General features: G+C 36.8%; 5 protein-coding genes and 1 pseudogene across 5 annotated transcripts; all 6 read left to right on the forward strand.

Moving 5' to 3' along the window:
* The first annotated feature begins 2147 nt into the window (after positions 1 to 2147).
* Positions 2148 to 3859, forward strand: LOC125840628 (bi-functional coumaroyl CoA and feruloyl CoA ortho-hydroxylase F6H2-2-1-like). Its single transcript, XM_049519597.1, has 2 exons — positions 2148 to 2647; positions 3283 to 3859. Exons 1-2 carry the CDS (start codon positions 2148 to 2150, stop codon positions 3854 to 3856), a joined length of 1074 nt encoding a protein of 357 aa, XP_049375554.1. The 3' UTR covers positions 3857 to 3859.
* A 2999-nt stretch (positions 3860 to 6858) lies between these two features.
* LOC125840668 (feruloyl CoA ortho-hydroxylase 2-like) lies at positions 6859 to 7362 on the forward strand. The gene has a single exon (XM_049519643.1). It carries the CDS (start codon positions 6859 to 6861, stop codon positions 7360 to 7362), a length of 504 nt encoding a protein of 167 aa, XP_049375600.1.
* A 599-nt stretch (positions 7363 to 7961) lies between these two features.
* LOC125840669 (bi-functional coumaroyl CoA and feruloyl CoA ortho-hydroxylase F6H2-1-8-like) lies at positions 7962 to 8570 on the forward strand. Its single transcript, XM_049519644.1, has one exon. It carries the CDS (start codon positions 7962 to 7964, stop codon positions 8565 to 8567), a length of 606 nt encoding a protein of 201 aa, XP_049375601.1. The 3' UTR covers positions 8568 to 8570.
* A 2997-nt stretch (positions 8571 to 11567) lies between these two features.
* On the forward strand, positions 11568 to 12071 carry LOC125840670 (feruloyl CoA ortho-hydroxylase 2-like). The gene has a single exon (XM_049519645.1). It carries the CDS (start codon positions 11568 to 11570, stop codon positions 12069 to 12071), a length of 504 nt encoding a protein of 167 aa, XP_049375602.1.
* A 599-nt stretch (positions 12072 to 12670) lies between these two features.
* LOC125840671 (bi-functional coumaroyl CoA and feruloyl CoA ortho-hydroxylase F6H2-1-8-like) lies at positions 12671 to 13279 on the forward strand. The gene has a single exon (XM_049519646.1). It carries the CDS (start codon positions 12671 to 12673, stop codon positions 13274 to 13276), a length of 606 nt encoding a protein of 201 aa, XP_049375603.1. The 3' UTR covers positions 13277 to 13279.
* A 626-nt stretch (positions 13280 to 13905) lies between these two features.
* Positions 13906 to 38706, forward strand: LOC125840672 (bi-functional coumaroyl CoA and feruloyl CoA ortho-hydroxylase F6H2-2-1-like; annotated as a pseudogene).
* The last annotated feature ends 33383 nt before the right edge of the window (positions 38707 to 72089 follow it).

Below are 72089 nucleotides of genomic sequence, written 5' to 3' on the forward strand. Positions count from 1 at the left end.
TGATTTGAATTTTTCAAAATGAATATATGAGAACAAAGTATTCCCAAGAATAAATGTTTTTACATTAAAAATGACCGATATCTAAAGGAGTTCATGAGGAGTTTTGAGTACTATCTCTTTTAAGAGAAATATTTTGAGTAATAATCTGAAAGTTGAGGATGATGAAATGTTTTTAAAAATATGAGCTAAGTTATATTTTGGAAGTAATATTGAGTACTGATATGGGGACGAGTTTAGATAACTCAAAGTCCTCATAAACCATATAGCCAACGTGGGTAGAAAGGGTCATACTTTTTAGATGATTCCTTATTACTTTTTAAGCATAGCTTAGTGGATCCACTTAGTTGAGAAGTTCTATACCCCGGTAAGGTATATGACAGTTCTGGAAGCGTAGGGGAGACATTGTATCACCACATAGCTCATAGTAATGGTTGTCAGTTAGAGAATCTCCCAAACAGAGTTATTTTGTATCTTTACATACTACCTGAGTTATTATTGTATTTTTAAATACATTGAGTTGTTATCTACTGTTTTAAATGCTTTATATAAACTGTAGTTTTATCACCGTTTTATATTGCATTGAGTTGAGTGTCCATGAGTTGAGGTTGAATTGAGTAGAGTCAAGTTGAGTATGTTTCCTTTTAAGCAGTTCAAGCTTGCACGTTATGTTCAGTGTTCCCCTTCCATGCTTGTACATTCCATGTACTGACGCCATTTGGCCGGCATCTTTCATGATGCAGATACTGAAAACCAGGATCATCAACCAGCGCTTCGTTGATCTAGTCGAGTTCCAGATTTGTTTGGTGAGCCTCCTTGATTCCGGAGGATCTCTCATTTAATTATGTTATTTCAATTTGTTGGCATGATCGGGGGTCTTGTACCGGCATCCCTCATAGTATTAGAGGCTTCATAGATAGATAGACAATAGTAGTTCATAAGTCTTGTTCATTTCAGTTGTTATATTCTAGACGTGACTGCCTCTTTTGGCCAGTGAATGTTTTATTTCTAAAATATTTTGAGTTTATCTTTTGAGACATTGAGTTAAAATTTACATTTGAGTTCATTTTATGTTGAGTGAGTCTTCCGCTGAGAGTTGAGCCAGGTCAAGGGTTCGCTTGGGACCAATAATGGTTCTCGAGTGCCGACCATATACAAAGTGAAGTCTAGGGGAGTGACAGTAGTACTACTTTTACTGATAGTTTTTTATCGATATAATAGAGTACACAAGTTTCAAAAAAATATTATTCAAACAAACCACAATTCATGTATATGACACCAAGAAACCACCTCACCAATTTACAAATAGCTATTTCTAGAAGATATATTTTATGATGATGATGTTTGATTAAACTTAAAAGAAATTTTTTTTTGAAAGTGAATCTAACTAAATTTGAATTCGTGCTAGAAAATCATACATTGAGAGTAAATCACTCCCTAACAAAGGTGACTCTGTATTCATAAAAACTCGAATCTAAAACGTCTGATTAAAATTTGAAAAAGTACATGCTACCCCACCATTCAAAACCGACCCTGATTCTCCCCCCTCCCCGTTATTGGGTTCGAAAGTGATTGGGGCGTTATGCGGAAGCTTACAATTGCAAATCATATAGTCGATAAATCAGATGAAAAACAAAAGCATACTAAAAATATATTATTGATATGATTTGGCCAAACGGTCTACATATTATAAAACTAATATTGAAAAAGCATAAACGTATTGGGAGAAAATCTCCCCATAAGCTAAACTCTTAAATATCTACATTGTGAATGTTCTTGTGTTCTTGGTATGAGAAAACGTGTATTCAATTTATAGGATCCCAGACTATTCCTCTAAAGAAAATAATAAACCAAATATGGAGGAAAATTATATTTTCCTATAGGAAAAGTTGAAGCATTTATGGTAATACTTTGACTTTCCTTCAAGAGAAAAATAAATTTCAAATAAGGTAAGAAAATCAGGGCAAAACCCTAACAACCCCCCCCCCCCCCCCCCTTCAAACCCACTATAAAAATCCCAAATCTCCTTCTTCCATCATTTCATAGCCAAGCCCCATTCTCATCCACACATACCCCTCTCAAACCCACCATAAGAAAACCCTAATTTTCCTTCTTCCATTTGTACACACTCATCAAGATTCAACACACAAATGACTTCATCAAAATTTGAACCAAATGATGACATACTTGATTTTGTAATCAAGAAAGCAAATGGAATAAAAGGCCTAGTAGACAGAAGCCTTGAAATTATCCCAAATCAATGTATTCAACCAAAAGAACACAGACTAGACAAATCCCAAATTGACAATCAAGAATCAATCCCAACAATTGATTTATCAAATTTTGATGATTTCAATGTTGAAAAATCAATTCAAGAAGCAGCAAGCAAGTGGGGATTCTTCCAAATCATCAATCATGGGATCCCAATTGAAGTTCTTGAAGATTTGAAAGATGCAGCACACAAGTTTTTCGAATTGCCAGCTGAAGAAAAAGTAAAGTATTATAAAGAGAGTTATAGTGCTGGTGAATCTGTGTTGATGTTTTGGAGTGCTATTGGTAATAAAAATGAGAAAGTTTTGGAGTGGAGGGATAGTATAAAACATGGTTGTAATCCAGAAAATGATAGCAGTCTTTGGCCTTCTCAAACAAGGTAACTTTTTGGGTTTTCTGTTCTGTGTAATTTGTAGGTCACGTGTTTTTGAGTAAGTAACAAAAACATACCTGTAGTATTAGTTTTTTCATGAGTTTCATATCTTTAACTGTAAGGTGTTTGTGTTTTCTATCTAAACTCTTGTTAGCTATTTATTAAAACAAACCTAAAAACTTACTAGACCAAGTGTCTCAATACAATCACAAAAGGTTGTGTCACTAGTTAATTAGGCATAAAATTTCGTCCCAATGACAACTGACTCATTAATTTTGAGATGTGTTTTGATAATTAGTTGATGATAGTTCAGATAGGAGGCTTGCAAAAGTATGTTACTTCAGGCCTGTTTTTGACCATTATCTCTAAATTTCATAAAGGTGTATTTAACTTAAATCTGAATTATACTATCTAACTAGGAATTTCTTTTAGTCCCTTTTACAATAATATATTTAGTATAATTCGACAAATAAGAATATGATGTGCGCAAATCTTATTTCTACCTTTGTGGGGTAAAAATGTTGTTTCTGATGGACTTTCTGAACACTCGTAGTGAATTTTTTTAAATTGACGTTAAATTAACTTGCCATTAAATTTTATACGCTCTTAATGAAATTCCTGACTTTGTCACTGGTTTATAGGAACCAAGTCTTGGAGTATCAAAAGTGGGCTAAACCACTTGCTAAAAAGTTGTTAGAGGTGCTATTGAAGGGTCTCAATGTCAATGAATTTGATGAATCTTTAGGACCTCTCTTGATGGGAACTATGGCTATCAACATAAACTATTATCCACCATGCCCAAATCCAAGTATCACCATTGGGGCTCGCCGACACTGCGACGTCTCCTGCATCACTCTGCTCTTCCAGGACGACACGGGAGGCCTATATGTTCGAGGGACTAAAGGCGATAATTGGATCCACGTAAATCCAATCAAAGGCGCCTTAGCGGTTAACATAGGTGACTCGTTGCAGATCATGAGCAATGATCGATACAAGAGTATCGAGCATTGTGTAGCAGTTGATTCGAGCAGGGCTCGAATATCCATACCGCTATTTGTGAATCCTTGCTTTGACAGTGTCATTGGTCCATTTTCACAAATGTTGAAAGATGGAGAAAAACCAGTGTACAAACATGTCTTGTTTTCTGATTATTGGGATTATTTCTTTCGTAAGAGGCCTTCTGGTAAAGCATCACTAGATTTTGCTAAAATTTGATAGTTTAATCTACAAATTTCTTGTTAAGTGAATGTATTGTCAAATTTGTTATCATGTGATGACAAAAACTCTCTTTACATAACCAATGAGTTGGTATGATTGTGTCGTTAGCTTGATTTGTTCTAATCATTCAATAATCTTATTTTACCCTTTATCCAACTTTTTGTTTATAATAACTTTACCCCATTTTTTTTCTTTGTAATATTGTAAGTTTTATCTTCCAATCGTTGGTGTGTAGCACTGTGATAATTTTAAACTTGAACTCAATAATTTGAAAAATGTTCTTTTTTTAAAGCAGATATCAAATATAGAATAAGAAAAAACATGTACTCATGATGGGTAGTAAATATATTTGCCATCAATTAAAGATCTTATGTTTAGAAATGAATTTGCATTCAGTTTAATATCGGATATTGAATACAAAAAATATGAGACAAAACACCTACTTAAATGACGCTTATCATTTTCTAAGATCGTGACCGGTAGTAACTATCTCCATCATCAACTAAAGATTTTTATTATAAATTTACTTTCACTCCTAAGACTAGTATCAAATATAGGGCTGGTTCCCCGCACTAGCAGTGCGCTAGTGTCATCTTCCCCACCCTTTTTCCGTCGTTTGCTCCATCAAAGTCCTTTTAAAGTGTACCTTTACTTCTTATTGATTCTAACTACTCTAAACTACATCTAAATATAGAGAAACTATTCATAACATGAATCATAACCCTTGAATTCAAGGTAGAGTTAAGAGTAAAGTCTTAAGAGTTCTTTCGAGTCATTTTGAGAAATCTTTTACAATCTTTTTAAAACTTGTTTTAAGACTTTAGTACTTGAGTTTGAGAATAAGGAGAGTTGATTTGAATTTTTCAAAATGAATATATGAGAACAAAGTATTCCCAAGAATAAATGTTTTTACATTAAAAATGACCGATATCTAAAGGAGTTCATGAGGAGTTTTGAGTACTATCTCTTTTAAGAGAAATATTTTGAGTAATAATCTGAAAGTTGAGGATGATGAAATGTTTTTAAAAATATGAGCTAAGTTATATTTTGGAAGTAATATTGAGTACTGATATGGGGACGAGTTTAGATAACTCAAAGTCCTCATAAACCATATAGCCAACGTGGGTAGAAAGGGTCATACTTTTTAGATGATTCCTTATTACTTTTTAAGCATAGCTTAGTGGATCCACTTAGTTGAGAAGTTCTATACCCCGGTAAGGTATATGACAGTTCTGGAAGCGTAGGGGAGACATTGTATCACCACATAGCTCATAGTAATGGTTGTCAGTTAGAGAATCTCCCAAACAGAGTTATTTTGTATCTTTACATACTACCTGAGTTATTATTGTATTTTTAAATACATTGAGTTGTTATCTACTGTTTTAAATGCTTTATATAAACTGTAGTTTTATCACCGTTTTATATTGCATTGAGTTGAGTGTCCATGAGTTGAGGTTGAATTGAGTAGAGTCAAGTTGAGTATGTTTCCTTTTAAGCAGTTCAAGCTTGCACGTTATGTTCAGTGTTCCCCTTCCATGCTTGTACATTCCATGTACTGACGCCATTTGGCCGGCATCTTTCATGATGCAGATACTGAAAACCAGGATCATCAACCAGCGCTTCGTTGATCTAGTCGAGTTCCAGATTTGTTTGGTGAGCCTCCTTGATTCCGGAGGATCTCTCATTTAATTATGTTATTTCAATTTGTTGGCATGATCGGGGGTCTTGTACCGGCATCCCTCATAGTATTAGAGGCTTCATAGATAGATAGACAATAGTAGTTCATAAGTCTTGTTCATTTCAGTTGTTATATTCTAGACGTGACTGCCTCTTTTGGCCAGTGAATGTTTTATTTCTAAAATATTTTGAGTTTATCTTTTGAGACATTGAGTTAAAATTTACATTTGAGTTCATTTTATGTTGAGTGAGTCTTCCGCTGAGAGTTGAGCCAGGTCAAGGGTTCGCTTGGGACCAATAATGGTTCTCGAGTGCCGACCATATACAAAGTGAAGTCTAGGGGAGTGACAGTAGTACTACTTTTACTGATAGTTTTTTATCGATATAATAGAGTACACAAGTTTCAAAAAAATATTATTCAAACAAACCACAATTCATGTATATGACACCAAGAAACCACCTCACCAATTTACAAATAGCTATTTCTAGAAGATATATTTTATGATGATGATGTTTGATTAAACTTAAAAGAAATTTTTTTTTGAAAGTGAATCTAACTAAATTTGAATTCGTGCTAGAAAATCATACATTGAGAGTAAATCACTCCCTAACAAAGGTGACTCTGTATTCATAAAAACTCGAATCTAAAACGTCTGATTAAAATTTGAAAAAGTACATGCTACCCCACCATTCAAAACCGACCCTGATTCTCCCCCCTCCCCGTTATTGGGTTCGAAAGTGATTGGGGCGTTATGCGGAAGCTTACAATTGCAAATCATATAGTCGATAAATCAGATGAAAAACAAAAGCATACTAAAAATATATTATTGATATGATTTGGCCAAACGGTCTACATATTATAAAACTAATATTGAAAAAGCATAAACGTATTGGGAGAAAATCTCCCCATAAGCTAAACTCTTAAATATCTACATTGTGAATGTTCTTGTGTTCTTGGTATGAGAAAACGTGTATTCAATTTATAGGATCCCAGACTATTCCTCTAAAGAAAATAATAAACCAAATATGGAGGAAAATTATATTTTCCTATAGGAAAAGTTGAAGCATTTATGGTAATACTTTGACTTTCCTTCAAGAGAAAAATAAATTTCAAATAAGGTAAGAAAATCAGGGCAAAACCCTAACAACCCCCCCCCCCCCCCCCCCCTTCAAACCCACTATAAAAATCCCAAATCTCCTTCTTCCATCATTTCATAGCCAAGCCCCATTCTCATCCACACATACCCCTCTCAAACCCACCATAAGAAAACCCTAATTTTCCTTCTTCCATTTGTACACACTCATCAAGATTCAACACACAAATGACTTCATCAAAATTTGAACCAAATGATGACATACTTGATTTTGTAATCAAGAAAGCAAATGGAATAAAAGGCCTAGTAGACAGAAGCCTTGAAATTATCCCAAATCAATGTATTCAACCAAAAGAACACAGACTAGACAAATCCCAAATTGACAATCAAGAATCAATCCCAACAATTGATTTATCAAATTTTGATGATTTCAATGTTGAAAAATCAATTCAAGAAGCAGCAAGCAAGTGGGGATTCTTCCAAATCATCAATCATGGGATCCCAATTGAAGTTCTTGAAGATTTGAAAGATGCAGCACACAAGTTTTTCGAATTGCCAGCTGAAGAAAAAGTAAAGTATTATAAAGAGAGTTATAGTGCTGGTGAATCTGTGTTGATGTTTTGGAGTGCTATTGGTAATAAAAATGAGAAAGTTTTGGAGTGGAGGGATAGTATAAAACATGGTTGTAATCCAGAAAATGATAGCAGTCTTTGGCCTTCTCAAACAAGGTAACTTTTTGGGTTTTCTGTTCTGTGTAATTTGTAGGTCACGTGTTTTTGAGTAAGTAACAAAAACATACCTGTAGTATTAGTTTTTTCATGAGTTTCATATCTTTAACTGTAAGGTGTTTGTGTTTTCTATCTAAACTCTTGTTAGCTATTTATTAAAACAAACCTAAAAACTTACTAGACCAAGTGTCTCAATACAATCACAAAAGGTTGTGTCACTAGTTAATTAGGCATAAAATTTCGTCCCAATGACAACTGACTCATTAATTTTGAGATGTGTTTTGATAATTAGTTGATGATAGTTCAGATAGGAGGCTTGCAAAAGTATGTTACTTCAGGCCTGTTTTTGACCATTATCTCTAAATTTCATAAAGGTGTATTTAACTTAAATCTGAATTATACTATCTAACTAGGAATTTCTTTTAGTCCCTTTTACAATAATATATTTAGTATAATTCGACAAATAAGAATATGATGTGCGCAAATCTTATTTCTACCTTTGTGGGGTAAAAATGTTGTTTCTGATGGACTTTCTGAACACTCGTAGTGAATTTTTTTAAATTGACGTTAAATTAACTTGCCATTAAATTTTATACGCTCTTAATGAAATTCCTGACTTTGTCACTGGTTTATAGGAACCAAGTCTTGGAGTATCAAAAGTGGGCTAAACCACTTGCTAAAAAGTTGTTAGAGGTGCTATTGAAGGGTCTCAATGTCAATGAATTTGATGAATCTTTAGGACCTCTCTTGATGGGAACTATGGCTATCAACATAAACTATTATCCACCATGCCCAAATCCAAGTATCACCATTGGGGCTCGCCGACACTGCGACGTCTCCTGCATCACTCTGCTCTTCCAGGACGACACGGGAGGCCTATATGTTCGAGGGACTAAAGGCGATAATTGGATCCACGTAAATCCAATCAAAGGCGCCTTAGCGGTTAACATAGGTGACTCGTTGCAGATCATGAGCAATGATCGATACAAGAGTATCGAGCATTGTGTAGCAGTTGATTCGAGCAGGGCTCGAATATCCATACCGCTATTTGTGAATCCTTGCTTTGACAGTGTCATTGGTCCATTTTCACAAATGTTGAAAGATGGAGAAAAACCAGTGTACAAACATGTCTTGTTTTCTGATTATTGGGATTATTTCTTTCGTAAGAGGCCTTCTGGTAAAGCATCACTAGATTTTGCTAAAATTTGATAGTTTAATCTACAAATTTCTTGTTAAGTGAATGTATTGTCAAATTTGTTATCATGTGATGACAAAAACTCTCTTTACATAACCAATGAGTTGGTATGATTGTGTCGTTAGCTTGATTTGTTCTAATCATTCAATAATCTTATTTTACCCTTTATCCAACTTTTTGTTTATAATAACTTTACCCCATTTTTTTTCTTTGTAATATTGTAAGTTTTATCTTCCAATCGTTGGTGTGTAGCACTGTGATAATTTTAAACTTGAACTCAATAATTTGAAAAATGTTCTTTTTTTAAAGCAGATATCAAATATAGAATAAGAAAAAACATGTACTCATGATGGGTAGTAAATATATTTGCCATCAATTAAAGATCTTATGTTTAGAAATGAATTTGCATTCAGTTTAATATCGGATATTGAATACAAAAAATATGAGACAAAACACCTACTTAAATGACGCTTATCATTTTCTAAGATCGTGACCGGTAGTAACTATCTCCATCATCAACTAAAGATTTTTATTATAAATTTACTTTCACTCCTAAGACTAGTATCAAATATAGGGCTGGTTCCCCGCACTAGCAGTGCGCTAGTGTCATCTTCCCCACCCTTTTTCCGTCGTTTGCTCCATCAAAGTCCTTTTAAAGTGTACCTTTACTTCTTATTGATTCTAACTACTCTAAACTACATCTAAATATAGAGAAACTATTCATAACATGAATCATAACCCTTGAATTCAAGGTAGAGTTAAGAGTAAAGTCTTAAGAGTTCTTTCGAGTCATTTTGAGAAATCTTTTACAATCTTTTTAAAACTTGTTTTAAGACTTTAGTACTTGAGTTTGAGAATAAGGAGAGTTGATTTGAATTTTTCAAAATGAATATATGAGAACAAAGTATTCCCAAGAATAAATGTTTTTACATTAAAAATGACCGATATCTAAAGGAGTTCATGAGGAGTTTTGAGTACTATCTCTTTTAAGAGAAATATTTTGAGTAATAATCTGAAAGTTGAGGATGATGAAATGTTTTTAAAAATATGAGCTAAGTTATATTTTGGAAGTAATATTGAGTACTGATATGGGGACGAGTTTAGATAACTCAAAGTCCTCATAAACCATATAGCCAACGTGGGTAGAAAGGGTCATACTTTTTAGATGATTCCTTATTACTTTTTAAGCATAGCTTAGTGGATCCACTTAGTTGAGAAGTTCTATACCCCGGTAAGGTATATGACAGTTCTGGAAGCGTAGGGGAGACATTGTATCACCACATAGCTCATAGTAATGGTTGTCAGTTAGAGAATCTCCCAAACAGAGTTATTTTGTATCTTTACATACTACCTGAGTTATTATTGTATTTTTAAATACATTGAGTTGTTATCTACTGTTTTAAATGCTTTATATAAACTGTAGTTTTATCACCGTTTTATATTGCATTGAGTTGAGTGTCCATGAGTTGAGGTTGAATTGAGTAGAGTCAAGTTGAGTATGTTTCCTTTTAAGCAGTTCAAGCTTGCACGTTATGTTCAGTGTTCCCCTTCCATGCTTGTACATTCCATGTACTGACGCCATTTGGCCGGCATCTTTCATGATGCAGATACTGAAAACCAGGATCATCAACCAGCGCTTCGTTGATCTAGTCGAGTTCCAGATTTGTTTGGTGAGCCTCCTTGATTCCGGAGGATCTCTCATTTAATTATGTTATTTCAATTTGTTGGCATGATCGGGGGTCTTGTACCGGCATCCCTCATAGTATTAGAGGCTTCATAGATAGATAGACAATAGTAGTTCATAAGTCTTGTTCATTTCAGTTGTTATATTCTAGACGTGACTGCCTCTTTTGGCCAGTGAATGTTTTATTTCTAAAATATTTTGAGTTTATCTTTTGAGACATTGAGTTAAAATTTACATTTGAGTTCATTTTATGTTGAGTGAGTCTTCCGCTGAGAGTTGAGCCAGGTCAAGGGTTCGCTTGGGACCAATAATGGTTCTCGAGTGCCGACCATATACAAAGTGAAGTCTAGGGGAGTGACAGTAGTACTACTTTTACTGATAGTTTTTTATCGATATAATAGAGTACACAAGTTTCAAAAAAATATTATTCAAACAAACCACAATTCATGTATATGACACCAAGAAACCACCTCACCAATTTACAAATAGCTATTTCTAGAAGATATATTTTATGATGATGATGTTTGATTAAACTTAAAAGAAATTTTTTTTTGAAAGTGAATCTAACTAAATTTGAATTCGTGCTAGAAAATCATACATTGAGAGTAAATCACTCCCTAACAAAGGTGACTCTGTATTCATAAAAACTCGAATCTAAAACGTCTGATTAAAATTTGAAAAAGTACATGCTACCCCACCATTCAAAACCGACCCTGATTCTCCCCCCTCCCCGTTATTGGGTTCGAAAGTGATTGGGGCGTTATGCGGAAGCTTACAATTGCAAATCATATAGTCGATAAATCAGATGAAAAACAAAAGCATACTAAAAATATATTATTGATATGATTTGGCCAAACGGTCTACATATTATAAAACTAATATTGAAAAAGCATAAACGTATTGGGAGAAAATCTCCCCATAAGCTAAACTCTTAAATATCTACATTGTGAATGTTCTTGTGTTCTTGGTATGAGAAAACGTGTATTCAATTTATAGGATCCCAGACTATTCCTCTAAAGAAAATAATAAACCAAATATGGAGGAAAATTATATTTTCCTATAGGAAAAGTTGAAGCATTTATGGTAATACTTTGACTTTCCTTCAAGAGAAAAATAAATTTCAAATAAGGTAAGAAAATCAGGGCAAAACCCTAACAACCCCCCCCCCCCCCCCCCTTCAAACCCACTATAAAAATCCCAAATCTCCTTCTTCCATCATTTCATAGCCAAGCCCCATTCTCATCCACACATACCCCTCTCAAACCCACCATAAGAAAACCCTAATTTTCCTTCTTCCATTTGTACACACTCATCAAGATTCAACACACAAATGACTTCATCAAAATTTGAACCAAATGATGACATACTTGATTTTGTAATCAAGAAAGCAAATGGAATAAAAGGCCTAGTAGACAGAAGCCTTGAAATTATCCCAAATCAATGTATTCAACCAAAAGAACACAGACTAGACAAATCCCAAATTGACAATCAAGAATCAATCCCAACAATTGATTTATCAAATTTTGATGATTTCAATGTTGAAAAATCAATTCAAGAAGCAGCAAGCAAGTGGGGATTCTTCCAAATCATCAATCATGGGATCCCAATTGAAGTTCTTGAAGATTTGAAAGATGCAGCACACAAGTTTTTCGAATTGCCAGCTGAAGAAAAAGTAAAGTATTATAAAGAGAGTTATAGTGCTGGTGAATCTGTGTTGATGTTTTGGAGTGCTATTGGTAATAAAAATGAGAAAGTTTTGGAGTGGAGGGATAGTATAAAACATGGTTGTAATCCAGAAAATGATAGCAGTCTTTGGCCTTCTCAAACAAGGTAACTTTTTGGGTTTTCTGTTCTGTGTAATTTGTAGGTCACGTGTTTTTGAGTAAGTAACAAAAACATACCTGTAGTATTAGTTTTTTCATGAGTTTCATATCTTTAACTGTAAGGTGTTTGTGTTTTCTATCTAAACTCTTGTTAGCTATTTATTAAAACAAACCTAAAAACTTACTAGACCAAGTGTCTCAATACAATCACAAAAGGTTGTGTCACTAGTTAATTAGGCATAAAATTTCGTCCCAATGACAACTGACTCATTAATTTTGAGATGTGTTTTGATAATTAGTTGATGATAGTTCAGATAGGAGGCTTGCAAAAGTATGTTACTTCAGGCCTGTTTTTGACCATTATCTCTAAATTTCATAAAGGTGTATTTAACTTAAATCTGAATTATACTATCTAACTAGGAATTTCTTTTAGTCCCTTTTACAATAATATATTTAGTATAATTCGACAAATAAGAATATGATGTGCGCAAATCTTATTTCTACCTTTGTGGGGTAAAAATGTTGTTTCTGATGGACTTTCTGAACACTCGTAGTGAATTTTTTTAAATTGACGTTAAATTAACTTGCCATTAAATTTTATACGCTCTTAATGAAATTCCTGACTTTGTCACTGGTTTATAGGAACCAAGTCTTGGAGTATCAAAAGTGGGCTAAACCACTTGCTAAAAAGTTGTTAGAGGTGCTATTGAAGGGTCTCAATGTCAATGAATTTGATGAATCTTTAGGACCTCTCTTGATGGGAACTATGGCTATCAACATAAACTATTATCCACCATGCCCAAATCCAAGTATCACCATTGGGGCTCGCCGACACTGCGACGTCTCCTGCATCACTCTGCTCTTCCAGGACGACACGGGAGGCCTATATGTTCGAGGGACTAAAGGCGATAATTGGATCCACGTAAATCCAATCAAAGGCGCCTTAGCGGTTAACATAGGTGACTCGTTGCAGATCATGAGCAATGATCGATACAAGAGTATCGAGCATTGTGTAGCAGTTGATTCGAGCAGGGCTCGAATATCCATACCGCTATTTGTGAATCCTTGCTTTGACAGTGTCATTGGTCCATTTTCACAAATGTTGAAAGATGGAGAAAAACCAGTGTACAAACATGTCTTGTTTTCTGATTATTGGGATTATTTCTTTCGTAAGAGGCCTTCTGGTAAAGCATCACTAGATTTTGCTAAAATTTGATAGTTTAATCTACAAATTTCTTGTTAAGTGAATGTATTGTCAAATTTGTTATCATGTGATGACAAAAACTCTCTTTACATAACCAATGAGTTGGTATGATTGTGTCGTTAGCTTGATTTGTTCTAATCATTCAATAATCTTATTTTACCCTTTATCCAACTTTTTGTTTATAATAACTTTACCCCATTTTTTTTCTTTGTAATATTGTAAGTTTTATCTTCCAATCGTTGGTGTGTAGCACTGTGATAATTTTAAACTTGAACTCAATAATTTGAAAAATGTTCTTTTTTTAAAGCAGATATCAAATATAGAATAAGAAAAAACATGTACTCATGATGGGTAGTAAATATCTTTGCCATCAATTAAAGATCTTGTGTTTAGAAATGAATTTGCATTCAGTTTTATATCGGATATTGAATACAAAAATATGAGACAAAACACCTACTTAAATGACGCTTATCATTTTATAACATCGTGACCGGTAGTAACTATCTCCATCATCAACTAAAGAATTTTATTATCAATTTACTTTCACTCCTAAGATTAGTATCAAATATAGGGTGAAGATCCCCCTCCCTCCCCCCCCATGCCCCCCTCCACAATTAAAGATTGTGATAGATAGTCTCTTAATGACGAAAACTGGTACCAAATGTCGAGTTTTAATTATCAAATACAATGTAAATTCTACAAAAAATTCACCCTAACAACAAAAACTCATTCATAAAAATATGATTCGTCAAATCCATCCAAGTTTGGCTTGATCATTGACCATTTTATTTACTAGCTCAAGTCATTAAAAACTGTGTTGATATGTTGTAGAATGTAGTTTCCAATCATTTAACCAATATAAATTGGTGTATAATTTCACATTTCCTTGAATTTTGAGCATTTGGCATAGTTTAAATTTAATAATTTCACATTTGACACTATCTAACACGTTTGGAGAGAGGTAAATTAATGTATCAAATTTCTAGCAAACGAAGAACAGAAATATGATGAAAATTTAGTATTGTATATGGAAATGCACTCAAGCATATGTAATTTTTTCTTGTAACAGATTTACGTAGTACTGATTTTATGACTTTTTAAAACTTTTTGCTATTTACTCAAATTAAAAATAATAATACATATTTCGTATCTGTCCCCATCAAATCTTCTCAATTGTCATAATAATATATAGCTATAAAATTATAATATCAAAAGTAAAACAAAATATTAAATTATAGTAGTACTATTTTTATTGATAATTTTTTTTATGGATATAATAGAGTTTACAAATTTCAAAAAAAATATTATTCAAACAAACCACAATTCATGTATATGACACCAAGAAGCCACCTCACCAACTTCCAAATAGATATTTCTAGAAGATATATTTTATGATGATGATGTTTGATTAAAACTTAAAAGAAAAAAAATTGAAACACTAGATAAAAAAATAATTCAAGAATTTTGTTTAGGTTATTTCATAGCCAACCCCCCTTGTCCCCCTCACACCTCTCTCAAGCCCACCATAAAAAAACCTCAAATTTCCTTCTTCCATTAGTACACACTAATCAAGATTCATCACACAAATGACTTCATCAAATTTGAACCAAATGATGACATACTTGACTTTGTAATCAAGAAAGCAAATGGAATAAAAGGCCTAGTAGACAGAGGCCTTGAAATTATCCCAAATCAATGTATTCAACCAAAAGAACACATACTACACAAATCCCAAATTGACAATTAAGAATCAATCCCAACAATTGATTTATCAAATTTTGATGATTTCAATATTGAAAAATCAATTCAAGAAGCAACAAGCAAGTGGGGTTTCTTCCAAATCATCAATCATGGGATCCCAATTGAAGTTCTTGAAGATTTGAAAGATGCAGCACACAAGTTTTTCGAATTGCCAGCTGAAGAAAAAGTAAAGTATTATAAAGAGAGTTATAGTGCTGGTGAATCTGTGTTGATGTTTTGGAGTGCTATTGGTAATAAAAATGAGAAAGTTTTGGAGTGGAGGGATAGTATAAAACATGGTTGTAATCCAGAAAATGATAGCAATCTTTGGCCTTCTCAAACAATGTAACTTTTTGAGTTTTTTGTTCCGTGTAATTTGTAGGTCACGTCTTTTTGAGTAAGTAAAAAATATACCTGAAGTATTAGTTTTTTCATGAGTTTCATAGCTTTAACTGTAAGGTTTTTGTGTTTTCTCTCTGAATTATTGTTAGCTATTTATCAAACAAACCTCGAAACTTACTTGACCAAGTGTCTCAATACAATCACAAATGGTTGTGTCACAAATTTAGTAGGCATAAAATTTCTCCCCATTGGAAACTGACTTATTAATTTTGAGATGTATTTTGATAATTAGTTGATGATAGTTCAGATAGGAGGCTTGCAAAAAATTGTTACTTCAGACCTGTTTTTGACCATTATCTATAAATTTTTTAAATGTGTATATAACTTAAATCAGAATTATACTGCCTAAGTAGGTGTTTTTTTAAATCCTTTTTACAATAATATTTCTAGTATAATTCCACAAGTTGGGTATGGAGAGGATATGATGTACGGAGATCTTATTTCTACCTTTGTGGGGCCAAAATGTTGTTTCTAATGGATTATATGAACACTCTTAGTAAAATTCTTGACATTGACATTAAATTAACTTGCCATTAAATTTTATAAGCTTTTAACGAAATTCCTGACTTTGTCACTGGTTTATAGGAACCAAGTCTTGGAGTATCTGATGAGTCTGAGATTTGGACTCATTTAGGAATTTGTTTTGATAGTATAAGTGTCCTCAAATGCCTAATTTATGCTATAAATTGATGTTAAAGTCTTGAATTTTCAGGTATGTGAGCTAAGGAGCAAGGTAAGGACACTAACAAGAAAAAAGGAGCAAAACAAGATGAAGTGGAGAAAAGCGATCTTGGTGATCGCCAAGACCACTCGGCGAACCGCCGAGTGGCTCTTCAGCTTGCCTAAAGTTCTAGTGTGCCAGACCTGGGGAAGAAACCAAGTCGGCGACATAATTGGGCAGTCGGCGAATTGCCGATCGGTTCTGTGACAACACAATGGATCTCCCAAAGTTATAGGACTTAGGATGCTGAGAACCAATACAAAATGGCGATGGAAGAGTGTAACACCCCGTAACTAGAAAGAAGTTTAAAATTGGAAATAGTCATTTTTGGAAAGAATATAAAAATCTGGAAAATTTGCTAAGTATGTTAAGTTGGATTTTTGGTCAATTTCAAACGAACATAACTCCTAGATAAGGATAAGTTAGGTGTGTTTCCAGATATCGTAGGAAAGATCTTGGAGTAATCTTTCCAACTCCACCGAGTTTGCACGATTCCGAGTTTGTATAAGTGAGATATGACCATTTGAAGTTGGATTGTTCAAATAAGAAAAGTCTAAAACCGAATTTTGGAAGGGTATTTTAGTCTCTTCCTTACCTAATTATATTTGATTCATTTTTAGGAGTTTAACTGGGGTCAAATCAGAATGTGGTCAGTTTAGAAAATTGGAAATTTACGCCAGGGATTGGAGAACGGAGAAAAGAGGAGAAAGAAGGAGCAAAGGCAAGATTCGTCAAGAACGTTTGAGTTTGGTCGTGAATTTCGCCAAGGATTCAATCCTAAGAGATATGTGAGTTCACATAGCGATGGGTTCATTCACCCACGCGCCAAACACGTTTAATTCAGCGTGATTTTCATCTTAAAAGATTGAGAATTTGATGTTCTTGAGTTGTGTTCTTGAATTGTTTTCATTCTTGAACTTATATGGGATTGATGAGTTTTCTTGAGATGTTTTAGCGATGTTAAGAGTTGTTTCGAGTTAGATTATAGTGTGCATGTTTTTGGTATCTGAATCTAAGAAGATATTTGAGAAAAGGAATTGGGTTTAATTGAATTAAGGTCATAAATCAAGAAGAAAAATTCGTCAGATTGCACCTAGAGAGGGTCTGGCGCGGCACACCTCATCTGCGCCAGAGAGGCTGGGGCGGCGGGCCAGCACTGCACCAGAAATGAGCCCCAGTAACTTAGGGGCTGGAGCGGCACGACATCGACGCGCCCGGGTCATCTTCCCCCACCTATTTTTTATCGTTTAGCCCATTTAAGGCCTTGTAAAGTGTACTAACACTTCCTATTGATTCTAACTACTCTAAATGACTTCTAAACATCTAGAAATCATCTAGTAACAAGAATCATAACCTTGAATCCATAAATTAAAATTCAATGAAAGTTAAGAGCCAAGCCTAGGAAGTTCTTAGAGTCCTTTCAAGATGTCTTGTGCAAGTTCTTTTAACTTTGTTTTAAGACTCGAAGTTTAAGTTGAGTAAAGAGTAAGAAGTAAAGAATGAAGTTCATTTATTCAAAGATTATAAGGGAACTAAGTATTCCCAAGTGTCTAAAAATATTTTCACATTTGAACAAGAAAGGGAAACACCAATTTCCAAGAGAGCTTTTAAGCTAAGTTTTGAGTAATTATCTCAAACCAAAGAAAGAGTTCTGTTTTAAAAACATATGTGGTGAGTATATTTTTGGGAATAGTATTGAGCACCGATATGGGGATGCGAGTTCATAATAACTCAAGTCTCCATAAACCATGTAGCCATCATGGGTAGTAAAGGATCATACTTTTTAGATAATTCCTTAAGTGATTTTTAGCATAGACTAGTAGATCCACTTAGTTAAGGCGTTCTATATGACAGCAAAGTACAGGACAATTCTGGCAGCGTGGGCAAGACGTTGTATCACCGCTTAGGCTCATAGTGGTGGTTGTCGATTAGAGAAACTCCCACAGAAACTATATTACTTTATTATACGAATACAGTTGAGTTTGTTATTGCATTTCTTTAAGTTTCTTTCTACTATTTTAAAAGCTTTCTATATATTGCATCTGTATTATTGCTTTATATTGAGTTAAGTTATTCATGAGTTGAGTAAAGCCAAGGTAAGTGTTTCTTTCATATTCCCTTCAAGCTTATGTTATGTTTAGTTTTCCCCTTGCATACTCGTACATTCAATATATTGATGCCATTTGGCCTGTATCATTGTTATGTTGCAGACACATGTAACCAGGTTCATCATCCAGCGCCTCGTTGATCCAGTTAAGCACTCAGAGTTTGTTGGTGAGCCTCCTTGCTTTCCGAAGGGATCCTTTTTACATTGCTTTATAGTATTTTAGTTGTTAGGATGACCGGGGGTCTTTTCCCAACATCCCTCTTTGTTTTAGAGGCTTCATAGATGGATAATTATAGTTATTTAGTCTATTCATTTCAATTGTATACGTTTAAGACTTGAGTTGCCAATTTGGCTAAGTTATTATCTCTTAAGTTATTGCATGAGTTATGTTTCTTATGTTTAGTCTTCAGCTGAGTAAGTATGCTAGGCCAAGGGTTCATTTGGGGCCTGATGAGTCCATGATTTGGACTCATTTAGCTCTATATTTTGATAGAATTAGTGTCCTCAAATGCATATTTTGTCTCAATATCTGATGAAAACCCTTAAGTTTCATGTGTTTGGAGTTTGAGGGAAAGCATGGACACTACTTAGCAAAAAGGAACAAAGACAGCTGTAAGAATGAAGAAATGAAGATCTGCGAAGCCGAAACCGTTTGGCGAGTCGCCAAAAGGTCTTATTCTCGCCTTTTGTTCCAGTGTGCTAAGCCCTGAAAGAAAGGATCAAATCGGCGGTGAACAAGAGCAGTTGGCGTGTCGCCGAGAAGTTCTGTGAAGCAGTACTATGTCGCCCAATGATCCAAAACACGACAATGATAAAGGATAGAGCAAGACGGCGATGAAACCTACCAAAGGAAGGATCGCCGAGTTGATCGGTGATCTCGACTAACGACGCCGAATTATCCACTGCAACATAGATTTTTGAAAATTATAAATACTCGTTGAGAGTTATAGCTTAATATCAGATTTTTAATATAGAATTTTTATACATAGAATTTTGAGTTCTAACTTTGGAGATGGTTTTGAAGAACTTGAACATTCAAAGGGTTTCAACTCCAAGAATTTGGACTTGGGTGTTGTGGATTCTTCACTCTTTGCTTGTTTTGAGACTTAAATTTTTATACACATTTGAATGCAAACTCATATTGGTATAAATTTCTATCTCTTTTACATGTCTAGCTAAAACCCCAATTCTTGGGGTGTGATTTTGTGAATATGGGTTAGATTATCTGTTGGGTCTTGCTTGTTGATGATTCATTTGTTATTTAGATGTGATTTCGTTTAGTAGTTGTCGTGGAACTTAATGAAATTATAGTTGCAAATATGATTTCACCTTTGTGTTTTCGACTTGCTAGAGAGAGAGGTCGTAAAACTAAGACTACTAAATTGATGGCCAGTGGAATTGGGTCGACATGAGGTTCAACTGGAGAGAGTGAACCCCAGTCCTTCTCCCACACACTTAGCTCGAAAGAGTGATTGGGCTAAAGCGGAGGCTGTTCTTTATGCAACAACTCGGTGTTCGAGAGAAATCGAGTTGATTCAGGGTAAGTTGCTCGAGAGAGAATTTACCCCCACTATAGTCTAGTCTAGTTACAATATTCAATGGAATTATTATCAAAAGCATGTACCCAATATTTAGTTTATTCCGTATTCCTATCACATCCCAAGAATCTTTTATCCTTGATTACTATTCCTTATATTTAAGCTGATTTTTGTTTACTTGTGACAAACCCCCATTAATAATTGACGCTTGTGTCACCCCTTAGATTTAACATGTTCTTATTCGATAATATTTTTAGCTATGACTAATTAGAACTTAATTTTATTTTTCTATTAATTCTCAAAACCACTCCCTTGGGACTCGATCCCAACCCTTGGTTGAGTTACTTTACTATTGTACGATCATAGACACTTGCATTGGAAGTTGTGTTTTGATTATGCAAACATCAAAATGGCGCTGCTGTCGGGGAGTGGTGTTATTTGACAATTTTTAGCTTAACAAAATTTTTCTTCTTTTTAGTTATAGTTCCACTTACTTAATTTTCAATTTTTTTTCTATTGTTTGTGTTGAAAACAGAAAGCATGAGTGTTAATGGCAGTAACGGTAGCCAGGTTGGCCACTAAGATGACATTAGAAATTTCAATGATGTCCAAGAACCCAACATTAATGACCCCCATCTCATGGGAGGTATTGGGGCCATCCGTTTACCTACAGCCTAAGGAAATGCGGTGTTCCATATAACGAGCACTATGTTGTAACTATTGCAACTAAATGGACTTTTCAGCGGATTGGCTCATGAAGATCCTCACGAGCACCTTCGAAACTTCATAGATGTCTGCGGACCATTCTTTTTCAAAAATATTTCTCAGGAGTCGGTTTGGTTAAGGCTATCTTTTTCTCATTGATGGGAGAAGCGTGTAAATGGCTGGCGGAGTTGCCACGCGAATCCATCACTTCTTGGGAGGAGTTGGTCACTGCATTTAATGTGAGATTTTTCCCTCCCTTGAAAATGATGACTCTTCGGGACAGTATCCAAAGCTTTAAGCGTTTGGAGGGCGAGCCAATTCATGAGACTTTGCTGTGATTCAAAAAGTTGGTGTTCCAATGCCCGACTCATGGTCTGCCCGACAATGTTTTGCTGCAGTACTTTTACCGAAGCCTGGTCTCGGTAAACAAAGGTGTCGCTGACTAACTTTCACCTAGAGGCTTGATGCAGCAACCATATGCTATAGCTTCCCAACTTTTAGATGGAATGACGACCATAAACCGAGCATGGTACACTCGTGAAGACCAGGTCTCTCCTTTCACATTCTAGCTATCTAAGGAGCAGATGGAGAAGGATCATGAGAGAGACTAAAACATGGCCAAGATCACGACACAACTTGACGTTTATCTAAAAATTTCATGGGGGCTGGTGCCCGTGGTGTCAATGCGTGCGGGTTGGGTGTGCAAATCTTGAGGATGAGAAGTTTGTAGCCTTGTACAATGAGGAGGTGAACTTTCTAGCCAACCAAGGCGGTGATTATCGTTCAAACTACCCAAGGCAGGGTGGTAACCAAGGTTGGGCTAGGGATGATGGTTGGAAGGATCGCGACAGAGAATGGAGGGACCAAAATCCTAACTGGAAAGATAGGGAGAAGGACAAATATGTGCCTTCCCATGAACGCCAAAAGCCGAAGGATTCGTAGTGTGGTAGCTCTGAGGATATGCTTTCTCGTATTCTCAACAAAGTTAAGTGTTCAGGCAAAATCTTGAAAGATATGAAGGAAGATGTGTTGACCCTGAGCCAGACCGTCACCTCCCATTCAGTATCAATCAAACAACTAGAGAGCCAAATGGGTCAGATGTCATCTCACCTAAATCCGAGACAAAAAGGGGGTTTGCCTAGTTACACTATGGCTAACCCCAAGAATGAGGTTTGAAGGTGGACTTGCGTCGTGCTGCGACGTTAACTAAGGCGCTGTTTGAGAGGTAACCTAAAACTCTTTATTGCTTTATTTTTCTTTGATTAAATAATGGTGTGTTGATTGCACAGGTGGAAGTGTGGAGAGTGATCGACAAGTACACATTGGTGAGCTACAGGCCCTTTCCGCGAATCGCCGGAAGGTTTGGTGAACCCATACCAGACCGCCATTAGACTCAAGACCAATTTACATTGGATTCTGTAAAACTCGGTGACCATAGGAAATTATTGGTGAGTCGGCGATCCCGATGAATATCGCCGTTTGGACCCCCACAATAACTGGAGATACTGTAAAATTTGGCGAGACAAGTGGCTACTTGGCGTAACACCGAGTGATTTGGCGATCGAGGCTAATGTCGCCGAATGGGCAATAACTGGACGGTTTTTCAGGCCAAAGGTTTAAAAGTTTCAAATTCATTCTCTTGCACTCTAGTCTTTATATTTCTTGCACTTTTAGAGTATTTTAGTTGTTGATTTGTGCTCAAAACTTGGATTACATTGCTGCCTAGCGATTCAATCTTAATTTGGTCAGCGCAAAAGATTGGTTCCCAAACTTTAAGTTATTTCTATTGATTTTGTACTTTAGAGCAATGACATTACCTTGTTGATGTGTATTGGGCCTCTCTGGTAGGATTACAATTTTTGTTTGCTTGCTTTATTTCGATATTATTGACCGTACTGAGTTAGATAGTTGATTCCAAAAAATTATGCCTTATAGTGGATGAAAAATTGTGGGTTACGCATAAGTGCCGTTGGGTATGAGCCTAATTTGGCTATTGCATGTTTTGATTTTGTTTTCGGGGGTTGTGGGGTTGAATTTGAGAAGATGGGTTGAAAATAGGCATATTGAGCCATTTGGCGAGCTAGGTCGAGCTCGCTGAATAACTCGGCGGTTTGCCTAACGTCCCCATCTCACCTTTAATTTAACGCTAAATTTGTTGTTGATTCTGCAACTTTCGGCGAGAAGCTTGATATCGCCGAACGCACTTGGCGTCTCGCCAAAAAACCCCTTTTCATCCTTTGTCTGCACCCTTGTACCCTCTATGCATTGCACTCGTTGAATCGCCTAAGAAGTTGCACATTTCGCCAACTAGTTCGGCGGAGTTTTTCTGTAGCTGAACTTCTATGCTTTTGTTGGGATATTTTCTAACTTTACTTCAAAGCTTTGTAGACATGTCTAGACCTAAAGTAGCAGGGAGAATCATGCCACCCCAATAGATAAGAGCGAATTTTTTTAGGAAAGATACAAGTAAAACAAATCCTCAGTAGACAGGAAGTGAAGGCAAAAAGCCTAGTTCTAGCAAGAGATCTGTCCCCCGAGATCCCACTGCCCCTTCGTGGACTCATGGATTCTACACAACTATACATTCCTTTTTGGCGGCTCATGACTTGGACAATCATAACAAGTCAGTTGCCGCTGAACCTTATGAAGTGGCTCCCGGGACTATTATCCAAGTCCATACTGACACATCGGGCACTAATGCCCAGATAGATGGAGAGACTGCATAGACATGATCTTTTCTTTAGCTCCCTCTCTATCTTTCTTACTTTTACTTTTTGGATACTTTAATTCATCTGCATTTGAGGACAAATTACTTTTAATTATGGTGGGGTGAGGCCCACCTTTGTGTGCTTGCTATTCGTGAATCGTGTTTTGTTTATGTATTTGGGTTGTAAGTGATAATTGTGTTAATACTATTTTCATGGAAGGTTTGAGCTTGTGGCTCCATGTTTTAAATTGCAAAATTATTTTGACCCTTCAGAATTTTTTTTGCCACCTCTAGTGTGTTGAATGCGGCTGTTCTTTTGCAAAATTTGAGTCTCGGTTCCGATCAATTCCGATGACTTGAATAGTTCTCATAATTGAATGAACATAAATGTGCGGCTATGATGAGGCCAAATGAAGTTGCATAGACAATATGTGAACTCTTTGCATCTCGTTGTGACTAGCCTATTGTCGAATCGAGTCTATTGTGATGATCGTTGCACACTAGTGAAAATGTGGAGTCTTGTTTGATTTATAGTTTAATGCCTAGTGTGATGAGCTTACGTGTGAACTATTCATAATGGATCCTAGAATTTGCCTTGTTGGTCCGGTCAACTAAGCGATGCTATCTCTTAATATGATCTTAGGCAACTTCGAAGAGTGTGAGCCAATTTGACATATACCTCTTTTGTGGTCTACCTTGTAAGTGTGTGAACCGGTTTTGAACACCCCTTGAGCCTTACTCTTTGGAAGAAACATGATGAAAACAATGAGCTTTCTTTATCCATCACCCATAATCCTCATGAAGTTGTGGTTAGTCGAATAGCCAACTTAGGCCAAAAGCCTAAGTTGGAGGTGTGGTGAAAAGAGAAGGAAAAATCAAGAAGTGCAAGGAAAGTCTCCTTTAACCCATGGTGTTGAGAAAAATGGAACCCCTCCATATAAAAAAGAGAGAGAGAAGAAAGAAAAAGAAAAAGAATGAAATAGAAAAGTTGTGGAATAAAGTTGAAAAGTATAAAAGAAGTGGGTTCCCAAATAATCCACGGGAAGTGAATACTAGAATGACTTATGAGCACTAATGAAATTGATGAAAGAAAAGGAAAGGAAGTGCTGAGAGAACCACATTTCATGAGGATGAAAGTCACTGAGCCTAACTGACTATACCTTTGCACTCATCCCCATTACAAGCCTTGAAAGACCTTTGTGATTTTGAGTGAGCTGAAGCAAGTGTTGATTGGAAAATACGGGCAAACCTATGGGTGAAATTATGCACTGTGTTCTTCTTTGTGAGTGTAAGCGTTGCATATGATTTTGAAGCTTTAAACTATGAACCATTGTGTGAATGTGGAATCATTATTTGTGTGAGGGCATTTGAACACTATAGTTGAGCTTGAACTTGCATTTGAAGCAAGTATTGCGAGCTTGAGAATCTTTGAGAATGGTGTGTCACAACTTGAATCTTTGGGTACACAAATTGATCTTTGCGTGAGTAAATTGATTCTTGTTGTGTGCATTCATGATTGAGTCTTGTGTAGCACTGTTCGAGACATCCTTGTTGAACAACTGGACTTGAGTTTGCTTGAGGACAAGCAAAAGTTTAAGTTGGGGGTGTTGATGAGTCTACGATTTGGACTCATTTAGGGATATATTTTGATAGAATTAGTGTCCTCAAATGCATATTTTGTCTCAATATCTGATGAAAACCCTTAAGTTTCAGGTATTTGGAATTTGAGGTAAAGCATGGACACTACTTAGCAAAAAGGAACAAAGGCAGCAGAAAGAACGAAGAAATGAAGATCTGATAATTGCCTAACCCGTTCGGTGAGTCGCCAAAAGGTCTTATCCTCGCCTTTTATTCCAGTGTGCTAAGCCTTGAAAGAAAGGATCAAATCGGCGGTGAAAATGAGCAGTCAACGTGTCGCCGATCAGTTCCTCAAAGCAGTACTATGGTGCCCAATGATCCAAAACACGGCGATGCTGAAGGATAGAGTAAGACGGCGATGAAACCTACCAAAGGGCGGATCGCCGAGTTGATCGGTGATCTCGACTAACGATGCCAAATGATCCGCTACAACACAAATTTTTGAAAACTATAAATACTCGTTGAGAGTTGTAGCTTAATATCAGATTTTTAATATAGAATTTTTATACATAGAATTTTGAGTTCTAAGTTTGGAGAGGGTTTTGAAGAACTTGAAGATTCAAAGGGTTTGAACTACAAGAATTTGGAATTGGGTCTTGTGGATTCTTCACACTTTGCTTGGTTTGAGACTTAAATCTTCATACCTATTTGAATGCAAACTCATACTGGTATAAATTTCTATCTCTTTTACATGTCTAGATAAAACCCCAATTCTTAGGGTGTGATTTTGTGAATATGGGTTAAATTATATATTGGGTCTTGCTTGTTGATGATTTATTTATTGTTTAGATGTGATTTCGTTTAATAGTTGTGGTGGAACTAAATGATATTGTAGTTGCATATACGATTTCACCTTTGTGTTTTCGGCTTGCTCGAGAGAGAGGTCGTAAAACTAAGACTACTAAATTGATGACCGGTGGGATTAGGTCGACATGAAGTTCAACTCGAGAGAGTGAAACCTAGTCCTTCTCCCACACACTCAGCTCGAGAGAGTGAGTGGGCTAAGGCAGAGGCTGTTCTTCATGCGGCAACTCGGAGTTCGAGAGAAACTGAGTTGATTCGGGGTAAGTTGCTTGAGAGAGAATTTATCCCCACTATAGTCTATCCTAGTCACAAATATTCAACGGATTTATTATCAAAAGCATGTACCCAATAGTTTAGTTTATCCCGTATTCCTATCACATCCCAAGAATCCCATCTCCTTGATTGGTACTCTTTGCATTTTTTGTTGTTTTTTCTTACTTGTTACAAACCCCCATTGATAATTGACGCTTGCGTCACCCCTTAGATTTAACATGTTTATATTCGATAATGTTTTTAGCTATGACTAAGTAGAACTTAATTTTATTTTTCTATTAATTCTCAAAACCACTCCCTTAGGACTCGACCCTGAACCGTGGTTGGGTTACTTTACTATTGTAAGATCATAGACACTTGAATTGGAAGTTGTGTCTTGATTATGCAAACATCAGGGACAACAATGGTTCTCGAGTGCCAGTCCCGCCCAGTGTGTAGGCTCGGGGTGTGACAAACTTGGTATCAATGCATAGAGTTCAAGAGTCCTAGGGATTCTATGAAGCCGTGTCAGTAGAGTCCTAGTTATCGGTGTGAAGCGCGCCACATCTATAATTAGGAGGCTGAAACATTGAAGAAATTACTCACTTCTTTAACACTCATTTCGTGCGATAGAGTTTATATCTATAAAGTCTCTTTCTAATTCGTGCTTGTGCGCGTTTTAAGTTAATCATGCTTCCACGAAGAGATGTCAGAGGTTGTCTTGCTAGGCGTAATGTTGATGAGCAAGGGGTACCCAATGCACCTGAAGTGCAACCCAAGGAGAACTTACCAATGCTGAGTTTAGGGAAGCGATAAGGATGTTAAGCCAAGTTGTGACCAACCAAGCTGGGCAACAAAGGAGGGATCAATAAGAAGAAGCTGATACTTCGAGGATCCGAGAGTTCTTGAGGATGAATCCTCCAAGTTTCACTGGTTCAAGCACTACTGAGGATCCAGAGAATTTTGTTGAGGAATTGCAAAAGGTATTTGAGGTCACGCACATTACAGATGCTGAGTGAGTTGAACTAGATGCATATCAACTGAAGAATGTTGCTAGGACCTGGTTTGACCAGTAGAAGAAGGGTAAAGCTGAGGGAGCACCACCTGCGAGTTGGGCTTGTTTTGAAGAGGCCTTCTTGGGGAGTTTCTTTCCCCGAGAACTGAGGGAGGCTAAGGTACGAGAGTTCCTCACACTTAAGCAGGATTCTTTGAGTGTTCATGAGTATGGGTTGAAGTTCACCCAACTATCCCATTTTTCTCTAGAGATGGTTGCGAATATGAGGAGTAGAATGAGTTTATTTTTTGCTGGGTTGTCTCGTCTGTCGAGTAAGGAAGGTAAGGCTGCAATTCTAATAGGTGACATGGATATATCAAGGTTGATGGTTTATGTGGAGCAGGTTGAGGAAGAGAAACTGAGGGATAAGAAGGAGTTTAGAAACAAGAAAGCGAAGACAGGAAATGAGTCCGGGCAGCAAAGAAGTAATGTGAACCGTTCGTCATTTCAGCAAAATCAAAAGGGACATGCTCCATCATCTGCTAGTGCACCTGCACCCAGAAACAAAGGTAAGTACAATAGTCAAAATTCACAGCACTTCAGGGCTAGACCTTCCCAATCTTGTGGTAGTGTGGCACAATGAGGTAACTGGTATCCTACATGTGCTAAGTGTGGTAGAACCCACCCAGGTAAGTGTCGCGATGGCTCCACAAGTTGTTTCAAGTGTGGACAAGAGGGTCATTTCATGAAAGAGTGCCCCACGAACTGACAAGGTAATGGGAATCAGGGCAATATAGCCCAATCTTCATCAGTTGCTCCACCAGACAGGGCTGACCTAGAAGAGCTACTTCGGGTACTGGCGGAAGAGCAAATTGCCTTTATGCGATCACTAGTCTCCAAGAGCAAGAGAACTCTCCAGATGTTGTCACTGGTATGATCAAAGTCTTTACTCTTGATGTTTATGCTTTGCTAGACCCAGGAGCAAGGTTTTCTTTTGTAACCCCTTATGTTGCAAATAATTTTGATGTTCTTCTTGAGAAACTCTGTGAACCCTTTTGTGTTTCTACACCTGTTGGGGAGTCTATTATAGTTGAGCGAGTATATCGTGATTGTGTCATATCCATCATTCACAAAAACACCATGGTTGATTTAATTGAGTTATACATGGTAGATTTTGATGTTATTCTAGGTATGGACTGGCTTCATGCCTATTATGCCTCCATTGATTGTATAACTCGAGTCGTTAGGTTCCAAATTCCTAATGAGCCAGTTATAGAGTGGAGTAGTAGTTCAGCAGTGCCTAAAGGTCGTTTCATTTCGTACCTAAAGGCAAGAAAGTTAGTTTCCAAGGGGTGTGTCTATCACTTAGTCCGAGTTAATGACTCTAGTGTTAAGATACCTCCTATTTTGTCAGTTTCAGATGTAAGAGAGTCTCAACAAGTCTTTCCAAATGATCTTCCCGGAGTCCCTCCTGAGAGAGAAATAGACTTTGGTATAGACATTCTTCTAGATACTCATCCTATATCTATTTTGCCATACATAATGGCACCAATAGAGTTGAAAGAGCTTAAAGAACAGTTGAAAGATCTCCTTGATAAAGGATTTATTCGACCAACTGTCTCACCTTGGGGCGCTCCGGTCTTATTTGTGAGAAAGAAAGATAGTTCCCTTAGGATGTGTATAGATTACCGCCAATTGAACAAGGTTACCATCAAGAATAAGTATCATCTTCTGAGAATTGATGATCTTTTCGATCTGCTTCAGGGTGCTACTTGTTTCTCTAAGATAGATCTCAGATTAGGCTATCATCGGTTGAAAGTAAGGGAATGTGACATTCCAAAGACAACATTCAGGACCCGTTATGGTCATTATGAGTTCTTAGTTATGTCCTTTGGTTTGACCAATGCGCCTGCAACATTCATGGACCGTATGAATAGAGTATTCCAACCTTTTATTCCACTTTTTCACTTCCCCAACACCCCCTACCACCCCCTACTTTTAATATTTTAATTTAAACCCTTAAGTTATCATAAATACACTTTAACCCATTTTTAATATTATAAATACCCCTCTGTCCGTTATTATTTCTTACAAAATCATCTATTCTCTCATCTATTTCTATATCCTCTTAATTAAGTATTAAATTTTGATTCCATTTAAGTCTCATATTATTATAATACATATATTTCAATTCTAAATTTTCATATTATATCAGAATATATATAATTCTCATATTTGCTATCAAGTATTGGAGTTCCAAATTACAAGTTACAACAAATTACAAGCTTCAAGAATCGGTTATAACGTCTGCTATTAACGCAGACGTTTGGTACATTCGTTTCATAATATTTATATTTTATTTTTTGCTATTAATTTTTGTGTTATTATTATTTTTATATATAATTAAATATGAGTTCTAGCAAAAAATATACCGGTAAAGGAAAAGAGAAAGAACCAAGTGGCATTAGTAAATTATTTAATTTTAATAAAAAAAGTAGTAAGGAAAAAAATAAGAGTAAATGTGGTGGTACTTCTTCTAAATCAATGTCTAGAGTTAGATTTAATACAAATGATTCTACTTATTTTGATGATACTTCTTATGATATTGATTCAAATGTTCAACTCGATCATGAAATTTTAGAACGAATTTATGGTAATATTAATCCTTATCTTGATGAAAATTCAGGTGAAGAAGTAGAAGTTGGTTCGGGAGAAGAGGAGTTAGAAGATACATCTACTAGTCCGGTGACAGAAGTTCCAAATGAAGCTACAAATTCAACGAAGCAAAATTGTGGACGCCCACCCCTTATACCTCCTACAAGGGAGAAGGTGAAGTATCAACGCCCTAAAAATTTTGTTATGGGGCAACTTATGACTTTAGATAAGGAAAACTCTATTGCTATTTGTAATAAATGTAAGCAACCTTTTAAACATACACAAGGTAGAGGTCAAGGTGGGACGGGGTGCTTAAATAGACATTTGTTATCTTGTGTGCCAATTCAATATAAAGAAGCTAAAGCATTAGCGGATAGAAAAAAAGGAATTCCAGTTAATGATTTTGATATTAATGTCAATGAATTGGTAGGGGCTTCTAACATGGTTCAAGAAACATTAGATCCTTCTAACCCTAGTGGTCCACTAACACAACGTAAATATAATAAGGAAAGAGATCGCGAAAATTTAGCTAAAATGGTTTCTGTTTGTGGTTTGCCTTATAGTTTTCCTTCACATCCCGATTTTATTGAATATATTCAACAAACTTATAATCCTACTTATAGAGGTTTTTCAAGAAATACTGTTAAATCTAATGTTTTTTATATCAAGGTAAACATTGTCAATATCTTCGTTGTATACTTAGCATATTAGATTGTAGAGTGTCTATAACTTCAGACATGGGTCGTAGTGTTAATTGATATGATTATTTAACTGTTACAGCACATTGGATTGATCATAACTGGAATTTGCAAAAAAAAACTCTTAAGTTATATAGAATGTGTAGAGAAAAAAACTGGTGCATATTTAGCTTCAAATATTTTGAGTGTTCTAGATTATTACATGCTTATAGATAAAGTAATGTCTGTCGCATTAGATAATGCATCTAATAATACAAACACTACTAGTATGTTAAAAACTAGATTATGTCCAATTGATGTTAATGCTTTTCATGTTAGATGTGTTGCACATATATTAAATTTAGTTGTACAAGATGGTATTTCATTATTTAATTGTAGTTGTATGAAAATTGAATATGCTGTTGCCTGGATTTTTTTATGCTCATAGAGCTTTTAGAATTAGGGAATTTAATGAGCGTTGTGTACTATGTGATTTGCCACCAAGAAAAATTCCAAGACATATTAAAACAAAGTGGAATTCTTTTTAGGAAAGGCTTTCAGTTGCTTACGAATATAAATAACCCATACAAATGGTGTTTAATGCTCATAATGTTGACCCATTAGATAGAATTTGTGAAGAAGATTAGGAAGAAACTAATGAACTATTAGAATTTTTAAGACTTTTTTATGATGCTACGACCATATTTTCTGGAATTTATTATCGTACTATTTCATCAGTATTAATAAATATTTGTGTTATTACAATTCAATTTTCTAAATACAAAAAAATTGAAAAATTTAGAGTTGCAATTGAAGGTATGGTTGAAAAATTTTAAAAATATTTTTTTCCTATTCCTCAAATTTATTTAACTGCTACTTTACTTAACCCTCAATATAAATTATGAGGTGTGCAGGGGCTTGCTCATACTTTTTATGATACTTTAGAAATTTTATCGGAAGAATTCCAATTTGTGAAATGTGTAAGTCTAGCATAAAAGTAGAAGCTAAAATTTTGTATGAAAAATATAGAACTATAGGAAATACTCAAGGAGAAGTTGGTCAAACTTCTAATCCTCAAATTAAAGCTTGAATTAATAGTTTTATGCGAGGTTTTCTTGGTCTTAATTCTACTAACCGTGATGATTTTGAAGAATATCTTAATCAATCTTTAGAAATAGTGGACGACGAAGATGGCAATGAAGAATTATTAGCATGGTGGAGGAGGCGGAGCGTTGCATTTCCAATTTTGAGAAAAATGGTTCGTGGTGTTCTAGCTATTCAAGCTTCATCAGTTGCATCAGAGGCTGCTTTTAGTGTGGCAAGGTTTCAACTTGGCGATCATAGACATTCATTGGCGGAAGAAAGTTTGGAAACATCAGTTTTATTTAGAGACTGGGTCAACACCGAGATGAGGAATTATAATTTTCCAAAGTTAAGTTTCTAGCAAGTTTGTCAACACCAGAGGATGTTACCGTCGATATGATGCGACAATTATAATTGAATTTTAACGGAGAATACAAATATTAGATTACATCCGAGAACTAATTGAAACAGAACCCTTCCTAGAAGGTAGCTGCGTAAATTAGTTACTCATCTAATAATTGTAACAAATATTAGTTTTACATATGAGAACTTATTGAAACAAAACCCTTCCTAAAAGGTAGCTGAGTAGATTAGTTACTCCACTAATATTTGTAAATTGTAACTTCTAAGTTCTAAGTTGCAATTATAATTTATTGAATAAATTTGAAGGCTTTATTCAAGTCTTTTTTATATAACTATTGTCTTGCATTTTAATTTTAATTTTAAAATACTAACTTTAAAATATTTAATTTAAAAATTGAAATTTGACATTTGAAATTTCAAGTTAAATTCTTTTAAAATATTTAAAATACAAATTTGAACTTCTCAAATTTGAAATTTGAAACTTGAAACTTGAAATTTGAAATTTGAAAACTTAGGCATTTTTATTAGCTAAATATGTTATTGAAAACCAGATAAACTAAAAATGTTATTCAATAACATATAATTTCAAATTGAAATAAATAAACATATAAAAAAATAAAAATCCCACGTCCCATCCCACCAAACCCCGTCTTATCCCGTATATATAGTGGGACGGGATGGGATGAATTTTGATCCCGCCAATCCCGGTCACTGTCAAATCCCAGCCAAGGCATCCCCCGTCCCCCAGTCCCTGTTCCCGTCCCCTTGCCAGCCCTAGCCTAGACCCACATCTCCAACTGATATTAGGAGTTTCTTGGTTTTGGCTGGCTATTTAGAAGGTTCGTAGAGGGGGTTCTCATCTATTTCATCTCCTTTGACCAAGTTAACTCAGAAGATAGTGAAGTTTCAATGGTCTGAAGCTTGTGAGAAAAGCTTTTAGGAATTGAAAAAGAGGTTAACTACTGCCCTAATGTTGACCTTACCAGAAGGTACTCAAGGTTTTGTGGTATATTGTGATGCGTCTAGAGTTGGTTTGGGTTGTGTGTTGATGCAGAATGGTAAGGTTATAGCTTATGCCTCTAGACAGTTGAAAGTTCATGAGAAAACTTACCCAACCCATGATCTAGAGTTGGATGTTGTAGTGTTTGCTTTGAAAATATGGCGTCATTATTTGTATGGTGTTCATGTTGATGTATTCACTGATCACAAGAGTCTTCAGTATGTGTTTAGTTAGAAAGAAGTTAATCTCAGACAAAGAAGGTGGTTAGAATTACTCAAGGATTATGACATGAGTATTCTTTATCACCCATGTAAGGCTAATGTTGTTGTTGATGCCTTGAGCAGGTTGTCTATGGGTAGTACCACCCATTTTGAGGAAGATAAGAGAGAGTTAGCGAAAGATGTGCATAGACTTGCATGATTGGGAGTTCGTATAATAGATTCCACTGAAGGAGGAATAGTGGTGATGAATGGGGCTAAATCATCATTAGTGTCAAAAGTAAAAGAGAAGCAAGACCAAGATCCTATTTTGCTTGAATGGAAGGCAAATGTTCATATGCGAAAAATATTGGGTTTTGAACAAGGGGGAGATGTTGTGTTGAGGTATCAAGGTAGGTTGTGTGTACCAATGGTGGATTAACTCCAAGAGAGGAACATGTATGAAGCTCATAGCTCCAGACATTCTATCCATCCAGGTTTCACAAAAATGTATCGTGACTTGAGAGAAGTTTATTGGTGGAGTAGTATGAAAAAGGGCATTGTAGAGTTTGTTGCTAAGTGTACGTATTGCCAACAAGTTAAAGTAGAGAACCAAAGGCCCGGTGGTATGGCTCAGAATATAGAACTTCCGAAATGGAAGTGGGAGATGATCAATATGGATTTCATCACAGGTTTGCCACGGTCTCGCAGGCAACCCGATTCTATTTGGGTGATTGTTGATAGAACGACAAAAATAGCCCACTTTTTGCCGGTAAAGACTACCCATACAATAGAGGACTATGCCAAGTTGTATCTTCAAGAGGTAGTTAGACTTCATGGGGTGCCAGTTTCGATTATTTCAGATAGAGGTGCACAATTTACTACACAGTTCTGGATATCTTTTCAGAAAGGCTTGGGTTCAAATGTGAACTTAAATACTGCTTTTCATCCTCAGACAGATGGTCAAGCAGAGCGCACTATTCATACTTTAGAGGATATGTTGAGGGCCTGTGTGATTGATTTCAAGGGTAATTGGGATTATCACCTTCTTCTATTTGAGTTCACTAACAACAATAGTTTCCACTCTAGTATCCAAATGGCTCCTTATGAAGCTCTTTATGGGAGAAGATGCAGATCTCTTATTAGATGGTTTAAAGTTAGTGAAACAGGATTGATAGGACCAGACTTAGTTCATCAAGCTATGGAGAAAGTAAATGTCATTCAAGAGAGTTTAAAAATGGCGCAGAGCCGTCAGAAATCCTACACTGATGTTAGGAGAAGAGAGTTAGAGTTTGAAGTAGATAATTGGGTATACTTGAAAGTTTCACCAATGAAAGGTTTTATGAGAATTGGTAAGAAGGGTAAGATTAGTGCCTGGTATATTGGCCCTTACAAAATATCGAAAATGGTAGGTAATGTAGCTTATGAGTTGGAGCTACCATAAGAGTTAGCCGCGGTTCATCCGGGTTTTCACATCTCCATGTTGAGGAAGTGCATGGGTGATCCTTCATTGATAATACCAACTGAAGATATTGGAATCAAGGATAGCTTATCTTATGAAGAGATTTCGGTCTAGATTCTAGATCGCCAAGTTCGCAAGTTGAGAACTAAGGAAGTAGCATCAGTCAAAGTCCTTTGGAGGAACCAATTTGTTGAGAAATCTACTTGGGAAGCTGAGGAATATATGAAGAAGAGATATCCACATCTCTTTGAAACTGGAGAAGTTCCAGACCAAGGTACTAATCCTCTTCTTAGTACTCTTTCATTTATAAGTTAACGTGTAATTGCATTGCTTGTTGGGTGTTTGAGCTGAATGTTACATGTTACACCCTTAGCCTACTAAGAGTAAGCTCATTCGAGGACGAATGTTCCCAAGGGGGAGATATTGTAACACCCCATAACTAGAAAGAACTAGAAAGAAGTTAAAAATTGGAAATAGTCATTTTTGGAAAGAATATAAAAATCTGGAAAATTTGTTAAGTATGTTAATTTGGATTTTTGGTCAACTTCAAACAACCATAATTCCTAGCTCAGGATCAGTTAGGTGTGTTTACGGATATTATAGGAAATATCTTGGAATAATCTTTCCAACGCCACCGAGTTTGAGCGATTTCGAGTTCATATGAGTGAGATATGACCATTCGAAGTTGGGTTGTTCAAATAAGGAAAGTCTAAAACCGGATTTTGGAAGGGTATTTTATTCTTTTCCTAACCCAATTATTTTAATTCGTTTTTAGGAGTTTAATTGAGGTCAAATCAGAGTTTGGTCATTTTAGAAAATTGGAAATTTACTCTAGGGCTTGGAGAAAAGAGAAAAGAGGAGAAATGAGAAAAGAGGAGAAAGAAGGAGAAAAGGCAAGATTCGTCAAGAACGTTTGAGTTTGGTTGTGGATTTCGCCAAGGATTCAATCCTATGAGGTATGTGAGTTCACATAGAGTTAGGTTCATTCACCCACGTGCCAAACATGTTTAATTCAGTGTGATTTTCTTCCTAAAAGATTGAGAATTTGATGTTCTTGAGTTGTGTTCTTGAATTGTTTTCATTCTTGAACTTACATGGGATTGATGGGTTTTCTTGAGATGTTTTAGCGATGTTAAGAGTTGTTTCGAGTTAGATTCTAGTGTACATGTTTTGAGTATCTGAATCTAAGAAGCTATTGAGCAAAGGAATTGGGTTTAATGGAAATAAGGTCAGAAATCGAGAAGAAAAATTCATGAGATTGCACCTAGGGAGGGTCTGGTGCAGCGCGCCCCATCTGCGCTAGAGAGGCTGGGGCGGCGTGCCAGCAGTGCACCAGAAACGAGCCCCAGTAACTTAGGGGCTGGCACGGTGCGCCGGGATGCGCCCGGGTCGTCTACCCCCACCCGTTTTTCATCGTTTAGCCCGTTTAAGTCCTTCTAAAGTGTACTAACACTTCTTATAGATTCTAACTACTCTAAATGACTTCTAAACATCTAGAAATCATCCAGAAACATGAATCATAACCTGAATCCACAAATTTAAATTCAAGGAAAGTTAAGAGCCAACCCTAGGAAGTTCTTAGAGCCTTTCAAGAAGTGTTTTGCAAGTGCTTTTAACTTTGTTTTAAGACTCAAAGTTCAAGTTGAGTAAAGAGTAAGAAGTAAAGAATGAAGTTCATTTCTTCAAAGATTATAAGGGAGCTAAGTATTCCCAAGTTTCTAAAAATGTTTTCACATTTGAACAAGAAAGGGAAACACCGATTTCCAAGAGAGCTTTCAAGCTAAGTTTTGAGTAATTATCTCAAACCAAAGAAAGAGTTTTGTTTTAAAAACATATGAGCTGAGTATATTTTTGGGAGTAGTATTGAGCACCGATATGGGGATGCGAGTTCATAATAACTCAAGTCTCCATAAACCATGTAGCCATCATGAGTAGTAAATGATCATACTTTTTAGATGATTCCTCAAGTATTTTTTAGCGTAGACTAGTGGATCTACTTAGTTAAGGTGTTCTATATGATGACAAAGTATAGGACAGTTCTGGCAGCGTGAGAAAGACGTTGTATCACCACTTAAGGCTCATAGTGGTGGTTGTCGGTTAGAGAAACTCCCATAGAAACTATATTACTTTATTATACGAGTACAATTAAGTTTGTTATTGCATTTCTTTAACGAACTAAGTTGCTTTCTACTGTTTTTAAAGCTTTCTATATATTGCATGTGTATTGTTGCTTTATATTGAGTTAAGTTATTCATGAGTTGAGTAAAGCCAAGGTAAGTGTTTCTTTCAGATTCCATTCATACTCGTACATTCAATGTACTGATGCCATTTGGCCTGCATCATTGTTATGATGCTGACACAGGTAACCAGGATCATCATCCAGTGCCTTGTTGATCCAGTTGAGCACTCAGAGTCTGTTGGTGAGCCTCCTTGCTTTCCGGAGGGCTCTTTTTTACATTGCTTTCTAGTATTTCAGTTGTTAGGATGATCGGGGGTCTTGTCCCGACATCCCTCTTTGTTTTAGAGGCTTCATAAATGGATAGCTATAGTTCTTTAGTCTTATTCATTTCAGTTGTATACGTTTAAGACTTGAGTTGCCATTTTGGCTATGTTATTATCTCTTAAGTTATTTCATGAGTTATGTTTCTTATGTTTAAGTATTCCGCTTAGTAAGTATGATAGGCCAAGGGTTCGCTTAGGGCCAACAATGGTTCTCGAGTGCCAGTCACGCCCGTGGTGTAGGCTCGGGGAGTGACAAAGAGAGAAAAAGGCGGATCGCAGAACCATTCGGCGAGCCCGACTTAATCTGTCGACTGGACTTTTAGGCTAAATTTTGTGAAACTATAAACTGATTTTTAAAAGGAGTTCTGACGATTTCTCACCCAGATATTACAGTTCCCATTCTAGAGTTAGAGTTTTCTCTAAGTTTTAGAGTTCTTATTGTAAATTTGGGAGGATTTTGACTTGGGTCTTTGAATTTAACCTTTGGAAAAAATTGTAAAGGCTTGGAGACTATTTATTACCCAGTTGATGGCTAATCGAGTTGGTAATTATTTTTACCTTTTTATGATGTTTAGTTAAAACCCAATTCTTGGGGTGTGATCATGTGATTATGGGTTGAATTAGCTTATAGGTGTTGTTAATTACTGATTTAAATGGTTAATTGAAGTGCGTTTTAATTGATATATGTGTTATTATCTAAGATTGTAGTTGCAAATGCAATTCGAACTTAGAATTTTGCGCCTTCTTAAAAAAGAGGTTTTAGAATCAAAGCTTTCAATTGATGATTGTAATTATTGGGGTGATATGGGTTTATCTCAAGAGAGTAAATTCTAACCTTGATTCTACCTATCTAGCTCGGGAGAGTAGATGAATTAAGGTTTGGCCGTTCTTATTTGCTAAGCTTGTTGATGTTCGAAAGAAATCACTTAAATCGTGATAGTTGTTCAACAGAAAATTATCACACCAATAGCCTAGCCTACCCATGGGTATTTAGCTATTTATTAGTAATTTCAATTACCCATATAGTGAAATTTGCCTATAATAGATCACATCCCGAGAATTCCTCTCTATATTGTTTTAATCGTAGTGTTTGATTGTGTTGTAGCTGATAATTGCAAATCAAAACCCCCTATCTGACATTCGTGTCACCCCCTTTAGACTTCTTTACATGTCTTTTTCGTTAATTTCTATTCCTATAGCTATTTAGACCATATTTGTACTTCCTAATGGAATTTGAACACGTCGCTCCCTGTGGGTTCGACCCCAACCTTTCGTTGGGTTTTATACTGACTAACGATCGTTGACACCTAGAATTGGATGAGGTGTGATTGAAACGTTAATCAATATCAAAAGTGGGCTAAGCCACATACTAGAAAGTTGTTAGAGGTGCTATTGAAGGGTCTCAATGTCAATGAAATTGATGAATCTTTAGAACCTCTCTTGATGGGAACTATGGCTATCAACATAAAATATTATCCACCATGTCCAAATCCAAGTATCACCATTGGGGCTCGCCGACACTACGACGTCTCCTGCATCACTCTGCTCTTCCAAGATGACACGAGAGACCTATATGCTCGAGGGGCTAAAGGTGATAATTGGATCCACATAAATCCAATCAAAGGTGCTTTAGCGGTTAACATAGGTGATTCATTGTAGATCAATGATCGATACAATAGTTTCAAACATTATGTAGCAGTTGATTCGAGCCGGGCTTAAATATCAATACTGTTATTTGTGAATCCTAGCTTTGACAGTGTCATTGGTCTATTTTACAAATGCTAAAATATGGAGAAAAACTAGTGTACAAACATGTCTTGTTTTCTGATTATTGGGATTATTTCTTCCGTAAGATGCCTTATGGTAAAGCATCATTAGATTTTGCTAAAATTTGATATTTTAATCTACAAATTTCTTGTTATGTGAATGTTATTGTATTGTCAAATTTGTTATCATGTAATGACAAAAAGTCTCTCTTTACATAACAAGTGAGTTTTTATTTTTTTGGTAACAAGAATTTTCATTTATAACCAAAAAAAGATCATTACATAGCAACACAATTATGGGCCTAACTGCTTCTCATTCTAATCATCTAACTTCCTATTCATACAGAAAACAAATCAAGAAACTAATCTATTACAAAGGAAATGCTACTCTAAGGATACTTATTTAGAGTTTGTAGAATAGGTTTCAAGCTTGCCTTGTGTTGTCCTCTTAGATGAATATGCGTTACAATCTCTCTAAGGACCTTGTCAGCACATAGTCTTCCTCGTTAGAATCTGATCTTGTTCCTTTCTCTCCAAATGATATATACAATTATCACAAAAACACTAGTCTTGATCTTAGCACCTCTTGCCTTCTCTTTAGCAATTTCACTGATCCAAGCTATCTCTGTTCTCTAGTCATGAATACTTCTTCGGATCCCCATCCAGTTGCACATTCTTCCCCATAATGTCTTTGTCACTTGGCACTCAAAATGAAGATGTTCAAAAGTTTCCTTTGTGTTACTACAAAATACACATTCAGATGGCACTTGAATACCATACTTTTCAAGTCTTTCAACGGTTGCTAATCTTTTCTGCACAACTAGCCACAAGATGAATTTGAATCTTGGATGTACTCCTTTTTTCAGAGTAATACTCTTCCATTATACTCTTGGGAAAGTAGGCATGATATAGTTATACATCTTCTTGGTAGAAAACTTCTCACCTTTCTGTACCTTTGCAAACTCCATCATCAATTCACCTTGCCCAGCTTGCCTTGGGATTATCATATCTCTTGTACTCAAAATCTTTCGCAGTACCCATGAAGCAGCAGTTGGTAGAGTGACAGTTTCAATCCCCCTATTCTTTATGAAATAATTATGCACCCATTGGATCCATAGGCAGTATTTCTTTCTAGCTATATTCCACAGTTGTTTGAGTATTGTAGCCTTATTCCACAAGGTCAACAATATTAAGTCCACCTGCAGCTTGTGGTTTGCACACTGTTTTCCATGACACTAAAGCTTTCCTGGAATTAGTTATTGTCCCTGTCCATAAGAAGGTCCTACAAATTTGTTCTATAGTCTTAATAACCTTCTTAGGAAGTACAAATACATGTGCCCAATAAGCTTGGACCCTAAAAATGACAGACTTTATCAGCTGGACTCTTCCAACATAGGATAACAATTTTGCTGACCAGCAGGTCACTTTGGCAGTGATTTTCTCAATTAAAGGCATAAACTGATTGACACTAAGCTTTTCTGATACCAATGGAACCCCAAGTATCTGAAAGGCATAGTGCCCTCTTTGTAGCTAAGTTCTTCCAACAATTCGTGCTTGGTATGATCATTCACTCCATCTATATACAAGGAGCTCTTGTCTGTATTTGTATTAAGTCCTGAAGCTCTAGAGAATTTCATGAAAGCTTCATTCAAAAGCTGAACATAATTTAGATCAGCCCTGCAGTACATTAATAGGTCATCAACAAAACAAACATATACACTCTCTAGTTTCCTACTTCTTGTATGGAAATTGAAGTTTCCATTTTTTGTGAGCAGTTGTAGTTCTCTTCCTAGATACTCCATGGATAATACAAATAGATAGGGGGACATCGAATTTCTTTGTCTTAATCCCCTCTTAGACTGAAAAGGTTTTGTCAACCCTCCATTCAATAACAAAGAGTAAGATACAATGGTCACACAAGTCATAGTCCATGAAATGAACTTTGCAGGAAATCCCATCACAATCATCAATTGCTTCAAGAAACTCCATTCTAGTGAGTCATATGCTTTCCTTATATCAACTTTAAGAACACATCTAGGGGATATCCATTTTCTTCCATAACTTTTGAATATTTCATGGCTAAATAACACATTATCCAAAATACTTCTACCTTCAATAAATGAAGATTGAGCCCTTCCAACCAGCCCTACTATAACATTATTTATTCTACCTGTAAGGACTTTTGAAATGATTTTGTACAAAGATGTACAACATCCAATAGGCCTGTAGTCCTTAACTTTTGTAGGGGAGGGAACTTTAGGAATTAAAGTAATGGAGTACCAATGATAAAGAATTGTTGCACAACATCCAAAACCTCTCCTTTGACTATATCCCAGTTCCTGTGAAGAACTCAATAGGAAACCCATCCACCCCAGGAGCTTTTTCTTTTGGCATATTCTTGATAGCTTCAATAATCTCTTCATGTGTTACCTCTTTTATCATCTCCTTTTGTTGTTGTAGAGTCAAACACACACATGTATTTACCACCTCAACATTTAAACAAGGCAAATTACTTGTACTAGCACCCATTAGTCCAGTGAACACCCCAATAAATTTAGCTTCAATTGCTCTAGGATCAATAAGCTTGGTATTATTCTCAGTGTAGATAGAATTGATAGCATTATGACTACATCTAATCTTCCATTGAGCATGGAAATACTTAGAATTAGCATCTCCACACTCTATCCAAGTAGCTCTAGACTTCTGCCTTAGCACCTGTTCCTTCACCCTGCTCCACTTCTCAATTTCTAATAATAACATTTTCTCCTGATCAAATAACATTTGATCCATCAGGTCATCTTGAATATGTCTCTGAATAAGGTCAAGTTTCTCTCTTGCTACATGTAATTTCTGTGAAAATACAACCATATATTTGTATTTATCTTTAAGCTTTACCTTTAATTGCTTCAGTTTTTCCTAGACCTTCACCAAAGGCTGTCCAGTGATATCCATCTCCCTTACTTGTTTCAAAGTGCTTTTGAAATCAGGATGCTCCATTATGTTACGATAAAATCTGAAAGGTCTAGGATGTAAAGTAGTATAAGAACAACATTTAATCAAAATAGAGGAGTGGTCGGATACTGAGGGATTAAGATAATCAGGTTCCACCTGACCATACTGTTGCAACCAATTTAAGTCCCCTACTGCCCAATCTATTTTACTGTACACTCTCTTTCCTGCCTCTTATTTGTTACACCAAGTAAAGTGTCACCCTGTACTTCTTAATGATGTCAGTTGCAATGAGTCCAACATACCTTGGAATCCCTTTACTTCACTGGAACTCACAGGTGATCCCATTTTGTCTGCTGAGCTTAACACATTATTGAAATCACCACACAGGATCCAAGGATAATTGTTTTCCACATCAACTTGATTCAAATTAGCCCATAGTCTCTCTCTTTGGGTTTGTTCATTCATAGCAAAGACTACAGTGAGATAAAAGTGACTTTGTATTCTAGGATCCTCATTAATACAATGAATACATTGATCCTTTACTTCCAGAATATTAACCTTGGGACACTTCTTCCAGATCAACCAAATTCTTCTATTAGGCATTTCATTATAATTGTAGCAAGTTTCCCAATCCTTGGCAATCTTCTTTAATATATTCCTAGATTTTGAATTCTTCACCTTTGTCTCCAGACATCCAAACACTTCTATTTTATTCTTTGCCAGAAAGAGCCTAACCTTATTCTGTGTATGGACCTGATTCAGGCCCCTAATATTCCATATAGACAGGATCATGGTGGGACAAATGGCATGAGGTTACCATCACCTTCTTCCCCAACATAAATCATAGCATTTCTACCTCTATTGCTTGCCTCCATCATTACCTCTTGTTGTATATCTACTAACTTGTATTCAACCTCCATTTCACCTTCAGAATCAATAATTTTCTTACCACTCCTTCGAATTATTATTTCATTCATTTTAGTTCCCATTCCTGGCTCTTCCATCACCTTATTCCTGGCTCTGCCAGCCTCAATATCCATGTCTGGATTTGTTTTGACTTGTCATACATGTTGCTTCCCTTTGTACCTCTTCTTTCTTGTAGGATCTTCCCTTTTCTCATCCAGCCCTTGATCATCATTCCTCATAGTTCCCTCCTCCTTATACCAACATTCCACATCATTGTGCCCAAATTTTAGATACTCATTGCTGTACTTTGGCCTCCATTCATATTCAACTGGTTGGTCCCATGGCCCAGAAAGTGTCTCAATTACAATTAGCTCATTCAAAGGATGTGATAAATCTACTTCAATCAGAATCCTAGCAAATGAAATCCTTTCTGCATTTGTAGTAAACCTGCCTGTGTGTATAGGACACCCCACTGCACTAGTAACCTTACTTAATGTTTCAACCGACCAGTAACCCACAGGTAGCCCAGGAAATTTCAACCATAGAGGAACTAAACTAAGTGCCTCCTTATCTAGCTCCAAAACCGATTCCCATCGCTTTAGGACTAATGGTCTATTGTTAACATAGTATGGCCCTTCCATGAGAACTCTCTTTTCACATTGCCTTTGAAATTTAAAAATGTAATATCCATCCTCATGAAAAAGAATCTTAGGTTTAGCCTTCCACACTTTCACTGAATAGGTCTCTAATTATTTTATCGATGGATTAGCTCCTAGTACATAGCCCATTAGTGACGATTCCCAAGTTTTAACCTGCTCCTTTATATCTGCCTCCTTAATTTATACCGTTAAAACTCCATCCTTCAGTATCAGAGGAACATAGTTTAGAGACTTAGCCTTTCGTCGATTCCCCCATTCTTCCCCAGTAGTTTGAGTTGGAATGTAAGGTTTCCCATCTGTAAATAGCAGTCGCCAAATTGTTGGTTCTCTTCTCTCATATTTTACTGCCTATAACTGCACTTCCTCCTCCAAGCTGTTCATATCAACTTCCTCATATACTGTCTTAAACTCCGGTGGTAGGTAGCTCCCAAACGTGATAGGTTGAAGGTTCCTAGGTATTCCAGTCACCGGAATAACGTAGTGTTTACCCGATGTTGTTGCTCGATGCCGCGCCACAACTGATTTCGGTCACAATTGCTACCTTGCTATTGTGCGCCGAAATAAAATCTCTAACCAGTGAGTTGGTATGATTGTGTCATTATCTTGTTTTGTTCTAATCATTCAATAATCTTATTTTACCCTTTATCCTACTTTGTGGTTATAATAAGTTTACCCCATATTTTTTTTCTTTGTAATATTGTAAGTTTATTCTTCTAATCGTTGGTGTGTAACACTGTGATAATTTTAAACTTGAACTGTATAATTTGAAAAATATTTTTTTCTTTAAAGCGGATACCAAATATAGAATAAGAAAAAACACGTACTCATGATGGGTAGTAAATATCTCCGCCATCAATTAAAGATCTCAAGTTTAGAAATGAATTTTCATTAAGTTTTATATCTGATACTGAATACAAAAAATAAGGGGAAAACACCTACTTAAATGACGCTTATCATTTTCTAAGATCGTGACCGGTAGTAACTTACCTCATCTCAACTCAACTCAACCTCATTCCAATATAAAGTAATACAAATAATGCAGTATAAAAAAAGGCTTTAAAATAGTAGATACCAACTCAATGTATTAGAAAATACAATATTAACTCTATTTGTATGCAAAAATACAAAGTAAATTGTGTTTGGGAGATTCTCTAACTGACAACCATCACTATGAGCTATCTGATGATACATCGTCTCACCTATGCTGCTAGAACTGTCCTATACTTTACCGGGGTATAGAAATCCTTAACTAAGTAGATCCACTAGTCTATGCTAAAAAGAAATAAAGGAATCATCTAAAAAGTATGACCATTTTCTACCGACATTGGCTACATGGTTTATGGGGGTTGTGAATTATTAGAACTCTCCTGCATATTGGTTCTCAATACTTCTCCCAAAATATAACTTAGCTCATTATGTTTTAAAGAAAACAATTCCTCTTCCTCAACTTTGAGATTATTACTCAAAAGGTTTTCTCTTAAAAGAGATGATACTCAAAACTGCTCATGAACTCTTCTGGAAATCGGTGTTTCCTCTTTTCTTAAATGTAAAAACATTTCTCTTGGGAATACTTAGTTCCCATATATCATTTTAAATAAAATGAACTAAGCTCTACTCTTCCTCAAACTCAAATTCTCAAGTCTTAAAACAAGTTTAAGAACAATTTGTAAAAAGACTTCTTAAAATGACTCGAAAAGCTCTCAAGACTTGACTCTTAGCTCTACCTTGAATTTAAATTATGAATTCAAGGTATGAGTCACGTTGTGAATGATTTCTATATGTTTAGAAGTACTTTAGAGTAGTTAGAATCAATAGGAAGTGAAGGTACACTTTAAGAGAACTTAGACACGCTAAACAACAGAAACAGGGGGGGGCAGGCGACCCTGGCGCACTGCTGGCGTGGAGCGCCAACCCCTAAAGTTCAGAAGCTCAATTTTGGTACACTGTTGGGAAGCAGCCCCATCTCCTCTGGAGCATCTGGGGGAGCCCTCCACCAAGACTTCCCGACAATTTTTTCTACTCATTTTCTGACTTAAATTCTTCTAGAATCAGACTCTTTTCTCAAATTCTCCTTAGATTCAATTATCCGATACAAGTAAATGAAAATCTACTCAAAATCAACTCTCAAACACATACATTTATCTCAAGAACTAATCAAAACCTTAACAATCCAGATTACGAATGAAACTTCATGAAAACTCATCAAGAACTCAAATCTTTCAACTTTCAAGATCAAAATTACTCTGAAAATAACATGATTGGCATGTGGTTGAATGAACCCAACACTATGAGAACTCACATACCACTTAGGGATTAAACCCTTGGTGAAACAACCTTCGATTCACAAGAAAACTTGATGAACACCTTGACTTTCCTCTTTTCTCCTCTTTTTGAACTCCTCTCAAAATAGTAAGTGTAAATTGGTTTGAGAAAACTGAGAAAAATCAGTTTAGACCCCTAATTATTTACTAAAAACACTTAAATATTAAAGGGTAAGTAAAATACCAAAATACCCCTCACATTTTCGGGTAACTTTCCTTAACTGGACAACCCGATTTCAAATGAGTATATCTCTCTCATATGAGCTCAAAAATTAGCAAACTTGGAAGCATTTGAAAGAGGATTCTAAGATCTTTCATTTGATATCTTATGGGCCATCTAACTCATCCTGTACTGAAAGTTATTGTCTTTTGAAGTTGACCCAAAAGTCATAACTAATGCATAACTTATAAAATTTTAGGTTTTGCTCTTTCCAAATTAGTTCTTTCTAAATTTAGCTCTTTCAAATACCGAGGTGTTACAATATCTCCCACTTGGGAACATTCGTCCTCGAATGAGATTACTCTTAGTAGACTAAGGGTGGAACATCTAACACCCAGCTCAAACACTCAATATGCAAAGTAACACAACATTTCAACTAAAATAAATGCCAAGAAAAGGATTAGTACCTTAATTTGGAATTTCTCCGGACTTAAAGAGATGTGGGTATCCTCAGCCTCCCAAGTAGCTTCTTCAACAAACTAATTCCTCCATAAGATGTTGACTGATGCTACCTCCTTGGTTCTCAATTTGCGAACCTGACGATCAAGAATCTGAACGGGAATCTCCTCATAAGATAATCTATCCTTAATACCAATGTCTTCAGTCGGTATAATAAGTGAAGGATCACCCATACACTTCTTCAACAATGAAATATGGAATATCGATGGACTGGTGGTAATTTTGACGGTAGCTCCAACTCATAGGCTACATTGCCAATCCTCTTGGATATCATATAAGGTTCAATATACTGGGGACTAAGTTTCCCCTTTCTGTCAAACCTCATAACACCCTTCATGGGTGACACCTTCAAAACTCTAAGTCTCTTCTCCTAACATCTGTATAGGATTTTCGAGGACTCTATGTTGTCTTCAACCTTTCTTGAATAGTCTTTACTTTCTCCATAGCTTGATGAACCAAGTCTAGTCCTATAAACCCAACTTCACCAACCTCAAACCATCTAATAAGAGATCTACATCTTCTCCCATAAAGAGCCTCATAAGGAGCCATCTGGATGCTAGAGTGGTAATTGTTGTTGTAAGAAAACTCAATGAGAGGTAAGTAATCATACAAATTACCCTTTGAAATCGATCACACACACCCTCAACATATCCTCAAAACTATGAATCGTACGCTTTGCTTGACCATAGATGAAAAGAAGTACTAAGGTTCACCTTCGAACCCAAACCCTTCTGGAGAGACTTCTAAAATTGTGCACGTCTATCTGAAATAATGGACACCAGATCTCCATGAAGTCTGACAACCTTTTGAATATATAACTTAGCATAGATCTCTACTGAATAGATAATCTTTACCGGTAAGAAATGAGCTGATTTAGTCATTCGATTTACAATCACCCAAATCGAATCATGTTGCCTGCGTGACCGAGGTAAACCAGTAATAAATCCATATTAATCATCTCTCACTTCCATCCCAAAAGTTCTATATTCTGAGCCATACCACCGGGCCTCTGGTGCTCTACCTTGACTTGTTGGCAATTCATGCACTTAGCAACGAACTCTGCAATACCCCTCTTCATACTACTCCACCAGTAGACTTCTCTCAAGTCATGATACATCTTTATGGAACCCGAATGTATAGAATATCTAGAGCTATGAGCTTCCTCCATGATACTCTCTTGGAGTTCATCGACCCTTGGTACACACAATCTATCTTGATATCTCAACACTTCATCTCCCCCTTGTTCAAAAGTAATCACTTTCTGCTTATAAACATATGCCTTCAATTCAAGCAAAACACGGTCTTGATCTTGTTTCTCTTTCACTTCAGACACTAATGATGATTCAGTCCCATTCATCACTACCACTCCTAATTGTGCAAGTCTGTGCATATCTTTGGCTAACTCTTTCGTGTCTTTCTCAACATGGGTGGTACTGTCACGCTCGAGGCTACCCCCTTGACGTAACATGGGACCTAGGATCACGAGTGACCCCAAGCTAACCCTGAACTGGCATATCATAAGCATACTTAAAGATTTACTAAAATGAGAAATACTCTGCGGAAACTTTAAATCAAAAGATAAACTGAAATGGGGAATACTCAATACTAATATGAATAACATACTGAATAAGAATTTACAATACTAGATTATAACTCAAAATACTAGAACTGATTCTAACTATCTCTGAAATAAGCCTCTAACTAACTAGAAATGCTAGGACATACCCCTAGCTAACTCTAGCAAAACTGAAACTAAAAAGGAAAGGCTGAATAGAAAATATGCCCATCATCCTCGAAGAATGAAGACTCACCACTGATGTTGTAGAATACAGATCGAGAACTGATCTACACGTGACCTAAATGCTAAGGATCTGAACCTACATCACGAGAAGATGTAGCGTAGAGTATGCGTCAGTACTTGAAAGGTACTAAGAATGCAGGATATGATAAAGCTGAGCAATATATATATACATATATAAATGCATGGAGCATACTGAGAAATGATATAAGATGAACATGATGAATATACTAAACATACCGAATATGAACTAAACTGAATGCAATGACAAAGTTCATAACATACTGAAACGGAATACTGAAATATAACTAGAAACCTGATCAATGCACTAGAATCTGACTGTGGAAGCAACTATTTACCGACATAAAACCACGTGAGCTAAACGTGGAGTCTAATGTATACGCCCCATCGAGAGGCACCAATATAACTTGCCAGGGGTATAAAGGCATGACTGGCGTGATCATTAAATATGATGCCCACATAGGGGTCTTAGTCTATGGGGGCATGTAGTTCTGGGACTATGAGGGTGACTGACGCTAGTCCAACTCGGAATTAAGCCTACTACCAACTAGAATGTGTATAATACAACAAAACTGAAAATAAACTGGATAGCTCAATATTCTGACATGCTAACTGAAAATGCAACATTAAGTAGTGATAATGAAACATTTGAAAACTGAGGCATGTATATTTGTTTATCTGTCCTAGCTAGTGTAATTCATGGACTAAAAGAACTATACAACTAGGGTTCTGAGTTTCATGCAAGAATCTATGCAAAAACGTTACTAAGACATGATAATCTGATTAAGAACATTACAAAAACTAAATCATAATAATTATTTGAAGTTCCAGAAACCCTAAGTCTAGATAATATGAAGGGAATCAAGAATCTCACTAAATTCTAGGGAACTAATGGGTGAAAGGAACCCACTAGTAAAATCCAACATACCTGGTGATGAATTCCACGAAGAAATCCTTCGATTTCGAGCTGAAACTTGAAAGAAACCTATTGGTTGTTCTTGGGAAAACTGGAGTCTCTTTCTTCTTTTGTTTGTTCTAAATTTGATTGATTTTAGTGAATGATCAATTAGGGTAAGTTCTGAATAAGTTACTAGGCTCAAACTAACCAAAACTACATAGTTTATGGGTTAAACGATGTAGTTTAGGTGTCTAACAAATAGGGGAAAAGACCAAAACGACTCCACTTAAAATTTGACGGGGCCCGACCACGGGTGCAACGACGGACTGTCACAAGGACCATGGTCCGTTGTATGGGTCGTGGTTCTTGGGCCAATGACTACTGATTCTTAGACCTTCCCTCTACAGTCCACGTGTGAAGGATCATTGACTGTGAAGGTCACCGTGGTCTTTCACTTGGGCTAGGGCCTACTGGTTTGGCTTCACAGAAGCCACCATGGCCCGTCATCAAGACCACGGCCCGTGAAGGTCTCCGTGGTCTGATGTCTGAGCTTGGTGTGTTCTACCTGGCTTCCATGAGCCTCCCCATAGCTCGTGGGGTGGTCCACGGCTCGTGAAGGGTCACATGGTCCACCTCTTCTGGGAGGGCATGAGTCATGGGCTGGTCGACGGACCATAGTTCCTTTCGCGGTCCGTGAACCCTGCTATGGTTCACAAATTTTCTGCTTAGTCCAAAAGCTGATTTTTCTGATGTGTTACAATATCTCCCTCTTGAGAACATTCGTCCTCGAATGAAGTCTAAATTAGCTGAGTATGGAGGGAAAGAGCTGCAAACCCTACCACTAAGTACTGTAACTGAAATCTGACTGAACTAAGTTCCAAGAACATGCAAATACGCTGAAAATGTAACTATAACTGAAGAAACATGATACTAAGACTAAATTTATACAAGAGTAACTGAAAGACTGGAGAGGAACTATTACCTCAAGTTGGAATGGGATCGAAAGAAAAGAGATGAGCATACTTAGCGTTCATGGCTGCTTCTGCTTCCCAAGTAACTCCCTCTACATAGTGACTCCTCCAGAACACCTTAAATGAAGCGACTTTTTTGTTTATCAACCTTCGAACCTAATGATCAAGAATTTCAACTGGTACCTTTTCAAAAGTGAGACTATCCTTCACAACCACACTTTCTAATGGTACTATAGATGATGGATCGCCCACACACTTCTTTAACAATGAAATGTGAAAAACCGAATGCACCGCTGCTAGCTCTACTGGCAACTTTAACTCATAAGTCATTTTTCCAACCCTTTACAAGATTTTGTAAGGACCTACATATCTGGGACTAAGCTTATCTTTCTTGCCAAATCTCATCACCCCATTCATAGGTGACACTTTCAGAAAAACCCAATCATCTATCTCAAATTCTAAGTCTATTATGCTTACATCTGCATAGGACTTCTGGCGACTCTGGGCTGTCTTAAGTCTATCTCTGATAAGTTGAACTTTTTCCATAGCATTATGAACCGAATCTGGCCCTATCAAGGCTGCTTCACCTACTTCAAACCAACCAACTGGAGATCTATATCTACGCCTATACAATGCTTTATAAGGGGCCATCTGAATGCTGGAATAGTAGCTATTATTGTAGGCGAACTCTATAAAAGGAAGGTGATCATCCCAACTACCCTTGAAGTTGATCACGCAAGCTCTCAACATTTTCTCTAAGGTCTGAATGGTATGCTCTGCTTGACCATCCGTCTATGGATGAAATGTTGTGCTGAGATTAACCTGAGTACCAAGACCTTTCTGAAATGACTTACAGAAATAAGAGGTAAACTGAGGACCTCTATATGAGATGATAGACACAGGAACCCATGCAACTTGACTATCTCATTAATGTAAAGCTTGGCGTAGTCCTCTGCCAAATATGTACTCTTAACATCCAAAAAGTGAGTGGACTTAGTAATTTTATCTACTATCACCCAAATGAAGTCATGTTGCCTGCGAGTACGAGGTAAAACTGTAATGAAGTCCATGTTTATCACTTCCCACTTCAATGTAGGAATGTTAATCTCTTGAGTCATACCCCTTGGTTTCTGATGTTCTACCTTCACTTGTTGACAATTAAGGCACTTAGCCACAAAATCTGCTATGTCCCTTTTCATGCCATTCCACCAAAAGACATCCCACGGATCACAGTTCATCTTGGTGGCACCTGGATGAATAGAATACTTGGAGTTATAGGCTTCTGTAAGGATCTGTTTTCTTAACTCACCTACCTTAGGAACACATAAATGACCCTGGTAGCGAAGCACACCATCTCCCCCTTGGGAGCAAACCTCAACTTTCTGCTGATGAACTACACCCTTCAATTGAAGCAATATAGGATCACTGCCCTGTTTTTCCTTAACTTACGCTACCAATGAAGATTCTGACCCATTCTGAACTGTTACACCATCATATGATATTTTCATAAGGCAAACTCCCAAGCGAGCAAGCCGGTGAACATCCTTTACTAACTCCTTCCTTTCTTCCTCAACATGTGCTACACTACCCATAGATAGTCTGCTAAGAGCATCAGCTACTACATTGGCCTTACCAGGATGGTAGAGCACATTCATGTCATAGTCCTAGAGGAATTCAAGCCATCTCCTTTGGTGCTGATTCAACTCTTTCTGGGTGAACACATACTGGAAGCTCTTATGGTCTGTGAACACATCTACGTGAACACCATACAAGTAATGTCTCCAAATCTTAAGGGCAAGTACTACGACTACAAGCTCGAGGTCATAAGTCGGATAGTTCTTCTCATGCACCTTTAGCTCTCTAGAATCATAAGCTATAACCTTACCTCTCTGCATCAACACACAACCTAGGCTGACCCTGGATGCATCACAATAGATCACATAACCGCCTGCACCCTCTTGTAGAGTCAAAATAAGAGATGTAGTCAACCTAGTTTTCAGTTCTGAGAAGCGCTTCTCACACTCATATGACCACTGAAACTTAACCTATTTCTAAGTCAACTTAGTTAATGGAGAAGCCATGGATGAAACACATTCCACGAACCTTTTGCAATAACTAGCCTAACCCAAGAAACTTCTGATATTTATAGGAGAGGTAGGTCTGGGCCATTACTTCACTGTCTCTATTTTCTAAGAATCCACTCGGATCCCTTCGCTAGATACTATATGCCCAAGAAAAGCAACTGATTGTAACCAAAACTCACATTTGCTAAACTTAGCGAATAACTGGCGATCTTTGAGAGTTTGTAAGACAACCCTCAAATGAGTCGTATGTTCTATCTTATTCCTAGAGTAAATGAGGATATCATCAATAAAGATGATAACGAACAAGTCCAAATACTTATTCAACACCTTGTTCATTAAATCCATGAAAGTTGCAGGAGCATTGGTTGGTTCAAATGACATAACTACAAATTCAATAATGACCATACCAAGTTTTGAAGGCTATTTTCGGGATGTCACTATCTTTGACTCTGAGTTGATGATAACTGAATCTGAGGTATATTTTTTAAAGACTAGCAACTTGAAGTTGGTCTAACAAGTCATCAATCCTGGGAATAGGGTACTTATTCATGATTGTGACTTTGTTCAACTGTTGATAGTCAATGCACATCCTGAGGGAACCATTTTTTTTTCACGAACAACACTGGAGCACCCCATGGGGAAATAGTAGGTTTGAGAAAGCCCTTATCTAGAAGGTTTTTCAACTGTTTCTTCAAATTCTTAAGCTCAGCTGGAGCCATTCGGTAAGGAGGAATATAAATAGGCTGGGTATTTGGAAGGAGATCAATTCCAAAGTCAATTTCCCTTTCAAGAGGAATTCTGGGAAGATCTTCTGGAAACACTTTTGGAAACTCATTAACTACTGGAACAGACTCAAAAGTTAGGGTTTTGGAGCTTGAATCCTAATATACCATGAGTTTATGGTATTTTTAATACATTTCACTTAAGAGATGTGTGTGTCTAGGGACATTTTGTATTAGAAGTAATGGTTATTGTACTAAAATTGCAGGAAATAGGCTTGGACGAGGTTGAGAAAGATACAACTGAAATTCTGATGAAGTTGCCACCTATGAAAGTGACCTACGGACCATAAGTCTAGTCACGGTCCGTCAGTGGGAAGGCGTAGACTGATCTTCAGGGAAATCTGGCCAAGTGTGGAGCTAAAAAAAAGAGTAACGGACCGTAGGTTGACCTACGGGCCGTCCTGCAGGTCCGTCGATTGCAACTGGAAGTCGAAGCTTCGGTACCTAATTGAAAAGTCCAAGTATGGAGCTATGGAAGAGGATCCACAGACCGTGGATCGACCCACGGTCCGTTCTGCAGGTCCGTCGATTGCGACTGGAAGTTGAAGGTTCCAAAATTTTTGAGAAATTGTCTAAGTATTGAGCCACGGAAGGGACCTACGGACCGTAGGTCAGTCCACGGTCCGTAGGTCAGTATTATTGATTGAAGTCGGGTCTAGAAAAGTTTAATTCCTTATTTTGTTTCCTTTTTGTTTAGGACATATTTTTCTATAAATAGGGTATGTAAACCTTGTTTTTGGTGGTTAGACACCATATTATTATTTTCGTTCTTGGTATTTTCTTGGGAATAAACTTGCAAACTCTAGCAATTTGATTTCCTAATTTCGGTTTATAAAGATTCTTGCTTTGAATTTTAATTGGAGATTACAGGTTTCTTCTACTCATTACGTAAGTTAATGAATTCTTCTTCTAAAAATATGAATTGTGTTCTTGCTAGCATGGGTAACTAAATCCACAACTATGGCTGTGCGAACCATGAGAGATTAACAAAGTATGCATAGTAACTAAGTAATTCTTGAATAGTGTTGTTGCATGCATTGATAATGCTTTCGTTTAGAAATCTTTTTAATGGTGGCCAATGTTAGAACTCGCCTTGTCATTACTTTCTGGACCAACGAGGTAGTTAATAAGAAAAGAATTATCAATAGAGATTTAGTGTGATACTATCTAATAGTCTAATGTCAATTGGTACGAGGGTGAAAACTAAGCCATACATTGATGTGATGTCTAAGTTGAGGTAAAGGTAAGGGTTAGTAAATTATACACACGTAGCCGGACCAAGATGCGAGGTGAAATTCTCTATTTGGCAAACCAAGCACTTAGGGATACATAACTTACCACTTTGCATGTGATACATTAGGAAAGGATTATTATTACTAGGATTACCACGTTATGAGCTTATGAGGAATACATACACCCTAGTTTTTTTCTCTCATTGATAACAACTAAAGTTTGAATCTTGCTCACTTGCTCTCTAAACAACAATCAGTTATTTGTTACACAAAACTCCCCCTCTTTTTTACTTACTTGACTTGGAAATACATTGACTAAATGAATATAATCGTAAATTAAATTTAAGTCTAAACCATATTCCTCGTGGGATCGACCCCAACCTACAAGTTGGATTCTTTACTTGATAACGATCGCTTATACTTCTTTAGGGAGGCAAAATTTGAGCGTATCAAATTTTGGCACCGCTACCGGGGAATAAGGCTTTTATATTAAGTTTAACTACATTATTGAACTTTAGTCAATTATTTCCTAATTTTACTTTTATTTTTTTGTTTTTGCTTTCTACAAGTTTCTACTCTAGTGTATGACATGTACATGGAGTTGAGGTAAACCATTAACCCCATACGATCCAGAATTAAGCAGAACTTTGAGAAGGATAAATAATCAAGGGGTCCAAATCAACCCAATCGGTGGGAATCTAGGTGATGGAGTTGAGTTGCAGCCTCCTGGGGTTGTTAATGAGAATGCCCAAGTTCATGGTGATAATCTACTTGGAGATGCATTGAGGGTGAAAAATCCACCAGAACCAAGGTTGCAAGATAACTACATGGTCGAGTTTAATATTTTTGACTATGAAGGACCTATTGTTCTCCCTCCACTACCTTCGGGGCATACATTCGTGGTGACTAGCAGTTTGATGCAGATGCCTACAACAAGGGGTTTGTTTTCTGGTATGGCTCCGGAAGATCCACATGGGCCTATGGCCAACTTGATGAGTGTATGTAAGAGTTTTGTGGGGCGACCGGAGTTGGATATGAACATCATAGGGTTGAGAGTCTTCCCTCTATTATTGACCGGTGATGCTGTTGTATGGTTTTCTGAGCTCCCGTACAACTCTATTCATGCACGGGATCAATTGCACAAGGTGTTCATGGCCAAGTACTTCCCATTGTCAAAGAAGTCGAACCACAAAGATAAACTAAACAACTTCGTGGAACTACCTGGAGAGTTTGTGAGTAGTTCGTAGGACAGGTTCACTGCATTCATTGGAAGTATTCTGAACCACCGCATTGATGATAAGTCACTAAAGGAGTATTTCTACAAAGGTCAAGATAACAATGGTAAGGTTGTGCTTGATACTATCGCTGGAGGATCATATGGTGAGTGCACTTTTGAAGAGACCGCTGAGAAACTAGAGAAGATTTCCCAAAACAATAAAGCATGGAGCACTCGAAAGTCTGACACTGGAAGGAACACATTTGCAGTTCAAGCTGCACCTAGTTAATCTGTCGATGACATTGGTGAGGAGATGGCGCAGATAAGGACAGAACTTGGGTTAGTATTGAAGCATGTAAGCGGAGGTCCAAAAAAGGTAAATGCAGTGAATTATTTGACTAGGACTCCACCACCACCGGAGGAAAAATGTTACTTTGATAAGGATGCTTACTTGGTGAATGATCAGACGGGGGGTTTCCGAGCCAATGCTCAAGGTTCCAAATTGGATAATTGGCGCCAAGGTCAGAACTATGATAACTACAATCGAGAGGGTCAATATGTCTGGGATGGGAACTACAATCGCGACAACAACTACAACCAGAACAACTATGGCAACATGAATGATAGAGTTGGGCCTTATGTCCCTCCACAAAATCAGGAATCTGGCAATAGGGAAGTTGGGGGTAGTATGTCACGGATTGAGGATACGATGCAGAAGTTGATGAAGAGGTTTGATTTGACTGATGAGAATGTGAAGGAGATGTGAAATGACTTGTTTGGAATCGGTCAAAAAAGTTGATGCCCATGTGATGAGTCTACAAATTGGACTCATTTAGGGATATATTTTAATAGAAATTGTGTCCTCAAAAGCTTATTTTATCTCAATATCTGATGAAAACCCTTAAGTTTCAACTATTTGATGTTTGATGGAAAGCATGGACACTACGTCGCAAAAAAGAACGAAAAGGCTTAGAAGAACGAAGAAATAAAGGCCTGAGGATTGCCGAGTCCACTTGGTGAGTCGCCGAAGGGTCTTACTTCGCCTTTTGTTCCAGTGTGCTGAGCCCTGAGGAAAGGATCAAGTCGGCAGAAATAGGGAACAGTCGGCGCATCACCGAGAAGTTTCGCGAAGCAGTACTATGTCACCCAATGACCCAGAGCACGACGATGTTGAAGGCTGGTGCAAGACGGTGATGAACTACACCAAAAAGTGAATCGCCGAGTTAATCGGTGATTTTGACTAACGACGCCGAATGATCCGCTACAACACAAATCTGTGAAAACTATAAATACTAGTTAGAGTTGTAGTTTTAAGAGTCGAACAATTATTATAATTTTCATATAGAATAATACTTTTTGGTATTTTTGCTCTAAGTTTGAGAGGGTTTTGAAGACTTGAACAAAAAAGAGGGTTTCATCTCCAAGGATTTGGACTTGGGTCTTTTGGATTCTTCATTCTTGGCATGCAACAAGACTTAAATCTTCATACCCATTTGAATGCAAGCTCATTTAGGTATATATTTCTATCTCTTGATGTGTGGCTAAAAACCCCAATTCTTGGGGTGTGATTTAGCAAATATGGGTTAAGATAATTATTGGGTCTTGCTTACTGATAGTTTAATCGTAGTTTAATTGTGATTTCGTTTAGTGGTTGTGGATGAATTTAATGAATTTGTACTTGCAAATACAAGTTTATTTATGTGTTTTCGGCTTGCGAGAGAGAGAGAGGTCGTAAAACTAAGACCACTAAATTGATGGCCAGTGTGAGTGGATCAACATGAGGTTCAGCTCGAGAGAGTGAACCCTAGTCCCATGTCCACACACTCAGCTCGAGAGAATGTGTGGGTTAAGGCGTAGGTTGGTGTCTTCACGCGCCAAGTGGGTGTCCGAGAGGAACAAATTTGAAATGGGGTAAGTTGCTCAAGAGAGAGCTTATCCCCCTTAAAGTCTAGCCTAGTCACAATTACTCTATGAATATTCTATCGAAAGCATGTACCCAATAATCTAGCTTAACCCGTATTCCCGTCACATCCCAATGATCCCCTCTTATTACTTAGAAACCCTTATTTATTTTGCTGTTTTTACCTTACTTGTGACAAAATCCCCCATTGTTAATTGACACTCTTGTGTCCCCCTTTAATTTACAATGTTTTTACTCGTTAATGTCTTTAGCTACGACTAGTTAGAACTAAGTTTTATTTTTCTATTAATTCTCATAATCACTCTCTTGGGAACGATCCTAACCCTTGGTTGGGTTACTAAACTATTGTACGATCGTAGCCAAGTGCATAGAAAGTTGTGTCTTGATTACGCAAACAACACCATGCAGTGTCAATCAAGCAACTTGAGCAACAGATGAATCAGTTGTCCACTATAGTCAACCCATGTCAGCCTGACACACTTCCTAGCAACACCATCCAGAATCTGAAGAATGATGGGCATTATATGGTAGTCACTACTCGAGGGGGTAAGCAGACCATTAATCCACCTATGTCGTCTGAGGTTGAACTTGTAGTTGAAATAGATGATGATGAGATTGAGGTTACTAGAGAGTCTAAGAATGCTACAGAGAAGGAAACAGAGATAACCCAAAAAGTTGTCCCCATGCCTAGACCTCCACCTCCATTCCCAGAGAGGTTGGTAAAGAAGAACGAATAAGGGAAATACCGCAGTTTATTACTATATTGAAATAACTTTCCATCAATGTTCTGTTGATAGAAGCTTTGGAGCAAATGCCTGGGTATGCGAAATTCATGAAGGATTTGGTGACTATGAAGAGGGCCGTGAGTTTTGAAGAACATGATAGGTTGCAACATTGTAGTGTTATTGCTACAAGGTCGCTTGTGCAAAAGAAGGAGGATCCTGGTGCCTTCACTATTCCATGTACCATTGGGTTGTTTCATTTGGCTAAGGCATTGTGTGATTTAGGTGCTAGTATTAATTTTATGCCATTGTTTATTTACAAGAAGTTGGGTTTAGAGGCTCCAAAACCGACAACAATATGATTGCTCATGGCCAATAGAAATGTGAAGAGGCCCATTGGTGTGCTCCATGATGTACTTGTGAAAGTAGAGTCTTTTATCTTTCCAACGAATTTTGTGATACTTGATTGTGAGGTTCCAATCATCCTTGGGAGACCATTCATTGTTACTGGGCGCGCCTTGGTCGATTTGAAACAAGGGCAGATGAAGTTTTGATTGAATAGTGAAGAGGTAACTTTTAATAACTGTAGGTCCATGAAGCAGGAAAGTGATCTCAAGTCAGTGTATGTGGTGACTCATATTATGGGTCAAGGTGAGCACCACTGATGGTACGGTGAGAGTAGATGCTACTACTACTAAGGGTGTTGAGACTGTTGATGCAGGCACTACTAAGGGTGACCCGATTGTTGATCCATCGAGCTCTGGGAAATCGGACCCACCCGCTTGTTGATAGGTCTTCGACGCTATGAGCCATAGGTTTGCTTCACACGATCCTTTATTCTTTACTTTTTGTGCATTGGGGACAATTGCACTCTAATTTGTTGGGTGGGGTAAATGGATTATGAGTGATAGGGTGAAGTCTGAGTAACCCACTCAAAATCCTCTCTTGGGGTTTTCTTGCCTGTGTTCTTTTCCCCTAAGAGACTGTTTTTAATTTCTGTTGAACCGACATGTGTTAGGATTGTATGTGTAGAAGCATGAGAAAGAATAAAGCATGATGGCATGAAAAAAAATGATACCTGTCCATAATCTATGATATGTGCTAAAATGTAGGCTAGAATGAGTTGAACGTGTTGGCTCTGAGTATGACATGATAAAGAACCAATTTGATCTCATAACTTAAGCTAAAACTTGAACTGGGTAATCTGATAATCTGATGATGAAACAATGTGCCAAAATTGTGTGAGGAAAGTTGATTGTTTAGACAGTTTGTGCCAATCTAGAACTTGCCCCGTTGGTCCTAGTAAGATGATCTAGGCTAGAAGTTGGGAAGTGATCATATGCCTTTGTTCAAATTAGTCCACACAAGCCTAAAAGAATCCAACCAAATGAAATCAATGTTTCCTTTGATCCAAATATTTGAGCCTAAAATTGACCATTTCTTTTGATTCACATAACTCACCTTCCCTAAAATAAGTGTTTTGGCCCCGGTCCCTCCTTGGACATGTGCACCTTAACTTAGGCCAAAAGCCTAAGTTGAGGGTGGCTAATGGTAAAAGTGACCTCAATCTTGGCCCAGGTCCAACATTGGATATTGTGCACCTCAACCAATGGAAAATCCATAAGTTAAGGGTGGCTATGAAAGAGGAAACCGAAAGAAAAATGGGTATGAAATGAGTTTGGTGTTGAAAAGAGAAAAAAAAGAAGATAGAAGAGGATGTGACTTTGTGCCAAAGAAGCAAAAAGATGATAAATAAAAGTGCTGAAAAATAAACAAAAATAAAGCTAAAGAAAAAAAGAAGAAAGTGAAAAATAAGAGCTACAAAGTCAAAAGTCACATCCATGGTGAAAAGAGTCGAGGGAAAGAAAGTAAAAAGGAAGGATGTCAAAAATAGGTCGAAAAGAGGTAAAGAGCCACTGTAATGTCAAGGAGGGCAGAAAGTCACTAAAAAGTACCCAAATGTACCACACCTGACCCTGAGCCTACGTTACAAGCTAACAAAGTCCTATAGTGATCCTAGCAACTAGTTTGGAGAGTCTAAGCAGTGAAAATAAGGGCAAGCCTATGGCATTGAGCACTAATTGTACTTCAAGTTACTTCTGAGCGTGAGTGTTGAATGAATCCTTGTACTCAAAATCATATTCATTGTGTGAAAAAGGGATTTCTTTTGAAGTAAGGGCACTAGTTACATTGTCGGAGAGTTGGTACCTTGGTGATAGTGAAAAAGTGTATGTTGTGTGTCTATTGGTCGATCTTTGTCATATCTTGATCCGCATGAGTTAGCTTGTTGAGTCTAACAGAAAAGATTTGCATTCGAAAAGGGAGTCGGGATAGAAAGCCATGTGATTGCTTGTGTTTGAATGTCTTATTCTATACAAGTGTTGTTTAGAGCCTTAGTGCATCTTGAGGACAAACAACGAATATAAGTTGAGGGTGTTGATATAACGTTAGTTTACGGTAATTTTAATACATTTCACTTAAGAGTTGTGTGTGTCTTGGGACATTTTGGATTAGAATTAATGGTTATTGTGCTAAAATTGCAGGAAATAGGCTTGGACAAGGTTGAGAGAGATACAGTAGAAATTTTGCAGAAGTTGCCACCCATGGAAATGACCTACGGATAGTAGGTCCAGTCACGGTTCGTCAGTGGGAAGGCGTGGACTGATCTTCATGGAAATCTGATCAAGTGTGGAGCAATGGCGACGAGTGACGCATCATAGGTCGACCTACGGGCCGTCCTGCAGGTCTATCGATTGCAACTGGAAGTTGAAGCTCCAGTACCTGATTGAAAAGTCCAAGTATGGAGCCACGGAAGAGGACCCACGGACCGTGGATCGACCAACGGTCCATTCTGCAGGTCCGTCGATTGCAACTGGAAGTAGAATGTTCCAAAACTTATGAGAAATTGTCTAAGTATTGAGCCACAGAAGGGACCTACGGACTAAAGGTCAGTCCACAGTCCGTAGGTAAGTATCGTCGATTGAAGTCGAGTCCAGAAAAGTTTATTTCCTTATTTCATTTCCTTTATGTTTAGGACATGTTTTTCTATAAATAGGGTATATAAACCTTGTTTTTGGGGGTTAGACACCATAGTATTATTTTCGTTCTTGGTATTTTCTTAGGAATTAACTTGCAAACTCTATAAATAGAAAAGTTTGTTTTTGGAGATTACGGGTTTCTTCTACTCATTACATAAGTTCATGAATTCTTCTTCTAAAAATATGAATTGTGTTCTTGATAGCATGGGTAACTAAATCCACAACTAGGGTTGTGGGAACCATGAGCGATTAACAAAGCATAAATAGTAACTAAGTAATTCTTGAATAGTGTTGTTGCATGCATTGATAATTCTTTCGTTTAGAAGTCTTTTTAACGGTGGCCAACATTAGAACTCGCCTTCGCTACTTGCCGGACCAATGAGGTAGTTAATAAGAAAAGAATTATCAATAGAGATTTAGTGTGATACTATTTAATAATCTAATGTCAATTGGTGCGAGGATGAAAATTAAGTCATACATTGATGTGATGTCTAATCTGAGGTAAAAGTAAGGGTTAGTAAATTATACACACGTAGCCGGACCAAGGTGTGGGGTGAAATTCTCTATTTGGTGGACCAAGCACTTAGGGATGCATAACTTACCACTTTGCATGTGATACACTAGGAAAGAATTACTATTACTAGGATTACCGCATTATGAGCTTATAGGGGAACACATACACCTTAGTTTCTTTCCCTCATTGATAACAACTAAAGTTCAAATCTTGCTCACTTGCTCTCTAAACAACAATCATTTATTTGTTACACAAACCTCACCCCTGTACTTACTTGTCTCGGAAATACGTTGACTAAATGAATATAATCGTAAGTTAAAGTTAAGTCTAAACCAAATTCCTCGTGGGATCGACCCCAACATACAAGATAGGTTTTTTACCTGATAACAATGACTTATACTTCTTTAGGGAGGTGTAATTTGAGCATATCAAATCCTTAACCTGAACCAGATGATAGATATACCCTTTAGAGATCATCTTTCTAGCCTTAAGGTAGGAGATGAATCAACCCATAGGCACTGAGCTACTACTTTTCCATTCTAAGGTTGGTTCGCAGGGAAACTGAAAACGAACGTTCCAAGTTCTACAATCGACTGAGGCATAACATGAATGTAACCAATCCATGCCTAGAATGATATTGAAGTTTACCATTTCTAACTCTACAAGATATGCTGAGGTGACTTTCTGGGAGACTTTGACAGGGCAATTTTTGTATACCCGTCTAGAAATAAATGGGTCACCAACTGGGGTAGAGACTGGGAAGGGTTTTGAGAGAGTTTTTGGACTGACACCAAAGTTCACTGCTATATATGGAGTTACAAAGGAAAGAATAGCTGATAACGTCCAAAAATACTTCTTGAAAAGAAATATAAACTATCGTTTGCAATATATTTACCCAACTATGAGTCGGGGTCGATCCCACAGAGAATATTGAAGAATATTGTCAATAGCAAATATTTAACTCGATAGTCGTTATATAAAAATGGGGGGATTTAAATTGAAATAAAATAAAAGCAATAAAAATAGCTTTGAACTAAGTATTTATTTATATTCAGATTATTAGAAATAACTAGGAATGTGTTCCTCATAATCTCATAATGCGGTAATCCTAGTAATAGCAATCCTTTCCTAGTATATTACATGCAAAGTGATAAGTTAGGTATCTCTAAATCCTTAGTCCGGCATATGGAGAATTTCACCCCGTACCTTGGTCCGGCTATGTGTGTATAATTTACCACACCTTACATTTACCTCATATTAGACATCACATCAATGTATGACTTGGTTTTCACCGTCGCACCAATTGACATTAGACTATTAGAGAGTATCACACTAAATCTATGTTGATAATTCTTTTCTTATTAGCTACCTCCTTGGTCCGGCAAGTAGTAACAAGGCGAGTTCTAACGTTGGCTACCGTTAAAAACACTTCTAAACGAAAGAATTATCAATGCATGCAACAATACTATTCAAGAATTGCTTAGTTACTATTCATACGTTGTTAATCGCTCATGGTTCCCACAACCCTAGTTGTGGATTTAGTTACCCATAATAGCAAGAACACAATTCATATTTTTAGATGAAAAAATCATGAACTTACGTAATAAGTAGAAGAAACCCAGAATCTCAACTTGAATTGCAAAGTCAAAATCTTCAAAATGAACATAGGATATTAAGAACTGCTAAAGTTGCAAGTTAATCTCCAAAGTTAAGAACTAGAATAAAAGAAATAAAGTCTAAACCCCAAAAAAGAGGTTTACATGCCCTATATATAGTGTTGACACCCAATTTTGGCCTAACATTTTCAAAATTCGTAAATTTAAGTTTTATTTATTTAATAGTTCAAAATAATTTTTTATATACTTTTAAATAAGTTTATCGATAACTATCCTTATTTATCAAAATTTATGATTTTTTTTTATTAGTTAATTTTAAAATTGTATTTTTACATGTCATTAGTTACGTTTATTATACTTTTTAATTTTCATTTTATTTGTTACATTCGTTAATATTCATTTTGATATTTTGCACAACCTAAAAATTCATTCAAATACAGATAATATTTCAAACACAAATATTTTATTGATCGTTGATTTTGGCCCATGATTTTAAAATAGTGGTATTGTAGTTTTCAACTCCCTATATAAAGAAAAGGTTGTCCATTAGGTCAAGGTGTGGTGAATACATTTTAGAATTTGGGGTTTAATTTTCAGATTTTTTACTTGATTTTTCTATACTGTTCATTATCGCCGGCGAACTTTCGTCGGAGCTTCGGCTAGTCACCACTCAAAAGAAGACCCAACCGGTCATCCCTCTCCTCTCTTTCTCTTCTCACTGACCACTGAACAGCCACAAAACTTCATCGAAAACCCTTCCATTTTTCCGCTGCTACCATTAGCAGCTCAAACCACCAAGACTCAACTCCAAACACCCATCAAACCCCAAACCAAATCAACATACCAAACAACTCCATCTCCTCCACCTTTTCGACCCATTTTCCGGTGAGCTTCCACCACCCAAGCCATCCGAACCACCATTCTTTCTCCTCACTGCCTCCAAAACCCCACCGAAAAATACCCTCGACTTCACCAGCGAGCTCACAAACAGTTGTGACCACCACGAAACTTCCTCTACATCGGAAATGACCCCAAAACCAACCAGCAGCTCCAAGCCAAAAAAAACCCTAACTTTTCCAACCTCTTTCACCACCAAAGCAACGTCATTTCCGATAGACCAATGAACTAATCAAGACCCCAACCAGAAACAACCACCAAACTGCCTCCAAAACCCCGCTGCCCAGTCCCTTTCTCTCCCCCTTTACGATTTTGTTCATCTTGTAGGTATTTCGGTGAAACTCCAAACTCCGGCAAGCGGCAACACCAACAACCAAATCTGGCCGGAAAACACATTACTCCGGTAACTTTAATTTTTTCTATTTTTATTTTGTTCTTCATCCGTACCTATTGTGCTTAAAGTTATCATGTTTGTTTAGTTGCTAATTTTATAATTGTTTGCTACCACTATTATCACTGTTATTTTAGATTATTATTCAATATTGTTCCATTCATTATTACCTTCTTGTGCACTGTTATCTTTTGTTGTTGGTTATTATTATTACTTACTATTATTGTCACTTATAGATTGATCGTGCATTATTTCATTTGTATTGTTAGTTATTGTTATTATTATTATTATTATGTTGATCTTTCTTTATTGTTGATTACATTTATTACTTGTGGGTTGATAGTTTAGTATTTATTTTGAATGTTCCAGCAAAGTTTTCGTTATTTATATTTAGTTGTGGCTACTGTTCCTCCTACTCTTTATTATTTTGTTTTGTTTGTGGATCATATCAAATTAAGTGATTAGCTTATAGTTCTTTTATTCTATTTATTGTGAAGTTATATATACATAATGTTTAGATTATTTAATTAATAAATGTTGGTGTTGCAGTTTTGATTGTGTGAAAGTGTTGTTAGCCTGGATCTAGTAGCTTAATTGTTATCTCTCTTGTTTATGTCATTGTTATTATTTTGTGTTCATGTTACAAGTAAAAATGGCCAATGAAAAAATCTCTCCGTCGATTTTGGAGGCCTTCCTATTTTAAAATATGGAAATTTAGTTTAAGTTTATGTATTTTCTTTGTTAAAAATGACCAATGAAAAAATCTCTCCGTCAATTTTGGAGGCCTCCACATTATAAAAGACGGAAATTTAGTTTAAGTTTATATATTTTGCAAGTTAAAATGACCAATGAGAAAATATCTCTGTCGATTTTGGAGGCCTTTACATTGTAAAAGACGGAAAATTAGTTTTAGTTCATATATTTTGTTTGTTCAAATGGCCAATGAGAAAATCTCTCAGTCGATTCTGGAGGTCTCCCCATTGTTAAAAGAGAGAAATTTAGTTTAAGATTATATATTTTGTATGTTAAAATGGCTGATGAAGAAATTACCGTCAATTTCCAAGGCCTCCCATTTTAATACGATGGGTTTTTATTTCTAAGTTATTATTTATTTCATTTTTTTTTATTCGTAATTATTTACCACTAACACTTTTATTAAGTGCCTTTACAGGTACCCCGTAGTCACTTCTTATCGAAGCCATTTGAATAAAGTTTGAATACTATATTCATTATTATGTATGTTGTTGACGATAGGCAAATGTTAGATCATTTCTCATATTACTTGTTTACTTTATTACTTGTATATATTGCATGTTTGTTATACTTATATACTATTTTTATCTCCTCCTCAATTTGAAAAAATAAATTCAGTTGGGACCCACAGTTGTGGATTTCGAAGGATGTCTAACACCTTCCCTTCAAAATAACTTGAACCCCTTACCTAGAATTTAATGGTTTCGTAGATCACTTAATGGTTTCCTAGTTTTTTCCTAAAATTAGGTGGCGACTCCTTTAAAATTTGTTTATTCTTAAAATTCTTTTAAAATTGAATCAATTGATTATTTTTTGAGTCACCGCGACGTTTCGCCCTATTTGAATAGAGTAGGGATGTAAACAGAATGACGACTCCGCTGGGGATATAGAGGTTCTAACCATTATGAGTTTATTCTTTCAAATTGAGGAGTTATTGCTTTATTGTGTTATTCATCATATCTTGTATATTTTGTTGATTATTTGTATATTATACTTGTTATTTATTCATTATTTGTTTAAACTGTATATAAATTGTCATTGCATTTCATGATGTTTCTGTTGTATGTATAGTATATTAAATGACGGTTTTGCGGAACCGCAGCCGAACTCTTTTATACTCAACCCTTTTTCGGAATGATCGGCAATTTATTGGTTCTTCATGCGTCCAATGGTTGTCGTGAGTTCCAGCCTAAGTTGTCCACTTGGGTTCCCAGGTTTTCAAAAACTACTCTTAGTCAACTAGTGTAGAGCGAAACCAAAACCCGATTTAGCGCATTTTGAACTAAGTCGACCCAACACCCATGGCGTGTTGGGCCCATTAGAAGACCACCTCGTGTCTATTTGGCCCATTGGTCAATAAAAGACAACCATGTTTATGTGTTAAATCTGAAGGATATATATGTCATTTGACAAAACAATGTTTCTTGGGGTAAGGAGTTTAAGAGTTTGTTTGAGTCAAAGAATGATCAAATTAACATTGCATTTGAAGACGTTGGCATTTAGAGATGAAAAGAAATCAAACAAAAGGACCATTCATGGAGGCATAACTTAAGATTGTACCCTGCGAGTGATTGATTATTTGTATCATCTTTTTTCTTATTGTGTATCCCCATTCAGTTTTATTCATAAAGTATGTATAAATTCAAATTTTGGAACAATGTTGTCAAATGGCGTAATACATCCTTTAGAGAGGTAGGCCTACCCTTGGCACAAAAGGGTCACATATTTGTATAGGACGCGTAATAACTATTTGTATACTATGTGATATAATTGAGTTTGTCTTCAATCAAAGCAGTACTTATGTGTTTAATTAATTCTTTGTGTGTTATTTTGCATTATCCATTATGAACTAACATTTTTACCTTTTGAGTTTTTTTTTCAAGCGAGAGGTTGATTTATGTTCGATTTTGGAAGCTATTGTTCGTCCAAAGTTGCAAGGGACAAAATGATCCACGAAATTTGAGTTTTCGTATTTCACAAGACATTAATATCAAGTCAAAAAGATTATTCAGGGGAGTCTTTGACTATGAGTTCGCACTCATTTATTTTTTATTATTTTGCATGTTGGCTCTTCTTTCACACATTTCTCATATTTTTGCAGGAAAATCATCCCCGACAACAGTCGGGGATGGTGATAATAATGTATAGTGTTCATAAATAATTGGAAGTATACATAGTTTGAAGAGACATTCAAAAATTGAATACAACAAGTGGTTATTGTCGGAATTCGGAGACCACATTCAACAGATATTACAAAGATGGACAGTTAAGAGAATGCATAACATATTGGTGCAAACAATCAAAATACACTATATGACTAAAGATGTCAGCGACACTATACTTACGAGTCATCACTCTAAGTTTGTCTAAGTTTTTGAATAATTTTATACCCTATCTGAACGAACTACGCGAACCTGATTCTCATCTCGGTGAGATAAGTAGGCAACCCTTCTTGGGTTCGGTATCCATTTTATCAAATTTCAAAAGTAAAAAGTAAAATAGTTGTGCATATTTTAAAAGGCATATATGCATTCTCATCTCGATGAGATACGTAGACAACCCTTCTTGGGTTCAGTATTCATTTTTTAAAATTCAAAAAAAAAAAAAAAATCAAATAGTTTATGCATTTTTTCAAAGACATATATGCATGAACTACGCACACATGATTCTCATTTTGATGAGATACGTAGGCAACCCTTCTTGGGTTCGGTATTTATTCATTTTTTCAAAAAATCATTCTGTACATATTGAAAGAGTCATGTCTTCAGCTCAAATGGGACGAATGCAGTTAGGAGTATGTAAATATATTTGGTATGATGGAGGAGACTGGCTTTGTGGTACACCATAGATTCTTTTGGTATCTCTCATTTATACTTTTGTGATGCTTGAAAATTCTCTTGCATGTATTCAAGATAAGAATAAAACCAACCTCATGATTTCATGTGCATTGTGTGGTGAGATTTTAGATCAAAATTCAATTGGATCGCACTGTTGATCTAGAACTTGGCCTGAATGTTTATCGAGGCGAAATCCTGAGTTATGTTTGGTTTGGGAAAGGATCGTAGGCCTTCTTTGACTCGATTGTGCCTTTCAAAGCCTACCAAATGACATTAATCCCTTGTTTTCCCCACTTTGAGCCTGAAACCTTTCTTTGGACAACCATATATTAACTATTACCCTTCTGAGTGCTTGCATGCACTATCCCTCTCTTGGCCCAACCTTCTTGAGTACGCCAAAGATGTGCAAATTACAATAGAAGATCCATGTTTGAAGTTGCAAAAGGCAAAGATATGAAATCTCCCAAAGTCAAGGAAGCGAAAACGACTTCTAGAGAAAGAACCAAAAAGAAAGAAAACAGGTTGAAAGAAATAAAGAAAGACAAAAATACTCATACAAGGTCAGTGAAAGAAAAGAAGGAAAATATTCCAACAGAAAAGGAGAAAACTTCAAAACAAAAGGGTGAAAAAGAAAAAATCCAACAAATAAGAATTCAAAAAAAGTCGGAAAAAAAACAAGGGGCAGTAAAGAGGATCAGACGTCAAATGTGTATCAATCATCAAAAGCACAAATTCACTGTGACGTTCAAGAAGGAATTAAGTCACTCTTATTCCAAATATATATCCTACCCGTTCCTAAGCCTACATTACAAGCCAATAACAAGTCCTACATGATCTCTTTTCAAATGTTCTCACATTAGTGGAGATTTACATAATGTCCAAGCATATGGTATCACAGTTGCATACGTTGAGCATTCTTGTAAGTGTGCGTGCATTTTGAAAAGTGTCCTCAAATCAAACGCTTCGAATATGTGTGAAACAAGATTTTTCTTTTAGTGAGAGCACTTGAAACATGAGGATTGGTACAATTTAAATCTTTGTTTGAAGAAAGATGAGCAAATCTTGTTGATACTTAAGTATGTTTGAGGTACCACTTGAAACTGTAGGAGTTACCTTGAATTCAATATTAGTTAAAAAAAAAAAAAAAGATTTACATGCGATCCTAACTTGCGGTACCAATTGTAGTCAAGATTTGACTGTCTCTTTATATTATTTTAAAAAAAAACAAAAAAAACAAAAAAGATTTTGCCTTTTCTTTTTGAGTTGTTCATCGTAAAAAGTGTCATTAGGTTAATTCTGTCAGTGTAGGACGCCTATTTTACTTCATTGGATTGTCCGTCCCAAAAATATGACATGTCTTTTGTCTCTAGGCAGTGAATATGACAAAGAATATCATTTTCTTATTTCATCATGTTCATATTGTATATTTTCTACTGATGATCTTGTCTCAGATTATTTGCAGTATTCATCATCTACAGGATTGGAACTACATTTGACCTGATTCCTGACTCAACAGGATATGTAGGCGCCATCACAGCTCGATCATATACCCAGTGTCATGTTTTTTTTACTTATTGTAATAAAAACTGGGACAAAATTTTTGAGAACATCTCAAAAATACACAATAAGAGCGTTATCTCCAGCAAGTCAAGATTGGAGAACATTGTGCGATTTGTCAAGAGATCTAACTGGGACAAATTTTTTGAGGAAGACCTCAAAAATTCTAACAAGTACTGTGAAAAGCTTGACAGTAAACTTCAAATTATCCATAATCGCTTGAAGTTAAAAGTCAACTTGCAAATCTCCAGCATTGTCATGGCGAGCCAGCAGCTCCTCATACAAATCCCCAATAATACATGAGTCAAAATAAACACAAAATGGTCAAGAGTAAATATGTTGGTTATCCACATGTGTCAAAGTAATCAGGAACAGGTGAAACCATTGAGGCGATGACACTTTCAAGACAATCATCGAGTCATCCACCTCGTTACAGTGGAAAATCATAGGGTCATCCATCATGGCATCTTTCATTTGCCGAGAGGGCCATTGCATTTTTCATTTGCCGAGAGGGCCATTGCATTTTTCATTTGCCGAGAGGGCCATTGCATTTTCATTTTGCCGAGAGGTCCATTGTATTTTTCATTGCCGAGAGGGCCATTGCATTTTCATTTTGCCAAGAGGGCCATTGCATTTTCATTTTGCCGAGAGGGCCATTGCATTTTCATTTGCCGAGAGGGCCATTGCATTTTCATTTTGCCAAGAGGGTCATTGCATTTTCATTTGCCGAGAGGGCCATTGCATTGTCATTTGCCGAGAAGGCTATTGCATTTTCATTTGCCGAGAGGGCCATTGCATCTTTCATTTCCCGAGAGGGCCATTGCATTTTTCATTTGCCAAGAGGGCCATTGCTTTTTCATTTTGCCGAGAGGGCCATTGCATTTTCATTTGCCGAGAGGGCCATTGCATTTTCATTTGCCGAGAGGGCCATTGCATTTTCATTTTTCCAAGAGGGCCCTTGCATTTTCATTTGCCGAGAGGGCTATTGCATCTTTCATTTGCCGAGAAGGCCATTGCATTTTCATTTGCCGAGAGGGCCATTGCATTTTTCATTTGCCGAGAGGGCTATTGCATCTTTCATTTGCCGAGAGGGCCATTGCATTTTTCATTTGCCGAGAGGGCCATTACATTTTTTCATTTGCCAAGAGGGCCATTGCATTTTCATTTTGCCTAGAGGGCCATTGCATTTTCATTTGCCGAGAGGGCCATTGCATTTTCATTTTGCCAAGAGGGCCATTGCATTTTCATTTGCCGAGAGGGCCATTGCATTGTCATTTGCCGAGAAGGCTATTGCATTTTCATTTGCCGAGAGGGCCATTGCATCTTTCATTTCCCGAGAGGGCCATTGCATTTTTCATTTGCCGAGAGGGCCATTGCATTTTCATTTTGCCGAGAGCGCCATTGCATTTTCATTTGCCGAGAGGGCCATTGCATTTTCATTTGCCGAGAGGGCCATTGCATTTTCATTTGCCGAGAGAGCCATTACATTGTCATTTGCCGAGAAGGCCATTGCATTTTCATTTGCCGAGAGGGCCATTGCATTTTTCATTTGCCGAGAGGGCTATTGAATCTTTCATTTGCCGAGAGGGCCATTGCATTTTTCATTTGCCGAGAGGGCCATTACATTTTTTCATTTGCCAAGAGGGCCATTGCATTTTCATTTGTCGAGAGGGCCATTGCATTTTCATTTTGCCAAGAGGGCCATTGCATTTTCATTTGTCGAGAGGGCCATTGCATTTTCATTTTGCCAAGAGGGCCATTGCATTTTCATTCGCCGAGAAGGCTATTGCATTTAAGTCGCATCTATTCGGAGGTGAAGGTTGCGCACCATATCTATTCAACGTTCAAGTCGAAGGAAACTTGTGTTGAAATATATTTGCATTTAAGTTGCATCTATTCAGAGGTGAAGGATGCGCACCATATCTATTCAACGTTCAAGTCGAAGGAAACTTGCGTTGAAAGATATTTGCATTTAAGTCGCATCTATTCGGAGGTGAAGGATGCGCACCATATCTATTCAACGTTCAAGTCGAAGGAAACTTGTGTTGAAAGATATTTGCATTTAAGTCGCATCTATTCGGAGGTGAAGGATGTGCACCATATCTATTCAACGTTCAAGTCGAAGGAAACTTGCGTTGAAAGATATTTGCATTTAAGTCGCATCTATTCGGAGCTATTCAATGTTCAAGTCGAAGGAAACTTGCGTTGAAAGATATTTGCATTTAAGTCGCATCTATTCGGAGGTGAAAGATGTTTACCCTATCTATTCCGCGTTCAAGTCGGAGGAGACTTGTGTTGAAAGAATTTTTATTCGTCCTACTGATGGACATACATTCAAAATCCTACCGATGGACATACATTTAAAATCCTATCGATGGATCATCTTTTTTCATTCGTCCTACCGATGGACATACATTCAAAATCCTATCGATGGATCATCTTTTTTCATTCGTCCTACCGATGGACATACATTCAAATCCTACCGATAGATCTTTTTTTTTTCATTCGTCCTACCGATGGACATGCATTCAAAATTCTACCAATGGATCATCATCTTTTTCATTCGTCTTACCAATGGACATACATTCTAAATCCTACCAATGGATCATCTTTTTTCATTCGTCTGATCGATGGACATACATTCAAAATCCTATCGATGGATCATCTTTTTCATTCGTCCTACCGATGGACATACATTCAAAATCCTATCGATGGATCATTCTTTTTCATTCGTCCTACGATGGACA

This window comes from Solanum verrucosum, unplaced genomic scaffold (genome assembly GCF_900185275.1).
Source record: "Solanum verrucosum unplaced genomic scaffold, falcon-dt-bn FXZP01000176.1, whole genome shotgun sequence".
Lineage (NCBI taxonomy): Eukaryota > Viridiplantae > Streptophyta > Magnoliopsida > Solanales > Solanaceae > Solanum > Solanum verrucosum.

Excerpts from the sequence above, each read along its gene's own strand:
- LOC125840628 (XM_049519597.1), top strand. The coding sequence starts at position 2,148 with ATGACTTCATCAAAATTTGAACCAAATGATGACATACTTGATTTTGTA. Across the intron at positions 2,648-3,282 it reads CTTTGGCCTTCTCAAACAAG|GAACCAAGTCTTGGAGTATC; the intron begins GTAACTTTTTGG and ends ACTGGTTTATAG.
- LOC125840668 (XM_049519643.1), top strand. The coding sequence starts at position 6,859 with ATGACTTCATCAAAATTTGAACCAAATGATGACATACTTGATTTTGTA.
- LOC125840669 (XM_049519644.1), top strand. The coding sequence starts at position 7,962 with ATGAAATTCCTGACTTTGTCACTGGTTTATAGGAACCAAGTCTTGGAG.
- LOC125840670 (XM_049519645.1), top strand. The coding sequence starts at position 11,568 with ATGACTTCATCAAAATTTGAACCAAATGATGACATACTTGATTTTGTA.
- LOC125840671 (XM_049519646.1), top strand. The coding sequence starts at position 12,671 with ATGAAATTCCTGACTTTGTCACTGGTTTATAGGAACCAAGTCTTGGAG.